Raw genomic sequence first — 61701 nt, forward strand, 5'->3', positions numbered from 1 at the left:
ATCACTAAAACTATAATAACGTTAATTAAATGATTAAAATTTCTTTTTTGAAAAATGACCAGCTGGTGGCTTCGCCACAGCTGTCCACCCTTTGGGCCCGGAATGACTCACATAGCCATTTTAGCATCCCCTGCCCAGTATCGTGTGATTCACCAATGTTAAGAATTGAACCCAAGATGTGCCGTGTGAAATACAGACCTATAATTCGTCCCTAACTACTGCATCATCCTATGATGGTTGATTAAATAATTTTTTAATTCAATTGATTTTTTGCAAGATAAATCTCTAAATGATTGCTTAAATATAAACAGTTATGATCACCAAGCAACATTACAAGAACATAGAAAAAGGAGTGATAGGTTGTTAGTTTATTTTTTAGGAAAACTAATGAAAAGAGTTTGAAAACTTTGAGTTTTAATTATAAGGACAAAATAAAAGGTAAAGTGAATAGTACCAAGATTGAATTTTTAGTGTAAAAATATGATTTTTTATTAAAGTAAACAGTACCGTGAATTTTTCGTTAAAATTCTTTTTTTTTTTTTTTTGTATATTTTTGGTCAATTTAGTTTGTTAGTTTGTGACGCATGGTCGCATGGGAGAGATGGGATAGGCATTTGGCATGGATAAAGGAGCATAATTGTGACGTCAACATTAGCCCCATCCCGTGAGCACCAAATTCCGCGCTGCATCTGATTCCCATCGTCGTTTTCAGTTTTGGCTTTGGCTTTTGCCTCTAAAATTGCAGGCGCCGCCTTTCCCCAAAAACCTCTGTTGTCGGTAAATGTACGCCCTCTCTTTCTTTGTCTTTCTTATTCGGGTAAATCTTAATTTACTATTCTTAAGTTTTGTGTTTAGTACATGAAGTTTTTTTTCGTTCCAGAATCATACCTAAATTGTTAATTTTCGGACAGTCTCATGCATCTATTAGTCTGACTATTAAGTCTTCCATTAACTGATAACGTAATGCCCACGTAAACAATGATTGGGCGTCATGTGTTATTAAAAAAATAATTAATTAAATAAAAGTATTAAAAAAATAAAAAATAAAAAACCCAGAACGCCTTCATCTTCCCCACCCTTCACCACTCCATCCCCTCCACGGTTCCCAGGAAAGCCCCAATTTGCATGCAGAGATGGTTAATGTGAACAAGTTAGCGTATTTCCAAGCAATCACAGGCCTTCAAGATTTCGATTTGTGCGTGGAGATCCTCAAAGCCCATGGCTAGGACCTCGAGCTCACAATCTCTTCATTCACTCTAAAAAGCATTTCAAAACTCAAAAACTTTTTCCCTCTTTTCTTCTCTGCCAAAAATGGAGCCTTCAACTCTCAAATTGGTTATGGTTCAAGGTCCGTGGAAGGGCGAAACCTTCAAATTCGTACTCAGATCCAAGGTCGGAATCGCCTGCATTGTTCGAGGCAACAACCTCTCAATTAAAGACTCCGACATTTCCTCCAATCACTTCTCCATCGATTCTGAATCAGGCAAATGGGTTCTCCGAGACCTCGACTCCTCAAACCGCACGATTTTGAATGGGTCGGATATGCCCCCAAATACGCTCGTGGATCTCACCAACGACGACGAAATCAAAATTGGTGAGTACACTTCCGTCGAGGTGAGGATCGCCGGCTACAAAGAGAGCCGGCTGAGACGAAACCTTAGGCGTATGGCAACCGCAGCGGAAGCTACTGCGGTGCTGGCTTCAGAGAGTCGGGGAAGGAGAGGTAGGCTTACGAAGGAGTGCGAAGAGATATCGAAGGTAGAGAGAGCGAATGTTAAGGAAATTGAGATCGCAGGGAAACGAGGGAAGGGTCGATTACCCAGAGCTAGGGTTTTGAAGACTGAAGCTGTGAAGGAGAAGCTTGTTGAGGAAAATTTGGCACAACAAGTGAGTACGAGGCAAACTCGAAGCTCCAGGATTGAGGAATTGGGGAAGATCCCAAGTACTGCCAGAACCTCCACAATCTCCGATGTCGGCGGTGGGGATGGCCTTTGCTCTATTCCTCAACCATCGTACCAATCTGGACAGTCGTCAAACCCCATCGCGGCACCCAGGTTTTTGGGGGAAAGGGAAAAGGCTGGGTTTTTTGGGAATGAGAAAAGGCTTGGTGGTAGGGGTAGGTATCAAGGAAGGGGAAAGGTGTCGGTGGGTGAGAGATGGAGGGGATGGAAGGGTGGAGCCGTGGAGGGGGGTGGCGGGGATGGAGCGGTGTCGAGTGAGGAAGATGAAGGCGTCCTGGGTTTTTTGTTTTTGTCTTTAATACTTTTATTTAATTAAATTTTTTTACCTTTTTAACTTTTTTTAATGACACGTGGCACTCAGTTATTGTCTACATGGGCATCACGTCATTAGTTAATGGAAGACTTAACAGCCATTCTAACAGATGTATGAGACTGTCCCAAAATTAACACTTTAGGTATGACTCTGGGACAAAAAAAAAAAAAAAAAAACTTCACGTACAAAATGTTGAAAACCACAAAACTTGACGATAGTAAACTGATATTATCTACACTAAGAGGGGAGAGTGAACTTAGCCCCAATGTGGTTCAAATTCGCCTTTGACAAGAATCAAACATAAGACCTCTCACTTACAAGTAAAAAGAAATATTACTAGACCGTAGTACTAAGTGGTATTAATGATTAGATATACTATAATGACATCTAATTGCAATATATGATCGTCAATGAATGACCATATTAAGTAAATGTTATGTAGTCAGTTTTAAAATTAGACAGAGATTTCAAACTCGATCTACGTGAAATCAATCACTCATGTGAATACTAAAACGGTAACTAGCTGTGAGTTCAATACGGTAATGCCTAATTAAGAATAGCCAATTTGTGGTGGCTTAGCTTTGTTATATATGACTTAGCTCTTATGTTATAGATATCTTGTTTCTTGTTAAAAAAAAGTTGGCATTTATTCCTCTACGACGGCATAAGCATAAACTACTCATAGTATGAATTTTGCTTATATTCTTTCTATTTTTGTGAATTTTTAGTTATTCCTAGATGACGACATAAGCATAAACTACTCTTAGTATGAATTTTACTTATATTCTTTCTATTTTTGTGAATTTTTAGTTATTCCTAGATTGTTAATTGCTAGTTTCTCTTTTCGACATGAATTCTTACTTGGTACATAAAACTATTGCGCTTGAATTGACTTTCTCCAAAGTAGGATGTTATCAAGAGTTTATGTATGAAAGCGCTTAAAACTTCACTTAAACTGCTATATAGGAAGCAGATGCTCTGCTAAAAATCACCAAGATAATGATAGAGAGAGGGAAAATCTTGGGGTTATGAGTTTAGACCACACAATAAGTCAAGTTTAATTAATTGGTATCGAATTCGTCGTCTATGAGTCAAATCAAGATATCTCACTTACAAATAAAAATAAATTTCAAAAATTTGCAGATCAGCACAAGAATATTATCATGTCATAAGTATCGTATTTTAATTATTGATTAAGCAAGAATTATTGTAAAAATAAAAGGCAATCGAGATGGATACTCTATGTAAAATCGAATATGTGCTTAGAAAAGTGACTAACCACCTAGAATTGCAAGCAACATTACATATATTATTCCACTAATGATGTAATGAATATATGAAAGCAACATTTCCAAATTTTAAGTAGTGCAGATATAGGTATCAAATTCTTTAATTTTAATAAAAGAGTAGTCAATTTTTAGGAATTTGGATATAGGTGTTGAATTCTGTATTTTTTTTATAAAAGAGACGTCTACTACAAATCTACTTGTTATTCTTTGTACTTCCTCTTTTGAAGAATTTTTAACTCTAAATATTATTCTTTCAATGATATTATTATGTGTTATGATATGAATAAACGATGTAGCTATATTTTATAGACTTTGGGTGTAATGACATTCTATTATTCACGTAATGTTACTACATCTTATGATTTGAATGAATGACATGGTTATATTCTATAGACCTAGAGTATAATGATTATCCTATCATTTACATATTGCTACTACATGTAATGAAATACGTTTTAAAATCCTCTCTTTAAAGTTTAAACGGTATGTTATCGGTCAAATTTCATCAATCACTTGTTTTTTGATCATTCTGAACTAAAATCAAATTTTATATTTGATCATTCTGAACTAAAATCAAATTTTTTAGTAGAATAGTCATGTTATGTGACTCTCTATAGTATATACACGTTTATATATAATATAGAAAAGATTATTTGTAGGTGGGGATGAACCAAATTCTTATTGATTTTAATGTGAATGACCGATAGAGCTATATTTTATGGTCTTAGAAGTATAATATTAACAAATAGATGCATATCTTAGTACAAAACTGGATTTGGAACGCCACAGACCCATCATTATGAAAAATTACTCAATTTTTTCTCGTAAATTTCCAATATACAAAGTAAGTTTCATACTCTAGGAGACGTAATTATATGCTATAACGTGAATGAACTATATATAATTGATATAAAAATATAAAAAAATAAATTAAAAAAAAAAGTTTAAGGTTCTACTATAAAATCAATTGGCAACATGAGAAGTAGTCCAATGATAAACACATGCAAGGTCTCTCTTTTCCCAATGTGGGATTCACTCTCAACGCCCCCTCTCACGTGTGACAAATTTTCAAGCTAGCACATAGACAACACAAGTTGCTTAATGCATGTGTGCAGCTAGGGTTCATAAGTGAGACAATCTGGTCATATACTATGAAGAAAGTTGAGGCTTTAATATTAAACCAATTGCCAATATAGGAGTTGCTTAATTACCTAGACGCACATGTAAGGCCATCTCCAACCGAAGAACTAGAGAGCCAGAAAGCCGAAAATAGCCCAAAAATCGTCTCCAACCGAGGCTCAGGCCAAAGGGCTCGTGGGCCCCACTGGACAAAAAAGGGCCAAAGGGCCAACCGGCCAACCCAAAGCGGCCAACCAGCAGGCATCGGGCCAGAATTCAAATTGCAACGGTTAGCAAGCTGATGTCAGCTAGCCGTTATTTTTTATTTGTAGTTTTTAAATTAAGTAACATTAACTTAAATTAAATTAAGTAACATGAAACAACATTAAATAACATTAAATTTAATTTGTAGTTTTTAAATTTAAATTGTAATTTTTAAATATAAATTGTATTTTTTAAATTTACATTGTTGTAATTTTTAAATTTAAATAATAAATTATGTTTGGCCCTATGATCCTTTGGCTCTGGTTGGGGATGATTTTTTATGACAGGGTTAAAACGAGTCATATGACCCTTTGGCCCTCGGTTGAAGATGGTAAGGAATATGACTCTATACTGTTTATTAAAATATTAATATCTTGAAGGATCAGATGGCTAAAACTCATTTTAACCTCTAACCCTCGTTCGATTGGAGATGGTCTAAGATCCTCCTTTTAATACTTCATGGATTTAAGATATAGTACTAATGAATAAATATCTTTCGCTAACTGATTCATAACACTACATGTTATAACATTAGTTCATTCATAAGACCATCGGTAGTCACATCGAGACTTACTTCACTTTGTGCTAGTAAAATTCCAACATACAGAGTAACTTTCTTATTTTTTATCATTAAACAGATAAAATCTAAGGAAAATTAATGAAAATGATTTGAAAATTTTGAGTTTTAATCAAAATGACAAAAAAGTGTTGTAAATGAATAGTACTAAAAGTGATTTTTTAGAATAAAAATATCATTTTCGTTAAAAATAAACAATAACATGAATATTTCGTTAAAACTCTCTAAAACCTATCTAAAAAAGAAATTAAAATTAAGATAAGTAGAAGAATCTAGATCATATGCTATGAAGGACCACAATTTCATGGATGGAATCAAGATCATAGATTTACCAAACTTATTAAAGTTGAATTAAGCCATCATACTTTTTGTGAATTTATTTGTGGTGCCCCTTCCCAGTTCCCATTGTCTCGTGGTACCTGTGATATAAAATCATAATAAAAGTATAGAAAGTAAACCCGGAAAATAAAAAGGTCAATTAAAAAATGATAAATGATAGTGAGAGGATCAACCCATTGCCTCGAGGGGGCCAAAGGGTAAATGTATGTGTGGAGGGCAACAAGGCCACGTGAGGCAGCATTTGCCTCAAGAAGTCTGCCTATTCCCTTGTAACTTTTTAGCACGCAACAAAAACACCCGGATCCAGGATTTAAACTTTGAAGAGTTAGCGTTAAATACAAGTTTTTCAGATAAAAAAAGAACGCGAAACGTAAAAAAAAAAATCAATTTATTTATTTGATAAGCTTATTACGCACATGTTAATAAATATAGGTATTTTGAAGCAATCAAATGAGTAATATAAAAAGAACTTACCTAGTGTTGCCAATGCAACATGTTAGGATATGTTTAACATGTATTACATAAAATATTTAGTACACAAAAAGAACACGCACCAAATATTCGAAAAGTCCTCAAAAACTTTTAAATGTATATTTTCCAAACTTGAGTGATTCTGTAACCATGGTCTCTACTTCCATCCGCCCTTAGATATATGTTGTGTTATAATATACTTGCATAAAAACTTACTTTACTTTTGAATTTTCTATGCGTTCAATTTAAAATATTAGAAAATTCTTTGAAAAAATTCTTTAAATTCCGTAATTAAATATTCATAAATCATGAATCAAATCAATCCGTTGATCCGGTTCTCTTTCTTACTTGATCTCATAATACATATTGTATCAGCTCAATTTTTGGATACAAAGAAAAAAAATCTCCAAAGAAACACCCCACCGCATAGAAACAGCCAATATCTTATAAAGGGCTTTTAATTTAGGCAGAGTTTGCATATGTGGTTGCTGGAAAATCACTTTTTTTCTTCTGTTTCTGCTTATGGGAGGAGAGAATGGTGTAGTGGGGACCCAAACGAGGCATGAACTGTAGATATTAAAATCACTGAAAACCCCACTTTGATTCAGTGATTCCCATATCTTGTTGAGGATACATACACATGTAAAGCAATTTCCAACTAGGGAATCCAAAAGAATTGGTGACATCCTCAGATTCTATGCTACCTCCACTTTTGGCAATCTTTAGCCATCATTGCCAATCATATAAATAAATTAAAATACTACGCTATAATAGTATTCATTCACTTGTAAGTAAGAGCTCTTAAGTTCGATTCTCGTCAAAGACGAATTTAAACTACATTATCATTAGTCAATTGTAAGGCTTAACCCACTCTCCCTATCCCTTTAATGTAGATGATATCGTTTGTTAAAAACAATGTAAGTCTCAAGTTCAACCCACACAAATGTGTGGATAATATATATTTACAGGGCGTTCAATCTAAAGTTGTGGAACAATATATTTGTGAGTGAGTTAATGCCTTGTTGCACAAGAGAAATAATTTTCACACATTTTTTTTCTCCTTATGCATGAATTTGTTTTATTCCTATGCATTACTTTTCTTGGCAAGAAAAAAATGGATGTGTGTAAATTATTTTCTTATGAGATTTGAATATTTTAGACTAAACATCTATCCTTTTAGATATTTGATTAAACATTTTTCTCGCAAAATTATAAGAGTTATCACTGTCCTACCTTCACATTCGAAACTAAAAATGCACATATATTCATTTGGATTGAAATAAACTTTTTGGAATCTAGCTCTTTTGATTTCCCTTCTAAAGATAATTTGCCTATACTTTTTTCAACTTGTTTAGACTAAACATTTGATCTTTTATAAAATTTGATTAAGATGGTTTAATCAATTGCTAACTCAGCATTTTTCTATTTATTTAATATTTATCCACTTCAACTAGCTAACAACTAATTTTCTACTATCTAGGAGATTTAAATTGGTGACTTTATTAAAAATATTAATTTTGTTGCAGTCATATTTAGAATAGGAATGTGATTGTGTAAATCCTAGGAGATATGAGAAAGTATCTTATATTTCTATTAGGACTAGATTATCTATTAAATGTTGTAATCCTAAAGGGAAAGGTTTTTACCTATCCTACTACTATAAATAAAGGCACAATGAGGTGAATCAAACACATCTCGCAATTAAATCAATCTCTCTTCTCTCTTATTGTGGCCGGCCTCCTCTCTCTAAACCCTAGATAGTTCAATCAAATAGACCTACAACACGTTATCAGCACGCTCTTGCCAGAAGATGAGGAATTGACGCATCGCAGGAGAAGGCTATCATCCACCAAAATCAAAGGCTTATTCGTTTTCTGCTAATTACGTATGCTTAAAATAAAAGAAGATATTTGAAACATCCACGAAGCATGAAAACATTCCCCATGATGCATGAACCCCTCTATGTTTATATTTTCCTTTCAATATATATATATATATATATATGTATGTATATGTATATTGTATATGTTTATATATTTGTCAATATATATATATATATATATATATTTGTTTCATGCATCGTACAATTAAATTGTTATGTGGAATTTGTGAGTCAAACTATACAAAATAAATTAGAAGCATATTTAGGGTTTTTCCTAAACCCTAAGGGATTTTGAAAAAAGAAAAGAAAGGGGGGATTGGACATGGTGCGGCATACCACCGCATCATCACTATGGAAGCAGCCACCAGGCCTCTGCCTGGCCCTCACCTTGTCAGGGCCTGAAATCCCATGCCCATCCTGCTGCATTAGCCCGCAGCCATGACACCAGCCTTTTTGAGGCTGGGCCTTCACTTGAACCCACATGCCAACCCACGGGGCTGGGTTTTTGTCCTCCCATGCATCACCCACAAGGCCAGCTCCTGCTGGGCCTTGTCCCGTGCACCCTCCTTCAGCCCAAACGAAAACCCAGTTGCGGCTGGGGGATTTCTTCCACCCCGAGGTTCTTTTTTGGGCCTTTCCTTATACTTAAGGCACCCAACCCATGCCCCTTAGCCACGGCACCAAGCCCAAATTATTTTGGGTCTATATTTTCTATCCAATAATATTATTTTAATATTATCTAGCTTCTACAATCGACCCCGTATGGCCTGATTTATTGAATTAATTAAAAGTGACCTGCAATCCACTAATCTGATAATGAATCCAAAATTATTAACCTGAAGATCACATTTGGACATTAACGATTCAATAATTTATTTTTATACTGTGAACCGTCACATACTTTCGTAGTAACGAAGCTCTCACACTTGAGTTCCCGAAGAACCTCAAATCCACTATATTCAAATTAGTATATTGCATTCTGTGTTTCTTGCAGGAACATCTCATTATAAACTAATTGTTCATAAAACTAAATTGAACTTGTAGTTTCAAATTTAGTGCCTTTGAAACCTGAAGTTTTCATTCAAATCATACCATATGAAACCTGTAGTTTTCATGCATAAATTAAACCAATACATGTCTATAGAACCTGTATATTCTACAATATATGTTTATGGCTTACCATATGACTACTCACGTTTTTCCCTCTGTTTTAGGGACATGTTGAACTTGAACAAGCTCGATTTCTCCGCTTTAGAAGTCTTTGGAAGAAACTATCTAAAGTGGGTTTAAGACGTGAAGCTCCATTTAACTGCAAAGGCATTAGAGCCACCATCGAGGCACCTATCGCCGACAAACCTGTTGACGAAACTCAGAAGGCTACTGTGATGATCTTCATTCGAAGACACATCCATGCTGCATTGCAAACTGAGTATCTCGCTGAGGAGGACCCATGCACCCTCTAGCTTGCTCTGGCTGACCGTTTCAATCACCAGAAAAACATATACTTGCCAGAAGCAAAACACGACTGGCAGCATCTTCGCTTCTAGGACTTTAAGTCCGTGAATGAATACAACTCTGAAGTTTGTAGAATCTGTTCTTTATTGAAATTCTGCAAAGTGGAACTAACCGAATCAGATCTCCTAGAGAATACCTATTCGACCTTTCATGCCACCAATATTGTCCTGCAGCAACAATATAGGGCACAGAAATTCACCAAGTTTTCGGATTTGATCTTTGTTTTACTTATCGCTGAAAAGTAGAACCAGCTTCTGATAAAGAATCATCAAGTTCGACCCACTGGCTCAAACGCCTGCGCCTGAAGCGCATGTGATCTATTTTAGCAACCATCAGTGACGAGAGAATTGTCGTGGCCGTGGCAATGGGTAACAAGTCCAACCACGGGCCCAAGGTCAACAAAGTGCCGCACCTAAGAGGAAAAATGTGACCCATTAGTGCCCACCACTCCCCACTAAGGCCCCAAACTTCAAGCACAAGGGTAAAGCTCTCGTTCAGCCTGCTTCTACTGAACTGAACATGTGTTATCGCTGTGGATCAATGGATCATTGGTCACGTGTATGCCGAGCTTCCCCTGAGGCTATTACCAAGTATCACTCCCGTCGTGAGTCTAACTTTGCACATATGAATCATCCGGAAGATGCAACTACTTCGATGGAGATATCGAATTTTCAGGAGGCGTCATCGTCTATGGATGAATAAATTAGACATGTTTTTAGGGTGTTTACCCCTAGTGGCTGAACCCACTAGGAGTGGCAGGCCCTACCCCCTATTTTGCTAGGTTTATGGTTTATTTTGAACAATTTTCCTAAGTATTTGGAATACTTTGTTCTGTTTTAGTTTGTTTTGAATTATAGATTGTTATCTGAATGGATATTATTCTCTCGAATTCCTTAATTGAATGAATGGACTTATATCTATGCATGTGACCAATTCAATCAATTTATTTCTAGGTGTGTCTGGAGGGGAAGTTAGTTGTCTGGCAGATAGTGCAACCACGCATACCATCTTGTGTGAAAAACATTATTTTACTAACTTCCTACCCAAGAAAGCTCATTTGACAACTCTCTCATGCTCATCCAACCTGATTGAAGGATACGGAAATACATGTATCATATTGTCTAATGGTACAACTCTGACCATTAAGGAGGCACTCTATTCTCAACGTTCTGCAGAACGTTGCTGAGTTTTAGAGATATTCGAGATAATTAATATCATCTTGAAACCACTGAAGATCATGGTTCTGAATTTCTGTATATCACTTCGTATGAATATGGCCAGAAGCATATTCACGAGAAGTTGGAACACTTGTCAAGTGGGATGTGCATCACAACCATTTGTAGCATAGAAGCCCATAGTGTGGCCAACCCTATGCCTGAGTTCCAGGGCACTTTGTTACTTTGGCATGACCGTTTGGGACATCCTGGACGTAACATGATGCACCGTATCTTCAAATCTTCACACAGGCATAAGTTACATCCCTATGTTGGACTCCCGCCATGCAAAGTGTGTTATTTAGGGAAGTTGAATACTCAACCCTCATATACAAAGATTATTCATGACCCCCCTAAATTTCTTCAGAAGATTCAAGAGGACATTTGTGGACCTATCCAACCAACCTGCGGACCATTTAGATACTTTATGGTGTTGGTATGCATCGACGCGATGGTCACATGTTTGCTTGTTGTCCACACGCAACGCCGCGTTTGCTAAACTCTTAGCTCAAATCATTAAGCTAAGAGCTCACCACGCTGATTATCCGATCAAGTCGATTCGACTGGATAATACTGGAGAATTTACGTTACATACTTTTGATGATTATTGCATGTCAGTAGGGATTAATGTGGAACATCCTGTGCCCTAAGTTCACACCCAAAATGGCCTGGAAAAAGCTTTCATAAAGTGCCTTTAATTGATAGCTAGGACTTTGGTTATGAGAACCAAACTGCCGATATCTGCCTGGGGGTATGCAATATTGCATGTAACTATGTTGGTCCGCCTGAGGCCCACCGTTACCCAACCACATTCACCAGTTACGGTTGGTCACTGGATACGAGCCTTACGTCTCGCATTTACGAGTGTTTGGGTGCGCTATTTATGTGCCAATAGCGCCACTGCTACGTACCAAAATGGGTCCTTAGAGAAAAAATGGGAATTTATGTCGGTTATGATTTGCTATCAATTGTTCGATACTTAGAACCCTTGACAGGAGATCTTTTTACCGCACGTTTTGCGAGTTGTCACTTTGATGAGACAGTCTTCCCGTCGTTAGGGGGAGATAAGCATGCTAACGTTCCCGTAGAATGCTGCGAATTGTCGTGGTATGCTCCCACTATGTCTCATTTAAACAAGATTCTAAAAAACGCTAAGCGCTAGTTGGGCGACTAGGCGGGGTCTAGGCCAGCGCGCATGGTAGCTTAGGCAAATTTAGGTAAATTTCTTATATATTTTATGAATTAATTAAATTTAGTATATCAAATGTAAATAATTATTGACTAATATGTTATTTCTTATAGAAGAACATACATATGTGAATGTTTTATGTACATATATGATATGCTTGCCTAGGAAAAAAAAATTATCTAAATAATTTATAATTTATATAAGATTTATACACACACACACACACACAGAGTATATATTATAACAAACTTTTAAAAATATAAAAAGCCCAATATGTGATGGTTTTTATTATTAAAACCATCAACCCGTCCACCACACCTCTGCTCTTTCCCATCACTTGTCCACCTTGGGTGGTTTTCATTAGTTAAAACCATTAGAGTCCATGGTTTTCACAATTAAAACCATGACCTTGGATTTGAGATCCCAGTTCGCACCACTACATTTGAAATGTTTCTCTCTCTCTCTTCTATCTCTCTGCTTTCATCTTCACAGATGACTGTAGAAATTCACCAGCAACATTTTTTCTTCCTTCATCTTCAGTTCATAGAGATGAGCTACAAAAATTCACCTGCAGTCTCTCTCTCTTCTTGCAATCTCTCTTCCCTGAGTTGTGGAAATCAAATCAGATAATGGAGTTGGTAGTGGAAATCAATCAGATAAGGGGACTTTTGATGCCTTGGAAATCGAGATGCTTTTAATTTGGGGTGTCCTGTTTCCTCTTCCTCCACTTCTTCGATTACTCCGCCCAATTCTCTATCGTCTTCTCTACCTAATTCCCCATCTTCTTGCCCTGCAAAATTTCCCAAAACCTAGTTTAGTGCAGCAAAGATCCTCAAAAACGTTGCTGTCTCCGATGAAGAAATCTGAAAAGTCCATGTCAAATTTTTCATTTTTTTTTCAACAATTGCATTGTTTTTCCTTCTACTGGTCTCTCTCTCGCTCTTTCTCTTTCAGATTTTATGTTGTCGCCCTCCTCTTCTACGCTATGTAGTGAAACAGCAACATGTAATTTTTTGACAGAACCGTCTAGTTCACCGCTAAGATCGCCTAGCTCGCCACCGAGACCGCCCAGCCCACCCAGTCGGCCGCTTAGACAGCATAATACCTTTGCTGATTTATTGAACATTTTTGTAAAAATCACAGCAACGGTCCGACGCCCAGCGCCTAGGCAGCCGCCTTGACCGCGTTTTAGAACACTGCATTTAGATCCCCCAACTGCCCTTTTTGAAACTAAGGTACGACGAATTATAGATCTTCAGAGCATTGATCAAAGCATGCCAGATGCTTTTAATGATCTAGCAAAGGTGACTATACCCGCTACAAACATACCTGCAAGGAAAGATTTGCCTCGCGTACGTCAACAACCCACCTAGGAAGGTCGGACCGTCCCCAAATGTGGGGATGCCACACCCTTCATGTGGCAAGGTATATTAGCGGCTAGCCAATCACCTGCTCCGAAGGATTCATAACCCCGGAAGAGGAAAATGGCACCAACTAGTAACCCTAGTTTGAATTCGACCATCGCTCACTCATCCGTTCCAACGCATGAGGTTATTCTAGATTACGATGATGGTTCAGATGAAACATGTTGGCCTCCCAAGAATCGTGAGATTTTGGTCCACTATACAGTATTGGATGAGGTTTGGAATAAAAATAAGATGATCATCGACGATGCATTCTCGTACTCAATAGTTACTGACATCATGCTTAGCGATGACATTAAACCACGTTTCATCGATGAATGCTGACGTAGAGCCGATTGGTCAAACTGGAAACAAGCAATCCAGGTCAAACTCGATTCACTCGCGAAACGTAAGGTATTTGATCCTATCATTCCTACACCACCACGTGTGAAGCCTGTTGGCTACAAGTAGGTTTTCGTGAGGAAGTGTAATAAGAAGAACGAAATAGTGCAATATAAAGCATACCTCGTAGCGCAAGGCTTCTCTCAACGCCCTGGGATTGATTACGATGAGACATATTCCCCCGTAATAGACGTTATAACGTTCTACTACCTAATCAGTTTGGTAGTTTTCAAAAAACTGAATATGTAGCTTATGGACATGGTAACCGCATATCTCTATGGGGATCTAAATACAAAGATATACATGAAAGTTCCAAAATGACTTCCATTGATTGGCTCAAATAGTTCTAGACCACGGAACATTCTCTCAATTAGGTTAAGGAGGTCATTCTACAGATTGAAACAATCTGGGCGGATATGGTATAACCGTCTGAGTGAATATTTGACAAGTTAGGGTTATGTGAACAACGAACTATACCCATGCGTGTTTAAAAAAAGTCACATTTCGGATTTGTAATCGTTGCAGTTTATGTCAATGACATGAATCTCATTAAGACTCCCACAAAGCTTGAGGAAATTGCAGCACACTTGAAATCAGAATTTGAGATGAATGATCTTGGGAAAACTCGATATTGCCTCAGCTGGAGATCGAGCATTGTTTGGATGGAATCCTAGTACATCAATCAAACTACACCCAAAAGGTGTTGCGTCGTTTTAATGAGGATAAAGCGAAGCCTTCGAGTACACCCATGATTGTTCGAACTTTAGATGCTCAACGAGATCCTTTCCGTCCAAATAAGGACGAGGAAAAGATTTTGGAACCCGAAGTTCCTTACCTAAGTGCAATTGGGGCTTTATTGTACTTGGCTCAGTGTACTAGACCTGACATCTCATTCGCTGTGAATCTATTGGCTAGATACAGCAATGCGCCCACACGCAAACACTGGAATGGTGTTAAAGACATTTTCCGCTACCTCAAAAGTACAACAGATTTGGACTTGTTCTATACCAGCGAATCTCCAAATGTTGTTGCCCCTGGTAGTACTTAGATTGATTCTTGCCTTATTGGTTACACAGATGCTGGATATCTATCTGACCCACATAGAGCAGGTTCTCAAACGGGTTTTGTCTTTATCGTTGGAGACACCGCTATATCTTGGAGGTCTACCAAGCAAATGCTAGTTGTAACTTTGTCTAACCATGTTGAGATTCTCGCCCTACATAAAGCATCGCGTGAGTGTTTTAGGCTGAGAAAAGTTATGGAACAATTCGAAGCACTAGTGGTCTTACATTAATTGTTGACCTTCCTACGACAATCTTTGAAGACAATGCACCATGTATCGAGCAGTCAAAGAAGGGATACGTCAAGGGAGACAACACCAAGCACATAGCGCCAAAGTTCTTTTACTCACACCAGTAGCAGCAGCATCAGAACATTGAAGTTAAGAAATCCGTTCCCAGGACAACCTGGCCAATCTTTTCACCAAGTCATTGCCTAAATCTACTTTTCAGAAGCTTGTCCAAGGAATCGATATGCGTAAATTATCCAAGTTGAATCACTTGTAGTTCTCTTATTTAGAAGTTATGTCTAACTCAGGGGGAGTATCTAGAAGCATACTCATATGATCTTAATGTACTCTTTTTCCTATGATTAGGAGCATTTTTCCCACTGGGTTTTTGCTACCTAACGAGGTTTTAATGAGGCCCCCATCCTGGGATGATCATACTCCGTTGAATTCTCTACCTTCGTCCAGTTTGACGTTTGTTTAAAGAAATTATGCATACTTCTCACTTTTCTCCTTAGTCTATGGGTTTTCCTCATGCCTTGGGTTTTACCATAACGAGGTTTTGTGAGTTTTACTACAAATGCATACTTCACTTAAACTTGAGACTGGCGATCACTCGTTATGCCAATGACTTCATCAACTATTCTACCTTATCTGCTGAAGATCTAATGCGATGGTTTGTTGAGTATTTACACACTCAATGGGGAGTGTTGCAGTCATATTTAGAATAGGAATGTGATTGTGTAAATCCTAGGAGATATGGGAAAGTATCTTATATTCCTATTCGGACTAGATTACCTATTAAATGTTGTAATCCTAAAGGGAAACGTTTTTACCTATCCTACTACTATAAATAAAGGCACAATAGGGTGAATCAAACACACCTCATAATTAAATCAATCTTTCTTCTCTCTTATTGTGCCCGACCTCGTCTCTCTCTCTAAACCCTAAATCGTTCAATCAAATAGGCCTACAACAAATTTAACTAATTCTTAGAGTAACTTTTTAGTTTTTGTTATTATATTTAATTAGTCTCTTTCTAATTTTTTTTTTTTTAAAAAGAAGAATCTATAGTTTTATTGTAAGATCAAATAGAACAAAAGTCTTGGTTGAGCATATCCTAAATAGAACCTAGGGGTTCCTCAAAAAAAAAAAAAACAATTGAGTCACTACGAGATAAACTTAGCTTGGTAAGGCAATTCGCCACACCATTACAATTATGGAGAATATACGAAATCATACACCTGGGAAACTTCACCAACAGTTCCTTAATATGAGCGACAATGAAGCCAAGACTGAAGAGATCCACCAAACCTCCAGCACACGCAGCCACAATTTCTAGTGAGTCTGTTTCCACCTGCAAATGAAAACAGCCCACTCTGCTCGCGAGCTTCAACCCTTCACGGATCGCCAATAACTCCACTTGCTTGATAGACATGCATCCTTGAAACCTTCATGCGCCAACAACCCTAAAGACTCTATCCCTACCTCGAATTACACCACCAACCCCTCCAAACCCCTCTGCCACCTTAGCGGCACCGTTAACATTTAACTTAAACCAACCATCACTTAGTGCCACCTATTTCTGTAGCTTCGACAATTTCACTTGTGCAGGTAGAAGATTGGAAGCCTAAAATTCATGCAGCTAACTCAAAGTACTTTGGATAACTTCAATCGGATCCGAGAGCTTCCCATCCCGGACCATAGTATTTTATGCCTTCCACAGAGCCCATAGCAGCATAAACACCATATCAAAATCCACCTCACTCTCCTCCACCAATAAAAGCAGCCATCCCTTCATAGAATAATCAAAACTAAGCTACTCACCAGCCCAATCGGTGCAGCAAACCACACCACATGAGAAAAACCATCGTCCCGTAAAATATGATTAGCCGACTCAAAGAGACCATCACATCGGGGCACGAAACATCAAGTCTTACCCCATTTTTAATGAGATTAGTCCTAGTTAGAAAGATGTCCAAGAAGATCCGCCACCCACCTACCTTAACCTTCGGTGGCACCTGAGCCCTCTATATAGCCTGCCAAAGCCCTCGATAAGTTCCTCCCACGCTTATCGATGATAAGGTTAATATGGCAGACGGTGCACAACATACCCTAGCCATCTTATAAGCACTCTTCATAGTGAACAACCTTTCTTGTCATAATGCCACATTAGTCTGTCAGGACGTTGACGTAAACTAAGAAGAATGGCTCTTATAAAATGAACCTCGTCCACATAAAAGCTGATTTAATAATTCAATTTGCCAAACCATAACTTCCTGTACAATCAGATTTTTCACCATAAGATCTTGGATAGGTGAAGGAGCAGGAGTATGAACTTTAAAGGTATTAGGCCTCGGCAGCCAATGGTCCTGCCATATGATAGGAGCATATTTAGGCGACTTACTTAGCTTGTTTTCGTGCATCTATGTTGTTAATTCATAGTTGTTTTAGTAGTTTAAGCCATTTTCGTGTGTTTTTAGGTTCATATGGCTAAGGAAGCAAAAAGATGCATTTTGGAGCATTTTGAAGCAAAATTGGGCTTGGAATGGATAGCATATGATTGGAGCCAAAGTGTTGGACGAATTTGAAGGCCTTGTATTCATTTTGGACATAAAACAAAGGGCCTAGCCCATTCTCTCTTAAACCAACCCCAAGGCCATGCATTTCCTTCCAATTCCAAAGCCCACAATCACTTCAAAAGCCATGCAAAGAACCATCCATTCAAAGAACCATCCATTCCATAAAAAACAATCCATCAATTCACATGCAAAACCACCATTAACACACATGCACCCAAACAAAGCCAACCTAGCTAACCCTACATGCATTCTTTATGCAACTCTTCATCATTCCACCATTCATTCTTTATTCCACAAACAAGTCACATGCATTTCCACCTTCCTAGTTCATCATTTCACCACATTCTCCCTCTTTAACTCATTTCATTATTCATTCACTTTGCATTCATTCAATTCCACCCCACATGCACCCTTTATTCTTCATCATTGCAACCATGGCACATTTACACCAACAAAACAACTCCCATGCCATGGCCTACTCATATTCCCATTTCCTTTCCAACATCTCACATGCATTTCCACCTTCCTACTTCATCATTTCACCACATTTTCCCTTTTATTTCAACATGCAATTCTTCATCATTGTAGCCACAAACACCTTAAACAAATAGCCATATACATCTCCACTCCTCCTATAAATACCCTTGCATTCATTCATTCAAAAATCATCTCATCTCATTCACAACACAACACACCACAAACACTTCCCTAGCCGTAAGTTTCTCTCCCTTAGAATCCAAAAACCATCTTCCATTTCCACCACTCCTCATCCATTTCCATAATTTCCCAACACTTCCATCCCCCCCAACCAACTATCCCTAGACCTTATGCTACAATAAAGAGGAAGATAAGAGGGCCTAAACGTTCATACAATTCAAGATTGAGTTGTTGGAATGTTTAGGCGTTTCTTTGATTTCAATGTTTAATTTCAATTCTCTTTGTTTTGTACGTATGAGGAAATAAACCCCCTTTAGCTAGGGGGTGATTCGAAACTATGTTTATGTTTGTAATATGATTTGATTACTTTTAATTACGTTTCATAAGTTGTGAATTCAATTTGTTTAACTGTTTGATTGATAACCTATTTATGTATGTTTATTAAGAATGAACGCTTAATTTTCATGCATGAATTTGACGCTAGAATATAAGTGAGTTTCACGTAATAGTTATGAACTTATATTCACAAGTAGTGGAGGTTGCTTATAAACAATCGTGTTAAACATATTCTTGGCATAAGTTTCATGCAATCATAGTAACGAATGCCTCGTCAACACTTATAGTTTTCATGATGCTTAATGATTCTTGCTTGTATCTCTATTATGCAATTCATGTAGGGAACTTGTGAGGAATGCTTTGGATTGTCGTATGCAATCATCCAATTCATTAACTTAAGGAAAACTTGACGGTTAATTTAAGCGGACCTAATTAACCCGGGGCGTTGAGAATTCATAATTCATTGAAATGCAATTGGGAATCTTTTTATTATGCAAGTGTAACATGTGTGGAGATGAACCCCTTAGCTAGCTTCCCATCCATTCATTTCCGTCACATTCATCTTTACAATCTATTTTGTTTCCAAGTATCCATTTTATTTCAAATTTTCGTCCAAATCCAATCCCCCTTTATTTTGTTTAAGTTTTAGTCTAAGTCTTTCTTACTTTTAGTTTTGTATTCTTCGCATTAATTAGTGTTTGAAACTTGTGTTTACGTTTTTGAGTCAAATCCAAGTGATTTTACAATCCCTCCTAATTCTCGGTCCAGAACGATCCCTACTTATACACTTCACTACAATTGACAAAAAGAGGGTTTAATTTGTGTGCGTATAATTCTTGCATCACCATACATTCACAGAATCCCATCACTAATAGCCTACTGAGTGCCATGTTCTAGCACAAAACGATATTTGAGAATACTTTTCCAACAATACGAAGCATTAGAAGTTTCCACTGCCTTCAAGATGCAAGCAACTAAGGAATCTGGGTGTTTGGGCTAGATTTGTCCCTCGCACAGTTCCCCGGGGTCTTGCCCGTTGAGCAAGTTTGCTGCTTAGTGTGCTGCAATATGAGTTTACTGTTAGTTTGAATGGTGCCTTTGTGGGGCCTTTGTTAGGCCTTGAGGCTCATAATCAAAACTAACATGGATCTGAGCGTGCCACTGTTATCTCTGTATAACATATTGTTTTTTTTTAGTTATGATTTGGGTTGATTACTTTCGCCACAAGTTACTTAGACTTCTTGATCTTATTGGATTGTTACAGATGGGTTAAGTCTGTATAAAGTTATTTTCTTGCCTTGTAAATAAGGACTTTTATTCATGATATTACTTGTCCAAATAAAGGGAGTTCAGGGCCTTTCCAACCATTTCTTTGATTACAGCTAACACTAAAGAAGCAAGGTTAATTAGTTTAGCCAGATTAATCATAACTTTGAACAAAAAGTAGTTGAAAATGGTTTAAAACACAATGGAAGATGCACTAAACAACAAATCTACTTTATGGAAGCACAAACAAAAGAGACTTGGGCAATGTTCAACTTCTTGTGACCATTTCTCTTTGTGTTTTACAAGGGTTGTGATCTTTGGAAGATGAAAGGCAAAACAAGTTTCCTAAAGGGATTCGATACTACAATACTGGTGAAAGGTAGCAGAGCTTCTAAAACTTTGACAAAAGATGGCTTTCTATGGAGAATCTATGACAAAAAGAACACAGTTTGGATAAACTAAAGCTTTCTAGAATCTGCTTGTTTGAGAGCAAAGTGGGATATCTTTTGATTGATTGGTTGGGTGTCCTTGTCCCTTGATGCTTTTATATACTTTTTGGCCCGACTGAAGCCTTGCCTTTTGGTGAGGGCTTCTTAAACATGGTGAGTCACCAACTTATTTATTTGTCTATACCCTTGAAAAATGCTTTTTGCTAGGAGTGAGCTGTCTTCACTTCTTCCATAAGCTTGTTGCCTATTCCTTGGAAAAATGGTTTTTAATTCTTCCTGGGTTGCTGCCTTGTCCGAGCCTAAACTCCCTTTTGTTTTTTTCATATATTCTTGGGCCTCCACTCTCACCAAGCCCAACATTAAATATCCACTCAAATTGTGAAATCCCGTCCATGAATTTCACTATTTAAGAAGGGAAATGAGATAAATGAGGGGGAAATGGTGGCTAATAAGGATGAGATAGGGGAGTGAGGGAACCAATCAAAAGAGAAGAAAGAAAGAAGGGGGAAATGAGGTGATCCGCATGACTCGTTTTCCCCCATCGTGACTCGGATTGACCCGATGAGATTTCTGACATTTTTTCGTTTTTTTCGACGAATTTTCCCGAGCCATCACCTGGAAACGACCTTGTAACATTCCACATCGCCCAGGGGAGTGGATCCTATAAGCCTTATATGTATATTCCCATCGGAGCTCATTGGCTTCGGGTTCTATCGGAACTCCGAAGTTAAGTGAGTTCGCGCGAGAGCAATTCCATGATGGGTGACCTACTAGGAGGTTCTCGTGTGAGTTCCCATAAACAAAACCGTGAGGACGTGGTGCTACGACGGAGTTGAGCCCGGGTCTGGATGTGACAATTGAAGGAAAAATTTTGTCCTAGCTAAGAACATGTAAGAACATTTGAATACATAAGCAAACTAATAACTCTTTAAAGTAGGCATGCATTCAAAAACAATTCATAAAACCCATGACTTTCAAAGCCTAGTATATGGTGAACCATAAGACTCTTTAACAAAATTAAAGAGAATAAGAATTTAGAGATTCTTTACCCTTGAAGCTCATCCTTGATTACACAAGGGATTCACCCAAGTGGAGGGCCTTCAAGTCACCTCCTTGCTCCTTGAATCTTCCTTGTGATTTCCTCCCTTTTAGTGCTCCTTTTCTTCTTTGAGGATTTGAGGATTTGTTCTCCAAAACACCAAAAGTTTGGTGTCTCTAAGTCTCCACACCAAAGATCTTGTGTGAAGATGAAATGGATGACTTAGGTAAGAAAGATTGCTAGATGTTCCTCACCTAAGGTAATGAGAGAATAGGTTTCACCCAAATTCAATTAGAAACCCCTTAAGGTGAAATGGCTATAAAGATGTATTTATACCACCTCACAATGGAGTGGCAAACTTGCAATTAAGCCAAGTTCACTACCCTTAAGGTTATGGCCGGCCATTAGTTGTTATTGGGCTTAATTGCCCATTTTGTTTTAGTTGTCATACAATCTTAAACATAATGGGCCTTGTGGGCCAAAACGTTTTTGTGCCCCGAAGCCCAAAACTAACTTAAACGCCCAATACGAACGTTTCGTATAATTAATTAACTATTTAATTAATCTTGACCATTCTTCAATTAAACCATTTAATTGCTTATCCGTTTCATATAATTTCTTCACTTATATCTTTACTCGGTGTACGATCCATTAGGTTCCAATTAGCGAGGTAGTGGGCGATGTTACTCTTAACGATCGATTGTGAATTGAAACCACATTTCAATTCTCCCTTAAATTAGTGTTTGCTAATCTTTAGGGCTTCCACAAACCATGGGTGACGCCTAGCAGCATGTCATGGTTACCCAAGCTAAGTAGAAGTGGTTGGAGAACCTATCCAGTTACAACTACAATGCAATACGGTCCTTCTCTAATACAATACTCTTAATCACATTGTTTGAGTGATAGTTTGTTTCATGTCTACTATCCAATGTGATACTTCTTTATATGATTCAATCGAATAAGATTTGGAACATCTTCCTTAGTCATATTCATATGCTTTGGCCAAAGACTCTCGAATCATATCTTAGAGTATTCTCCTTCCATCATGGAAGGTTAGAGATCCCTTGTTGTACATTCATATGCCTACATGACTAGATAGCTTGACCCCAACAATGCCGTGGACACTCCAATGGAATGCCGTTGACATAATCAAAGATCAAGGACCTAACCATTAGACATCAATGATGCCTCAGGTCAAATGACTACTTTGCATATTGCAACTATTGAGTTCTTACATGACATGTATGTTCGAACTCTTGTTTGATCGTAGTTCAGTGTACTCGATTACTCTTTCGAGCACCTATGTGTTTGCCTTAGTGTCCAACACCAAATGACTTGAGACTAGTTCATACTCACGCTTGAGTCGACATAACACATACTAACCTTAGCGGATTGTCAATGCCCAATTGGCAATCCTATGGCTAGGAACGTTTTAGGAATGAACATAAGAGAAAGGTCTCGTTAATTTAACTAACTTAAATCACTTGTCTCTTAGATCAAATACATTCCTTGGATTCCCTTATTGCTTAAACACAAGATACTATAAATAGTGATTAACAATAAGCTTTGCCCTTCTATTAAACATATAAAAGTTTAACACAATAAGTATTCCAAAAAGCTATTACATCAAATGAGTGGCTTTGTGGGCATACTTCCAACAATCTCCCACTTGCACTCAAAGCCATCCTCCCATGTATCTAATACCCATCTTTTCCATATGGCGGTCAAGTTGGATTTGAGACATTGGCTTCGTTAGTGGATCTGCTACGTTATCGGCCGAAGCAACTTTGAGGATGTTTACTTTCCCCTCGGCAGCATATCATCTAATGATATTGAAGCGCCTATCAAAATGCTTGTTCTTTTGATGTGCCCTGGGTTCCTTGGCTTGAGCTATCGCCCCATTATTATCACAGTACAAAGTTACTGGTGACGTAATGGTTGGAACCACTCCAAGTTCAGTGATGAACTTTTGCATCCAGAACGCTTCTTTGCCGGCTTCAGCTGCAGCGACATATTCAGCCTCTGTCGTGGAATCAGCAATTACACTTTGTTTCTTGCTTTTCCAGCTGACAGCCCCACCATTCAGAGTGAATACATATCCGGAGTTGGAACTTCTATCATCGACGTCAGATTGGAAATCTGCGTCTGTATAACCTTCCACTCGCAACTCTGATGCTCCTCCATAAACGAGGAACATGTCCTTAGTTCTTCTTAAGTACTTAAGGACCGTCTTGACAGCTGCCCAGTGTTCTGATCCTGGGTTAGATTGATATCGACTAGTAATGCTCACAGCATATGCGATATCAGGCCTTGTGCATATGTCATCTACATATAACACTAGGAATACAACTGCTTCCCCAACGACTTTTTGATAAACACAATTGTCGTCTTCGTTTTGAGTAAAACCAAACGATTTGATTTCAGTATCAAAACGAATGTTCCAGCTCCTGGAGGCTTGCTTAAGTCCATAAATGGACCTCTGAAGCTTGCATACCTTAGTCTTTTCAGACTTGGACACGAAACCTTCGGGTTGAGCCATATAAAGCTCTTCCTCTAGGTAGCCGTTCAGAAAGGCTGTCTTCACATCCATTTGCCAGATTTCATAATCATGGTACGCAGCTATTGCAAGCAAAATCCGAATGGACTTAATCATGGCTACAGGAGAGAAAGTTTCTTCATAGTCAATCCCTTCTCGTTGCCTGTAACCCTTGGCTACTAGTCTAGCCTTATAAGTCTCCACGTTCCCATCAACGCCTATCTTCCTCTTGAATACCCATTTATTTCCAACAGGTACTATACCTTCTGGAGGGTCTACAAGAGTCCAGACCTGATTTTGATACATGGAATCCATCTCGGATTTCATGGCCTCATGCCATCTCTTTGAATCAATGTCGGACATTGCTTCATTGTAGTCTCTAGGGTCCTCCTTTGTGTCATTGTCACCTAGAAGGTGCAATTCTGCAAAGTCATTGTCTAAGCCATACCTCCTAGGTGGCTTATTGACCCGTTCAGATCTACGTGGAGCTAGGGGTTCAGGAACAGGGTTGTCAATATGTCGAGTGCTTGTTTGTGGTTCATCATTAATCTCATTAATTTCCATCGTTTTACTTATAGTTTCTTTGAGAACAAATTCGTCCTCTAGAAACTTAGCAGTTCTGGCGACAAAGACTTTCTGGTCGTCAGGATGGTAGAACTCATATCCCATAGTTTCTCTAGGATATCCCACAAAATAGCACCTTTCTGATCTCGCTTCAAGCTTAGTAGCTTCAAGCTTCTTGACATATGCTTCACAACCCCAAATCTTAATGTGATTAAGACTTGGCTTTCTTCCATGCCATATCTCATAGGGCGTTTGTGAAACTGATTTGGAAGGTACTCTATTAAGCAAGTAAGCTGCTGTATATAGAGCGTATCCCCAGAATGTTACTGGTAGATCAGCGGAACTCATCATAGAACGAACCATGTTCATTAAGGTTCGATTTCTCCTTTCAGAAACTCCATTAAGTTGTGGAGTTCCCGGTGGAGTCCACTGTGATTTTATTCCACACTCTTTGAGATAATCTAGGAACTCATTACTCAGATATTCACCCCCTCGATCTGATCTTAGGATCTTTATCTGTTTCCCAGTTTGCTTCTCAACTTCATTCTTGAATTCTTTGAACCTTTCAAAGGATTCTGACTTGTACTTCATAAGATACACATAGCCAAACCGAGAGTGATCGTCGGTGAATGTGATATAGTAGGAGAAGCCTCCTCTCGACGTAGTAGACATAGGTCCACATACGTCAGTGTGGATTAACCCTAGAATTTCAGTGGCACGCTCTCCTTTCCCAGTGAATGGAGATTTGGTCATCTTCCCTTTCAAACAGCATTCACAAGTACCCATCTGGTCATTACCTAATGGGTGGACATATCCGTCTTTCGACATCTTGCGAATCTTTTCAAGGTTCACATGTCCAAGTTTAAGATGCCACATCCTTTCTTGGTTAACTTCTTCTCTAGCCCTTTTGGGTTTTGAGGTATTCCCGCTTTCAATACAGTGCATCCCACTATTCGTCTCTAGGTGAAAAAGTCCCTCTATCATATTACCATGAGAGATAATACGACCGTTCAAGTATAAAGTGCAACTCATTTTGTCAAACAATACTGAGTGCCCATCTCGTAAAAGCTTAGAGATAGAAATCAAATTCTTTATACATGAAGGAAAATATAAACAATTTTTAAGTTCCAGGACTTCCCCAGAGGGTAGGTTAAGCATGTAGGTGCCTATTGCTTTTGCAGAGATTTTGGCGCCGTTCCCAACTCGCACAACTATCTCCCCATTGCGCAGTGTCTTGCTCCCTACTAGTCCCTGCATCGTATTACAGATATGTTGACTAGCGCCTGAATCAAATATCCAGGAATTGGAGCTCACTGTAAAAGCACTTTCTATGACCGAAATAGTCTCTTCAAAAGTTCATGTCATAAGGCTCGCAATGCGCACCCTGTATTTCTTCTTCCAACGTTCATCCCTTCCACAATGAAAGCATGTTCGTTTGGATTTCTTTGCCTTCTTCTTAAGAAACCTTTTCCTTGTTTTTGCATTCTTACTCCCACTGTCCTTTTTGAAACATCTTTCAAATTTACAGCACATGTCAATCATCTCGTTAAAAGTATGATCGAATCTATTCACTTTATAGTTTACAATAAACTTAGTGAAATCATCCGAGAGATATGCAAGGAAAAAGTCTTGGGCCATTTTGTCAAGTATAATGGTGGGTATTATTTTAGGCATGTCGTTAACTACATAACATAACAGAAATCGAATTAGATTGTTGATTAATCTACTTGATTGGGTCTTGAATCAAATAGTATCACCCACTATTTTTGGCAAACTCCACATCCCTCAATGGAATTCGAGAGTTATATTGAACTCTTAGCGGGGTATGGGAGACTCACCATTACCAAGCCCACCTCACGATGATACGATGTTGGTTAGCAAAAATGATGATGAGAGAATAACGCATTACTCATTTACAACGTTTGTAATTACCCATCTTGTTTGGCCTCTAGAGAATGTTGCCTCACGATGATACGATGTTGGCATTATTGCACTTAGTTAAGTTATTCCCACCATGCTTAGTTCATGTAGGGGTTCAAGAATAACCTCACGATGATACGATGTTGGCTATCCTCGTTGCCTACACTTACCTCATCATATGTTTATGGACTCCTCCTGAGAGTAAGCATGCACTTTGTACTCCCCCATGATAGGGTGAAGCCGGTGTACAAGTCACAAACGATTGGAGCCCACCACGGTGGAAGGCCTACGAAGAAATGTTCAAAACATCTCTCGTTTATCAACTTTAATATTCGTTTGAGGGAGTAGTTTTGGGCTACATCAAAACATTTTAATCATATTAAAAGAACATGGCCCTATCATAACTATTGGTCCAAGTTAATATGATTTAGTAGCATATAATACTCCCACTGTTTCGTTGAAACAAGCGAGACTATATGGAACTACTAACGAACGCATTGCATCCTCATATGGACTATATAGTCATATTAGGTTTTAGGATGATTATGAACCGTTTGATTTGATCCAACACGAGCCTTGTGTTGGACCTTGGGTTTAAGGTAGATAGTTGTTGATTTTAGTTACGCGTTTAATCCAATTAAACCGTTATTTCCTATTGGGCGTTGGACCCAACTATTCCAATTTGCATACATATAATCAAAGAGGAATACATGAAATAATAAGAAGGGCTTATGCCCTTTTACAACACAAATAATGGGCTTATGCCCTTTACAACAACTTGAACTAATCAAATTACATTCATATCTACATTACTTAAAACCCAAGCATTCATAATGTAAATCGGCCAATCACATAGCTCAATTATCGAGGCCTTTGGTTCATAATCACCCTTTTCTCAATTAACTAAATTAACTAAGAAAGCAACTTTAAACAATTGGTTTTTGGATCCATAGAATTGATTTAAATGGAACTAAATATAATGAAAATCCAATTCTCATTAAAGAGACAAAACAATTTTTGTTCTCATTCTATTTGGGCCATTTTGCAAATACACAAACTTTTGGGCCATAATACAAATACACAAAAGTATCAAAACTTTATTTAATTGCACAAAAGCCCCCCACTAGAGGGGTGGCCGGCCATTCATAGATATATTGAGTTTTTGATACAATAAAATTTTGTAAGTGGATTTTGGTGGGTGAGATTAAAGATAGTGGGGATGGTTTGAAAAGAAAATATACCTTTGATATAATTAAAACCATTTAATCATTTCTTACCAACAAACATCATCCATTAACTATTATTCAAAAAATATATCTTTGACATAATCATCACCCATCAACTAATAATCAAAACTTTATGTAAAACATAAAACTTTTGAATCAAAACTTCAAAACTTTTTGTTCTTGATAAGAACTTCAAGAAATATGAAGAACATACATGAAAACTCATAATAGCACCATGGATGTTTTCTTCCATCAAAACTCAAATTTTCACAACTCAAAAGAGGGTTATTATCCTAGGGTACTTAGGGGTTCCAAAAAGCACTTTAAAACCATTTTAACAAGCCTAACATGAACCCAAAAAATCACCCTTTGGATTTGGCCGAAATTCCCAAAACACTTGGCACCAACTTTTAGTTCCATTATTCATGCTTTAATGAAATACATCTACAACATTTGAGATGCTAAATTTTCAAGTAAAATTTATATTCAAAGCAAGAACAAAGCTTGTAACATTTACAACACTTAAATCACAAAATATGAAAAATCACAAAACCCAAAAGGATCCACCATAAACTAGGCCTAGGCTCTGATACCACTTGAAGGAAAAATTTTGTCCTAGCTAAGAACATGTAAGAACATTTGAATACATATGCAAACTAATAACTCTTTAAAGTAGGCATGCATTCAAAAACAATTCATAAAACCCATGACTTTCAAAGCCTAGTATATGGTGAACCATAAGACTCTTTAACAAAATTAAAGAGAATAAGAATTTAGAGATTCTTTACCCTTGAAGCTCATCCTTGATTACACAAGGGATTCACCCAAGTGGAGGGCCTTCAAGTCACCTCCTTGCTCCTTGAATCTTCCTTGTGATTTCCTCCCTTTTAGTGCTCCTTTTCTTCTTTGAGGATTTGAGGATTTGTTCTCCAAAACACCAAAAGTTTGGTGTCTCTAAGTCTCCACACCAAAGATCTTGTGTGAAGATGAAATGGATGACTTAGGTAAGAAAGATTGCTAGATGTTCCTCACCTAAGGTAATGAGAGAATAGGTTTCACCCAAATTCAATTAGAAACCCCTTAAGGTGAAATGGCTATAAAGATGTATTTATACCACCTCACAATGGAGTGGCAAACTTGCAATTAAGCCAAGTTCACTACCCTTAAGGTTATGGCCGGCCATTAGTTGTTATTGGGCTTAATTGCCCATTTTGTTTTAGTTGTCATACAATCTTAAACATAATGGGCCTTGTGGGCCAAAACGTTTTTGTGCCCCGAAGCCCAAAACTAACTTAAACGCCCAATACGAACGTTTCGTATAATTAATTAACTATTTAATTAATCTTGACCATTCTTCAATTAAACCATTTAATTGCTTATCCGTTTCATATAATTTCTTCACTTATATCTTTACTCGGTGTACGATCCATTAGGTTCCAATTAGCGAGGTAGTGGGCGATGTTACTCTTAACGATCGATTGTGAATTGAAACCACATTTCAATTCTCCCTTAAATTAGTGTTTGCTAATCTTTAGGGCTTCCACAAACCATGGGTGACGCCTAGCAGCATGTCATGGTTACCCAAGCTAAGTAGAAGTGGTTGGAGAACCTATCCAGTTACAACTACAATGCAATACGGTCCTTCTCTAATACAATACTCTTAATCACATTGTTTGAGTGATAGTTTGTTTCATGTCTACTATCCAATGTGATACTTCTTTATATGATTCAATCGAATAAGATTTGGAACATCTTCCTTAGTCATATTCATATGCTTTGGCCAAAGACTCTCGAATCATATCTTAGAGTATTCTCCTTCCATCATGGAAGGTTAGAGATCCCTTGTTGTACATTCATATGCCTACATGACTAGATAGCTTGACCCCAACAATGCCGTGGACACTCCAATGGAATGCCGTTGACATAATCAAAGATCAAGGACCTAACCATTAGACATCAATGATGCCTCAGGTCAAAGGACTACTTTGCATATTGCAACTATTGAGTTCTTACATGACATGTATGTTCGAACTCTTGTTTGATCGTAGTTCAGTGTACTCGATTACTCTTTCGAGCACCTATGTGTTTGCCTTAGTGTCCAACACCAAATGACTTGAGACTAGTTCATACTCACGCTTGAGTCGACATAACACATACTAACCTTAGCGGATTGTCAATGCCCAATTGGCAATCCTATGGCTAGGAACGTTTTAGGAATGAACATAAGAGAAAGGTCTCGTTAATTTAACTAACTTAAATCACTTGTCTCTTAGATCAAATACATTCCTTGGATTCCCTTATTGCTTAAACACAAGATACTATAAATAGTGATTAACAATAAGCTTTGCCCTTCTATTAAACATATAAAAGTTTAACACAATAAGTATTCCAAAAAGCTATTACATCAAATGAGTGGCTTTGTGGGCATACTTCCAACAACAATTAGGTATCAAAGCGAATCCCTGGCTGGAAATGTGCCGACGAGGACGTCGGGCCCCTAAGGAGGGTGGATTGTAACATCCCACATCAACCAGGGAAGTGGATCCTGTAAGCCTTATATGTATATTCCCATCTCTACCTAGCGCGAGGCCTTTGAGGAGCTCACTGGCTTCGGGTTCCATCGAAACTCCGAAGTTAAGCGAGTTCGCACAAGAGCAATCCCATGATGGGTGACCCACTGGGAAGTTCTCGTGTGAGTTCCCAGAAACAAAACCCTAAGGGCGTGGTTGGGGCCTAAAGCGGACAATATCGTGCTACGGTGAAGTCGAGCCCCGAATGTGATAGGGCCCGAGCCGGGATGTGACAGACCCACCGGTCTTCCTTCTTTATATTACACCAAAGATTCGATAGAGTTTTGGCCCGTATCATGGAAAACGACGGGAGAGGACCGAGAGCACCATGAACAGTGATCCACCGATCCCGCAACCATCACCGTCGACCACCACCCTCATTCAACTTTTATGGAGGTAAGGAACAAAGCCTAAACAAGTTTGGGGACAGTGAAGCTGCATGTTCAACGAATCAAAGCCCATTATTTCCAGGGTTTTTAGCAGGTTTAAATGAAATTAGGGCCTTCCTAGCCAAATTAGCCTTGGTCACAGGTATGAAACTTGTTCTACTCATCGAGATCTTCATTTTGGTAAAATTTGGTAATTTTTGGAATTAGTTAGATTTTTCGGCGAGTTGGGGCGGCGGCAGACGGGCCGAAACACGACATGCCCATCCTAGGCTAAATTTGATGCCGTGATTCCATACTTGACATCCATTTAGTAAAATTCAAATGTTTAACATTGTTTTGTAGTTGATCGCCTAGTTGGTCGCCATGGGTTATTATATGAATTGACGATCCAACCGTTGGATCATCACCAAACTTTAACAGGTTATTATTTGTAATATTTGATGACATTAGGAATTGATGGATTGGTAATACGACGTACTGATCGTCCTGAATTGGATTTCTAATTTTGTAAAATCAAATGTTGACCGCCACTTAATCTTAGCGATCGACGGAGATCCGACTGTTGGATCGTAATGAAATCTTAGTATGTTGTTCTAAAAGACCAATGAGAATCTTGGGAAGTTACGGATCAGGAATCTGATAAACGGATCTTCCGGTTTCGATTTCTAGGGTTGTGGACCCTACTCTCGACCTTGATCGACAGTTGGCTTTTTAGTCAACTAGCCCGAGTTCTTATAGCATGTCGCTGAGCTTAGAGTGTTATTAAGATTTCATAGAGCTTATTGAGCTCAGCATGATGATGTGTCTTCCTCGATTGACGTGTACCTTGATTTACGTACTGATGGCGTCACATTGTGCTATGCTTGTTTATTTTATGTGATTTGACTTGTGTATTGTGGTTGATTTGTATGTTTGGCCTGATATGATGAAATGTGAGGGCTAGTAGTGGACCATGAACCCATTGTCATGGGCTTTGTTGCTTCGAGACTTATTTCACATATCGTATCATTATTTCATTTCTCGTTTCATTGAGCCATTCTAATTATGTACCTTATGCTTTGTTCCATTTCTTGTTTCGTTGAGCTTTTGTATTTTGAGTACTTGTTTCATGCCTTGTTCTTCGAGCGTTGCTATATTCCTTGGATTTCCGCTCAGTTCCGTTGAGTGATCTGGAACTGGGTTTCCGCTAGGGTTCTGTTGAGTGGTCTGGTTTCCTGCTTTGTCTGGATTCCGTTGAGTGGTCCGGAATCCCTTGTGATCTACAATTCCGTTAAGTGGTCTACAATTGTATCCAGCTTAGATTTCATTGAGTGGTTCGATATGCATTGTACTCCGTAATTCCGTTGCGTGGTCCGGAATCGTATCCACTCGGATTCCGTTAAGAGGTCCGGAATCCTTTCTACTCCACGACTCCTTGAGTGGTTTGGAATCGTATCTTGGTTTGGATTCCATTAAGTGGTCCGGAATCCTCTTTGGTGTCCTGGTTCCGTTGAGTGGTTTAGAACCCGATGTTGATGGATTTCGTTGAGTGGTTCGAAATCGCATCATTTAACTTGTTGGTTCCTTGGATTTGATTTCAGCTTCAAAGATGTAGGCTTCGGTCAAACTGTGTCGCTCTAGCCCTGCATTTCGATGTATGGTATGTGTTATTGATTGACGTGATTGTGGAATGATGTTGGTTGTGATTGTTGTCATTGTGATTAGACTTGTTGACCAATATTGCTAGAGATTTATGTTGTGCTTCGTCAAATATTCTTCGAGATGTTGCATGCTTGTTGTGTGGTATTATGTTGAGACATAGTGATTTATGTGATAATTGTTCGAGTGTAGTGAAGGATGAACTACGAATGGCTTGATCCCTGTTTAGGGTACATAGGCAGTCTAACGGGGAGGTTAGATGTCATAAAGTGTACAAAAAATTACTACGCAGTTCGATCATGAGTTGTGCTTTGCACATATCCCAGAGGCTGGGTATGTTAGATATACATGTAATTGGTGACATCATGTGTCGATCCTGGACGTATGTCATGATCAGGGCATGACACAAACACTGGGTGCTGCACTAAACGCCACCCTTGCTTCGCTAAAAGAGCGAGATTGAATGCATGAAGATCCCGAAAGCCTAGTCCAGCCTTTTGCTTAGGCCTGCACATCTTATCCAAAGACATCCAATGAATTTTATAGGCATTGGGATCACTAGTCCACCAAAACCTAGCCATAAGTTGTTGGAGCTCCTCGCAAAAAGCTTTAGGGAGTAAAAAAGTCTACATGGCATAGGTCGGCAAAGCTTGTGTAACCACTTTAATAAGCAACTCTCGTCCCGCACCACTCAATAGCTTCCCTTTCCATCCATTCAACCGATTTGTAACCCTCTCCTTAATGAAAGAGAAAGTTTTCTTCTTGTTTTTACCAATAAAGGTCTGTAGGCCCAAATAATGATCATGACAATCCACTCGTTGTACTCCTAAGAATGAGGCAAGACGAACGTGCACAACTATTTCCACGTTAGAACTAAAAGCCACACTACTTTTATGGAAGTTTATCGCTCACCCCGACGCTTGGGAATAAATGTCCAATATATGTTGAACCACACCACAATCCTCCATGGTAGCACAAGTGAAGAAGAAATTGTCATCTGCAAATAAAAGGTGGTGCAGGCTCGATGCGGTATCATTAATATGGATCCCATGAAACACACCCTTCCTCTCATTTTGGGAAATTAGAGCCAATAAACCCTCCACACACAGCATGAAAAGATAAGGTGAGATGAGATCACCTTGTCTCAAACCCCTTAACGGCTCCAAATATCCTTTCGCCTCCCAATTAACCATGAAGAAATATGAGACAGACGTAACACAAATCATCACAACTCGGACCCAAGCCTCTGCAAAACCGAGCCGAAGCAACATGGCTTCCAAAAACCCCCATTCTACCCGATTGTAAGCCTTACTTAGATCCAACTTGAGAGCTAGAAAACCCTCACTACCCCTCCACCTATTATGCAAGAAATGGCCCACCTCAGCAACCAGCAGAGAGTAGTAAAAAATAAGTCTACCAAGAACAAAAGCACTATGGAAAGGAGAAATCATGGATGAGAGAATAGGCTTTAGTCGATTAGCAAGAACCTTGGCACATATTTTATACAAAACATTGCACAAACTGATCGGACGTAGCTGAGTCTCTTTCTAAATTAATTTACTAAAATTTTAAGTATAGTTATATAAATAAATTTACTTAAAGCTTATGGTACATTTGAAAATAAATGTATGGACTTTGGTACTTTTAGATTCTAAATGTACCAAGAAATAACATGTGCAAGAAATCCAATTGTACCATAAAACCAAAGAAAAACTAATGACAATGGCTTGAAAACTTTGAGTTTTAATAATAAGAACAAAATAAAGGGTAAAGTGAAGGGTAGCAGGATTGACTTTTTAGTGTAAAAATATGGTTTTTCGTTAAAGTGAACAGTAACGGGAGCTTTTCGTCAAAGTTCCCTAAAACCAAATGTACCAATATTATAAATAATCAAATACCTCCAATAAAATTGTAGAAGAAAATATTTAATCAAATTCTTAAAGGAACAGATAGTTAAGCAACGAAAATTTTAAAACGCACTAATGTTTTTGCCAAAAAAAAAAGGAAAAAAAAGGCACTAATGTCTAATAAAAAAAATGCGAAAGATGAGAGAAATTCTAATTTCCTCTTGAGAGAATCTTTGTAAATGTTCTAGCTCTTGTTAAAACGCATACACATAATGCACAGGCCTACCTGGTGAAAAGATATGAGCCTCTTTACCCACCAACAAACTCATATTAGTATGTTACAAACCTTTGGGCTCTGACAAAGAAACCTTTTGAGCCTCTAATTTTGGGTAAGGCCATTGAAGCCCGTTATTTGCTTATATTTATGAGCCATTCTTTAATTATTTATATTAATTTAATACGTCATAAAGTTTTAATTTTATTTTTTATTTTGCACCATAATATATTGGAATAGTGTTAATTCATACCTTTGGTAGAATCGATAGTTTTGATTCTTGATGATGTGAGATCCATATACAGACTAACGTGTAAGTCACATTTGCATCACATTGACAAAAAATTCATCAATTTAATAATAATTAAACATTCAAAGATACAAAATATATATATGTATATATAAATTAAAACGTCACGATGAAATATGATAAAATTAGAACCTCATATTCCATTCAGAAAATCACCTCAAACATAAATATTGAAAAATGTAGTTAGCCCTTGATCTTATTACGTTAGCATATTATGTTAGTACTATGTACTCTTCATAAAACCGAACTGATGTGGTGGCATTTCATTTGGCTGTACTTGGGTTTATAACGAAACAAGTTACAAGAATAAGCAACGATTATGTTATGTGCTACATCAGTTGATATAAAACGTTTGAGATGATAGTTGGTGCCCGTAAGAGTCTACTCTATAAAAAACATTGTCTTTACCCTAAACCAGTTAGCAAACATAATGAAGAACACAGATGCTATTCAACATTAGCCATTACAAATTTCAACCTGAGGGAAAGCAGGGATCATATGGTGAGAATAGTGCAAAAAACAAGTGTTACAGAAGAGAAACAAACGGCCGGAAACACTCTTCTTCTACCCTTCCACCAGAATGCCAGCAACCTAAGAACATGCCGGTCCCCGTTGAATTCATCATCTTCAAACAACCAATAATTCAACTACACAACACATATGATACATCCAACCCATTAAGCTAATGGATTTCCTAACAGTAATCGTCTCCACAAAAACATACAATCCCCATCCGAGACCATTTTCAGCACCATAACCAATTCCGGATGAACAGTCAGCTTTCGCATTCTCTGTTTTCTTCTCTTAACATTGCAGTCTGATGCGATCAAGGCTCTCGGAGACAGTTTTCATCCTAGGACGCAGTTCGGGGTCGAGCTCAGTGCAATTAAGGGCAATGTGAAAGGCTTCAACAACTTGCTTCTTTGCATGAACTTCTTGCACAAGTACAGGGTCTATGATCTCAGAAAGGGGGCGCTCATCTCTGAATGTCTTCCTGACCAGACTCTCGAGTCCCTCGCCACCATTTTCGAGCCCCTCATCTGGCAACCTACCGGTCAAGATCTCCATGAGCACAACTCCGAAGGAGTACACATCACATTTCTGAGTGAACTTGCTGCCAGAAACTCGGGCCTCGGGCGCCAAGTAAATGGTTGAAGAACTTGGACCAGCCACACCAGAAGCCACAATGGATTGATTCAAGTTCTGCTTTCTCGACGCTGAAGTGGAGAACTTTGAGGTACCCAACATAAGACGTGCCAATCCGAACCCGGATATGTAAGGTTGGAGATCATCGTTGAGAAGGATCTTTGTCGATTTAATGCTTCCATGAACATACTTTCGAGGGCTGTGTTCATGTATGTACACCAAACCCCTTGCGATCCCCTGAGCAATTTTTAACCTTGCCGTCCATGGCAATGGCGGCAAAGAGTCGGTTAATTTACCGTGGAGTGCATTGTACAAGCTGCCATTGCGAATGAAATCAGTAACCAGAAGTTTCTCATCATTCGCATAGTAATATGCTCTCAGGCGGACGATATTGGGGTGGACCACCTTCCCCATCGCCTCCGCCTCAGCCTCAAACTCCTTGAACCGCCACGCGGCGTCACCCTCGCTCAGCCTTCTCACGGCGACAACCGACGGCGCCGCACCAGATCCCTTCCCGCCATTCCCGGCGACCACTCTGTACGTAATCCCACTCCTGCTCTTCCCCACCACGTACGCCGATGCCCTCAGCAAATCCTCCAATTCCAACTCGAACCCCTCGTCCACCACAACGAATGTACCATTTTGCCCTTCCCCCTCATTCTCCACCACGACAGCCACCTCCTTTACCACTTTCTCTTTTCCCGTTTTGCCCTCCTTCGCCCTGCTTTTTACGCGAAGCAGCCACACCGATACCGACACGGCCCCAACCACCACCGAAACGCCCGAAATTATCGGAACCGTCACTGACACGCCGCTCCGATTTTCTCGCTGCTCTGCCCTCCGTACCAAACTCGGATCCGGGTTGAGAGGCTTTTGAACATCCTCACCCCCGCTTTTCGGGGAATCAGGGTTTTGAGCTTCCGGGCACGGAATATCCAACGGAATCCCGCAGAGGCTAGGGTTTTCGGAAAACGCGGTGGGGCCCTGGTTCGCCAGCGATCCCACCTGAGGCACTTTTCCGGTGAGGTTGTTGTGCCGGAGGTCCAGGCTCACGAGCACCGGAATCCGCCCGTACGAAGCCGGAACACCGCCGGAGAATTTGTTGTACGAGAGGTTCAGGGTTCCGGCGAGGGAGGGAAGCTCGGCGAGAGACTCGGGGAGAAAGCCGTTGAGGAGATTGGAAGACAGGTCGAGGTGGTTCAGGGCCTTGAGTGATCGGATTTGGTCCGGGATTGGACCCACGAGAGAGTTGTTGGAGAGGTCGAGAGAAATGAGGGCAGCGGCGTTGAAGAGGTGGGCCGGGATGGGCATGGAGAAGTTGTTGTTTGAAAGATTGAGTCGCTTGAGCGAGTCGAGGTGGCCAAGTTCGGAGGGAATGTAGCCGGTGAGGCGTTTGTTGGTGAGGAGGAGGTCGGTGACTCGGTTGCCGGTGCAGGCGACGCCGTGCCAGTGGCAGGGGGTGGGATCGGATTCCGACCAGGAGTCGAGGATCCGGGTCGGGTCGGTTTCGATTGCGGATTTGAGTGCGAGGAGGGAGAGTCCATCTTGGTTGAGACAGTGCACGACTACAGGAACCAGAAGTAGAGCAATTTGCAGGAAAAAAAGAATCATTTTTTTTGTGTTTGAAGTTTTGGGAAATTTGACAATGCCTCTCTCTCTCTCTCTCTCTCCCTTTCTTTCTCTCTCTACTGGTTCATATGGAGTTGCAGAGAGACTGGAGGAAGAAGGGGTTTTGCAGTTCTGAGTTTAAAATTGTGGAGAATTGTGTTATTCGAGGGAAGGTTTGAATTTTGCTGACCAGTGTAGCACTAATGAGTAGTTAGCTGCAAATCCCCAATGTTTAGCATTTATTTATTTATTTTTTGAGTAATGTTATTCATACTATTTTTTTGTACCATCTTAGTATTTGATGATAATAGCCACATTATTTGAATTAATCAAATTTTTAAATTTAGTTCATTATTTAATAAACTAAAAATTAAGAAAAACTAATTAATTAAATGATGATTGTGGTATATAAAGAGCATTTCTCCTTCATTTCCTTGGGTTGTGTAAATTTTTCAAAAATGATGTAGTTGTCCATATCAGATGTCACCTAAAATGGTATAGAAATGTAGTATATAAAAATATGGTATGAATAGCATTACTCTTTCAAAATATTTGGTGTTTGTTCCTTTGGAAAATTAAGAACAAACTAAAACGTGATTAAAGTTTGTTAATTTCAAACAAAACAAGCAAAAGAAGGGGGAATGAGAAGATTTGTGAATTTTGAGGCTGGATATACAACTAATCCCTTATATTAGCTTAATTATTTTCAAGACGACAAGATTAGGTTAACCTGTTTGTTCCCACGTTGTGCTCAAATTCAAATTCAAGGGTTATAAAGGTCAAGTGACATTTAGAGCGTTATTTATTTATAAGTAGGATTGGTTTTATGATTCGTAGAACGTCATTGTACACGTTTTGCGGCAAATTGTTCATTAAATTTAGACATTCTATGTTTTTTTTTTTTTTAAGTTTCTTTCAAAATATTTCTGGAACGACCTCTACTTTTTTTACCCTTAACCTCTATCTCTTAACCAGAACATGTATAAATCTTCGTTACAGATATTCAAACTATCTTAACAAATTCTTTAACATTATCCTAAAAGTTTTATCCAAAAAAGTGTCTGTGTAGGGACTGTATTGTAATTTAGTAATGGGTGTCAGAAGATCGTTTGACAATGACATTATTTACACATGCAGACAATGCTTGTTACACTTTTCAGTTTCCACTAACTAAGCAACCCGGGGTATTTATGTCAATTCATTCTAAAATTTTGAGATTCAAAATATTAGTGGGATACCGGTCAAGAGAATCCGAGTTCAAGCTCTCCCTCGTCTGTACTGTTTTCTCTTGTGAACTACTATCCGGTGACACGTGTTGTGATCTCAACACCTCCAATTTTTCTTCAATAATCCTGTCGAGTCGGTAGTACACAATATAAAATGTCAGTATTAAATTGAAGAAATATTATTTTAATTATTTGTCAATTTAATAGATGTCAAGCCGAACTTTCGAGTAGTCCGGACAATTAAATACTTACATCAACACCGTCAGGAGAATACTACTCCAAAGAGCTTTATGTAGGCATTTAATAAAATTTCACCGTTTTTCTTTTAACAACGCTTATACAAAAACACTCATAAATTGAAAAAAATTCCACATACAGATACAAAGATATGAGTACGATGCGTTGGGCCATAACCCGACCCAACAACTGAGGAAAAACAAAAATTTCGGTTTTGTGTTACCCGAGCCCATCCAAACCCCCAAAATCCCAACCCGACCCAATATTGTATTTCGGCTTCATCCTTTGCTACACCTACAAAAACAATAAAACAGAGAGCTTTCTTTTCAAGTTCCTGGTTTCAGGATCAAGGTATGAACGATCGAATTTCGGTCACATTTGACCGGATTGTGCTGGCCTGAATCGACTCGAGTTAACCTCCATGTCCGGCCATGTCGTACTAGTCTGTTCGGAGTAATCCTTTCATTGTTGTGTGCATGGTGCAGCCAGAACTCAAGAAGAGATTTAAACTGACGGCAATACTCGGCGGAGAAATCTTTACCAGCAGATATTTTTACAACTCCAGATTCATCAGATTGTTTCGACATCCACACATGATAAAGTAAACCAAAACCAAAACTGAATATCTTACAATCCCCTAAAGCATGTGTTGGGAATCATTGATCAACAGGTCTAGCAACTCTGAAGGGAACCATGAAACTATAGGTATTTTGTTTGTCCATGAAAAATGTCGTACCAAAGTTGAAAAACCATACTCAACCCTCCATCTGTAAATCAGCAAAAAAATCATTTGAACTTCCCGAAACACGATCTTTGCTTGCATTTTTCTTCTTTGTACCTGCAAAAGACGGTCATATCAGTTAAATACAACACAGAAGAATGTTTTCCGGTTACATGATTATTGTGCTTGGTTTTGGAGTCAAACGAAATTCTCTATTTCTCTTTTATCAAATAAACCTACCTTTGTTAGACTTCGGAGGATTCATATCCATATCCATATCGTCACTATCGCTGTCCTCCGCAGCTGCTTGAGGCCTTGATGTATTTGTAGAACCTTGCAATAATTCATTCATATCCCATAGCTGCATTAAACGATTGTCAATAGTAAATTCAAAAACCCAATAAAATCATCACTAGAAAATAGTTTGGAAACTGTTTACCTCTAAGAGAAGTGATATTTGCATACAAAGTTAGAACTTCATAAACTAGAATGTAAGCGTGAATTGAGATTGCATCACAGAACCATAAGCGTGACGGGTTACAAAAAGCATTTTCCAGAATAGACAATAGTATATTGAGCACAGAGAGAGAGAGAGAGAGAGAGAGAGAGAGAGAGAGACACCTTCAACATCTGATCATGTGCTATACTGCCCAGAAACTTTTTATCATAGGAAAAAGCTACAAAACCAAAAAAGACAGATTGTTAACCAAACATGGCCCAGGAGATAACTTGCAGATTAATGAGGCCTAAAAGGCCAGAGTATAAAAGTGAAGAGTTACATATAATAAACAAATAAGAAAATTTGATTTTAGGTTGATGATAAAGATTCAACAATGAGACCATATTGAACTCATGATCAATGAGTTCGCTGCCATAATGTAGTTTCTATGAATTATAAACTGATATGTATCCTCAACCTTCCTCAAGACAACAATAAAAGTGGAAAAATGAAACACATTTTGATTACTCAACCCTCCAGATAAGAAAATAATGCATTACCGAGACCCTCAACCGGATAGTCTGAGTGTTCTGCAATAGGTTGGATGACTCTGTTGGGTAATATACCTACTAGGCTGAAACAAATTTGTGTGAAATCAATCTTAATGATAGAAAGGTTGAAGAACAGTTGAAATATTATGAATCAATTCTGCATGCAGTTTCACCTGATAAGTCCAGTTTCTGATCCAGTGATCAACCTATCTTCATCAAGCTGACACAAGAAAATTCAAAATGCTTCAACAAAAAACGGTTGTGCAAATATCAAAAGCCAACATATGTAAAACAGATATATGACCAACTCACCTTCACCAAAACATCCACAGAATTCGGAGAAAGATCAACAAATCGATCGCTGCAATTCGAAGAGTCATCCAGAAGAGAAAATCAGAAGTGGGAGGGAGAGAGGAGCAACAGAATTGAAAGTCTTTCTTTCATGCTTGTAGACAATATCTCTTACAGTCAAGTACAATTTTCAATTTTTCACAAATGATTAGAAACTAAAATATAATATACCTGCAATCCTTGAAACAGCCCCATGAATACAATAATAGATTCCCAATGTGTGAGCTGCAAACAACTTTCCGACCATTCTGATCAAACCAAAAGCATGAAAGGTTAGGAATAACAGCAAAGAAAAGAAAGAGGGAAAGTTACATAATTTGATGAAATCTTAAAATCACTGGAAGAAATTCAAGGGGAAAGGAGAAAGCGGTGAACCTTCATGATAACCACAGACAGTAGCTCCTCTTCTGAAAATTCAGATTGAGCTTGAACCTGTAATAACCATAGAACCAAATTTGGAAATCTTTTAGTAAATCCACTATGAGCATTGAGCATGTATTTTATGGAATTTTAGAAAGGAAAAAATCTTACTTTATTTCTTCGAAGATTGCAAACAGAAAGAGTCCCATCTCCACTTAACAATGCAAAAGAAGAAATATAAATAAACAACTCTTGAGGGTATGTCATTTGCCGCAAAAGTAAGGAATACAATAAAAAAAAAAAAAAAGAAAGGGAATGCAGGACTACCTAGTTCCTAGGAGTTTCATGGAATCAGCTGCAAAAGTCATATCGGAAATGTACTCTTCATGAGCTTTAAAAGTATTGCAGCAAGATTGTTGCCTGGTGTCCCACACCTGAGCAATAAGCAATGTCAAACAAATGATAAAACCAACGAAAACAACAGTAAATGAAGCACAAGCAACATAAAATGACCTTAATACAGCCTTCGTCATCTCCAGAGGCCACTGTGGACTCGGTCAAATTGATAAGCTTATTGACCTGCAGACCTGCATCAGATTAAGGTAATGTTTAGGATATGGCCAAAATAAGAATTCCTGAGACTAGTTACAGAGCAAAGTGAGAAATAGAGACCCATGAGCCTCGTCGAGTCGAGCAATAGAAGCACCAGTTTCCACATCCGTAGCAAGAATTGAGCAGTCAGGAGATCCCGTCAAAATGGCTAACATTATCGTCCATGAGTAGCTTCTTATTAGCACAACTAATTACGGTATGGCAACAATATCAAATAACTAAAAAAAATCAATAAAACCTTGCCCATTGTTGATGAATCGAACAGCTCTGCAAGATTCACTGTGTGCATGAACTTCCAACACCCTAATATCATATTCATCTTAGTCATCACCACAAGTAATATATAAGAATACAAAAGACTAATTAAGAAAAAAGGACAGAGGAACTTAAAAAGTATTGACCTTTGAGGAATGGAATCAGATGCATATCGGTACAAGTGAAGATCGCCGTTGATAAGACCAGTAGTGACCAACTGCTGCGATGGATGAAAATCAATGTCAAACGCCAAGTGCCCCAAATTTATCTCCATTCCTTTATTACTTTCCTCTTTCTTTCTCACTATACACAACGAACGATCGGTGCCTACTTCTCACAAGCAAATATGTTCGTAGGCCCGTAGAATGTTGTAGTTTGTACTCTATGGTTTTCTCAATTCAATCCAGAATCCACTCCAATCTTTGAACTAGATGATTGCTTGTCTACTAGGAAAAAAGAAAACATAATGCATACATTACAAGTTGTCGTCTAAACCAACCCGAATAGCAATATGCACAATTAACCACAAAACTGACACAAATTCAACTAGAATATGTGTAAACTCAAACACAACAAAATTTCTAAAATCCAAAATAATCAAATAAACTGAGAGTAATCATTTCAACAAACAGCTCAAACTATAAAAAGTAATACAATTTCATATCCAACTAATTGGGCCTCAAATTTATGCAAAAGATGTCAAAGTTTTCATATTAATAATGGTAATCACAGAAAATCGAGAAAAAGATTACTGCCGAGCAAGATGAAGTATAAATTACAGTGAAAAATGAGACTGAGAGAATGAGGGAAGGCTGTGGTGGTGGTGGGGTGACGAGACCGACGGAGAGAGAGAATAATGAGGAGGAGGAGGAGAAGGAGGAAGAGGTGCAGCGGCAGCCAACAGAGGAAGAGGCGGAGGGGTTTTGAGGGGACTTAGCGAAGGTACACAACGGAATCACTGTTTATTTTTCGCTGGTATCCGTTTGGGTTTAATGATTTGAAGGCCCACGTTCGATTCCAATTCAATATTTTGACGGCCCACATCTATTTTTCTTTTGGTAAAGGCCCGCATCTACTTTGAAATACACTATATTTTCAAAATTAAACTACATAGGCTGCAATTTTACTTTAATTGTGCATGGCAATGACTGATATAGCAAATGAATGGATAAGATTGAAAATAAAATATTTAACAGTTGGAAAAATTAAATCCAACCTGCTAAAACGCATTGCAGCACCAAGTGCTACGTAGTATTAAGGCCACACACCCCATAGATGGATTGATTTCATGTTAAAATAATTGTTTCAAAAACAAAACTCCACTAACACGTTGGTATACGATAACTTCACGCTTTAGGCATGAGTTTTTCAATTTTGACCTTTCAAATGGTTAAAACATGCAATTTTGGTGTGCATACAGCTAAAAAAGAAGTGTGAAAACTGCCACTCATTCTTTTTTACGCCTCGGATTAACTTTTTGGTGAACTGAAGTTTCTACTAAAAGCGGTTTCAATTAAAGAAAGGGATATGATATCCACACACTTTTTTTTACTTCTCACACACCCTTCTAATTTTCAGCCGTCAGATCGGATGAATTAAAAAAGATCAACGAACAAATATTAACAAAAGGTGTGTGAGAAGTAAAATGAGATGTGTGGATAGCACACCCCTAAAGAAATTCTGATGTCCTCCATACTGAAGTAGCCAAGACATTCCGTTAAACAACATTAAAAACCAAGTAAAAATGACTTCAAGTACAATATAAGATGCACACGTACATCATAATGCTATTGAGTTGGACATTATTCCTTTAAGGATGTTGGTTGTTCGTCCTACTTTCTGTCAAATACATATACTAAAGCCTCGATCTACCTCCGCTCTTTCCGGGCATCTGCAACGCGTCATAATGGCCAAAGCCGTGGTAGAGAACTCTGATCGGGTTGTCCGTGCCGTATTCTTGCCCGTACTCGGCAATGGTTATCAAGCCACCAGCCTTCTCATCGTACATGTATACTGTTATTGGCATCCTACAGTAACCAATGGATTCATCATTCCAATGTCCAACAATACTGATGTGCTTCTGTAACTATACTGGCGAGTGTGAAAACGCAGAGAGAGGACTTACTGAAGAACATGTGAAGCCATGAACAATTCAGGCTCACCTCCCCATACATGTGGCTTTCTTATTTGGGAAACGTAAGTGTCAAAATTTCCTTCAACAAACCTGTCACATTGTACATACATGTAAATTATGCTGGTGTTGGTTATCCATATGCCTTCACCGCAAAGGCATCATGCACTCGGAACCTGTTTTCACTTTTTGCTTCATATATTGGCGCCTTACCAATAGGGAGAAAAAGAAGGGTGGTTCAAATAGAGAAGAAAGGGAATGAGAAAGATTGGGGAAGGAAGAAGAACAATAGGGAGATCTAGGATTTCAGTAATCCGTTGTCTAAAAGAGTTGCATCTTCGCTTGATTATACAAGTCAACCCAAAATCTACTCGCTCTCCCTAATTACATCAAACTCCCCCAATCAAATCCCTAAAGTTGTGATTTCTCCCTCAGATATTAACCTCCGCATATTTGTATATAGAAATATGACATGCAATTCTTCTAGGATAGTAAAAGATGGATAGCATATATGTCATGCAGAAGGGAAATGTAATAGAGCACACGAGTTGTCAAAACATTAGTTAAGCTCACAATTAGAAAACTCACCATTCGGTTTCTTCCCTCCTTTTGATAAATTCATCCGCAACCTACAAATTTAACATATCAACGCATCAATGACATTAAAATATCCATGGGCAAAAGTAGATAATTCATTATCAAGATTCTTTCATTATTTTCTGGATTTATGGGCTTTGGCTTAGGAGGTGCATGGAACGGACTGGAAAAGGTACAAAGACATACTCTAGCTCTCAAGCTATCCGCTAATTCTCTCTGAAGGCTCTCACTGGGAGCTGATTTTCCAGCTCGTAAATGAGCCCCATGAGCAACTGAACGGAATAAGCACCTCCCGTCGCCAGGTATTCCTGTGCCATATAGAGAATACAGTATTCATCTGTCGTAAAAAGACATTATGAAAACTAAGAAGGATCCCTACTCACCAATGATAGAATAGTCAGTGTAAACCTTTTTCCCATGAGAAAATTTTACATATGACGAATCACTGTCCTCTTCCTTATTGTCCTTGTGAGCTGCTTGAGCATGCGCTGATTCAGAACAATTACAGACCAACAACCCAAATAATAAGCCAGAAGAGGCGCATCTTTGTGGGCAAGATACACGGCGCACATTACACTTGATTTTGGGAAGCATTCCTTGTCCTGAAACCAAAAGCCTGGTTTTCATACCGTGACAGGCAAATGAAATGTCAAAACATCGCTTATGAGGCCCTCCAGCATTAACTGTTAATGACTGTGAGTTGCCTATTTCCTTGGAGAAGAAAGATTTGAAGCAGCTTGTATACGATGTTTGGCCAATACTGGATGGACGAGTCTTGGGGTTAGAAAAACGGACAAACTTTGTTCCTGACTTCCCCGTCTGCAGGGCGTAACAACATGAACTTGATGCTCCTCGTGACACCACACTAAAGATATTACTGCCCATCTGCATTAGGGTACAGTCACTCCGGCAGACAGCAGTCTTCGAATAATGGTTAATGGGATGACAAACAATTGCGTTCGCATAGCCTAAGGCAAAAGAAGAATGTGATTTACTCGTTAGTATCATTATGTAACGAAATGGAAACCTATCCATCTAAAGAAGCGCGACTTTGCAATTGAAATCAATCTAGAGAGGGAGATGAGATCGTGAAAGTTAAAAAGTATTAGTAACATTGGAAACACAACATGCAGAACTTCTTGCATGATAGTTTATCCCTGCACGGTCAAGTTATCTTCATATGTTATGAAAAGCGTAGCGCCAACTTCTAACACAATATAAATTTTAGTACTGTACTGCACCATTCCCTTTACTTAATAGACAAAGCATAAAAGGTCTGCCTGGTCGATCTTTTTAAGCCTTTTTTATTGTTCCAACAAGAAAATCCTTTTTTATTGGTCGAACGAGAATAAGGATCTTGGCCAGATCAGTACCCCACTTAGCATTTGGTTTTCGTGAAAAGCAGAAGACCGAGCTGAATATTACACTGAATCGGAGATCTGTTGACTAAGTTATCAAACCGATCTTCAAAATCTCATTACGATTCGGTTTGTCAACCCCAAAAACATAAGCAAATGGCAAGTAAGAAGGAATACACAGATCAAAAGGAAGGGACATCAAAGCTATGTAAACCATCACATTACCTTGGTAATCGAGATTTAACTTCATGCCATCTCACATCAACGGAGATCCTCCCTACCAGTTAAACCCGCGTTACAGAAACACATGGCAAAGGATTTTCATACATGAATTAAGTCAGTAAACTATAAAATGTCAACATTCAATGAGACATTCGGATGAAAAATATACAACAGATTATAAATTTAACATTTTTATACCATCAATTAGAATCCATTGCTCATCGCAACATTTATACCTCTGCTCTACCAACACAAATATTTTTTTAATATTCAATTACTGAAATAAAATAGAAATCAGGGTTGTAATATCTGAGACCAACCAATCCAACAACGAACAAGTATTATGAAACTCTTTAACATTTGAAATTAACACACTCAATCCAACAACAACAATAAAAAAACCCAACAATTCAAATTTTCATATAAGATTCTAATTCTAATTCCAATTCCTTAGGTTTAAATTATAAGGATTATAGAAACTGGAAAAAAAAAATACCTGCTGGGATTGCAAATCAATAAAATAAAGAGGGAAACTATTTAAGAGAAAAGCTTGTATATAAAGGAGAGGAGGTTAATAAGTAAATGGATAATTCCGGAGAATTCCAGAAGGGAGAGAAAGAAGGATCTGGAAGTGGAAGGAAGAAAGGAATACCTGCAAATTGCAATGCATCAATCAAACAAAAGGCATTACTCAATTAACAAGCAATGGATATATGAAGACATGGTAATTCGTAAGCTTGTAGCAATTTTTGTGTCGGAGCCGGTGGCTTCTGGTTGCTACTTGTCAGCTGTCACTTCTCAGTTGCGTTTTTGCTGTGTTTACGGATGACAGGGTCGACCGGACTTGGGCTTATGATTTTTCATATGGGCTTTACTTCACAGGTTTGATTTCTAATTTTATCCAGCTTTGTTTTTTTAAGCATCAAAAGACAATAATATACGGTTGAGATTTAATTAACTAAGCGTTCTTTTGTGAAAAATAACTAATTAACATAACTCACGTTTTTTGTCAAAAGTAAAAGGAAAATTTTATTCGAATACATCACTTGTATCTCTACACCAACGCAAGCTGGAAGAAATGTGAAGGCAAGTTTATCCAAAATTTTGATGATTATTCATCCATTTTTTGGAGTTGGAGAGGATTGGTGGAACACATTTTGGTTGTTATATTGTGAATTTCAGAAATGATAGCATTTTTCTCACTGTCCATTTTTCATTTGGGCTTTAGATTTTAGTCTTTCGGTTCAGATTTCTGACAAAACACCAAAATAGTCACACACAAAAAGGAATTCATGACAAAGTCTCAAGAATACTCCACAACTAAACTAAACGAGGCTGCTTATTTCCCTACATGAGACTCGTTCCAATGCATCTACTTGAATGAATCAATGAAGAACCGATTACAGAAACACTAAAAGAATTATTGGGTATATTGCGGTTTTACCCCTTGAACTATTATCTCAATTAAAATTGACACCCTAAACTACTTGAAACCAGCCAACCAATTAACCCTTTACTATTAGATTAAGTTCACTATTTCGTAGTACTAAATGACAATTTGGTGTTAAGATGCATAGTTATTCTTTATCAATATTATCGGTATAAAGTGTATTTAAGTGAAAGACATTTTCGATCAATCGTGCATTATTTATAAGAGTAAATTGTAGCAATGGTCTCTTAACTTTAACTCAATTAGAGCAATGGTCCCTCAACTAAGAATTCATTACCATTGGTCTCTTAACTCATCAAAATGTGCAGTTATGGTCTCTCAACTAAAAATTCATTACCATTGGTCTCTCAACTTTAATCCAACTAGAGAAATGGTCCCTCAACTTTAACCTAATTGGAGCAATAATTCCTCATCTTTAACCCAATTTTAGCAATGAGCCTTCCGACATAGCTCATTTTGATAAAATTTTGACGAAGTTGACGAAAATGACTATAACTACACGTTTTGATGAGTAGAGGGACCCCAATTGTAGCAATGATCATACATAACTCATTTTGACAAAATTCGGATGAAGTTGACAAAAAAGACCATAGCTCCAAAAATTAACAGAGATTTGGAACATACAAAAATAATTCTTACCTTCATGTATTATATAATGTCCAAAATCTCCCTCCATTACCTTTTTGCCTCCATAAAGTCTTGTTTTTAGGAAATTAATTACCTCCATAAAGTTGAAAGCCCGACCAAATTAGCAAGGAATTGTTTACCCAAAAAAAAAAAGCAAGGAATTTTAGCGGTAGAGCAGTACAAATAGTCCAGTAAATTTGGCAAGCAAGCATGGCTTGGGAATTGATGTATTGGCTGATCTGCTTCTGCGTCGACCTTGCCCTCTTCGCCTCCAGCCTTTACCAGGTACTTGTTTCTTCTTCTCTTTTCTTTCTTAGAATGCCACCACCTTTAAACCCAAGAATCGCTGCTTCTCCTTTTTCCCATAATTTTTATTTTCCTTGTCGTTTTGGGTTTGTTTTGTTAATGTGGGAGCCAAGAGCTTTCTTAGATCGCTCAAGTATTTGTATTTGTGCTGAATTTTCATGGGAAAGTGGAAAATTTTTGTGGGTTTTTGAAATTTCCCTCTTAATTTCCTGTGGCTTGTGGTTTTCAATGGAGCATATCAACTATTAGCATGAATAAATATGAGAGAAATCAGTACAAATTTTATCGTAAATCCGAAAATTCGCCTTTGTTGTTTGTGGGTTACAGAATTTTCATAGCCTAGTTGCATGTACTGGGCAGAATTTATGAAATTCATATTTTGTGCTCCTAGAGTGAAACGACTCTAATGTTTTTTCACTGCTATGTATTTTGTAGTATGTGATGTTAACAGACTTGGAGGCTGACTATATCAACCCGTACGAACTATCAAATCGCATCAATCAATTGGTTGTCCCTGAGTTCATATTGCACATTGTGTTCTGTGCTTTTTTCCTCTTGGCTCGGCGTTGGTTCATGTTCCTCCAGTCCCTCTTACTAGCTATATTGTGATGTTGTGAGTATTACTCGTCATTTGAATATGCAATGGGTTGCTAAAATTATGTGATGCTAGTATCTCAACAAAATGCTTGTGTTACAATTTGTGTTTTAACTTGTATGGATGGATGTCAAAATCATAATAGACTCATTTACCTTTTAAAATAGGAATGGGATTCTTCCATTTTAAAACTGTGCCAAATTATTTCACTAGACTTGATAGTCGCCCGTTGCATTATTTTGCATTTGAGAGTGCAGTTGAACCGCATTTCACCTTTTTCTTTTGGTTTATAGTACATATTAAATGTCTGTCCATATGCATATCTATATGCATGGTGTTTGTGTTCGTGGGGAGGGGGCAAAACTTGCATTCCAACTTCATAACCACCATTTTCCTATGATTCAGGTTTGTAAAACAGCAGCATCTTATTGATGTTACTGAAGTGTTCAGGGTTCTTAATACTAAGAAGAAGTGCAGGCTTGTCAAACTTGGTTTCTACTTTTGCCTTCTCGCTGTAATCATCATCAGGTTTGTTCTTTACAGTATACATATACTATCTTTTCCGTGGAAAAGTTTTTGTGCTTTATGATTTAATTCATTATCTCTAATTAAGTGTTTCATTGCTGTTTGGGTATAGAATTGCCATCTCTGGAATATTTATTCCGAGGGCCGGATCTGAAGAGTTAGACATTCGTGCCTCTTTTCTAGAATTCTAGAACTGACACTTTGTAATCTACTTTCAATGTATATACCTTTCACTGCTTTGAGTTCGTTTAGCATCTGATGACATGAAGGATAAATGGATTCCTTTGTTGTAGTACATGATATTGATGGGCGTATCAGGATTAAAGATTAACAGATTCCTCATTAGTTTGCAAAGTTTTCTCAATGGAATTCTTTTATATTTTTCTTTTATCATGATATCGATTACTTTAAGAAGTTGCTGTGTGTATAAGGGGTGATATGTTTATTTTCTGATGATCCCACTGTAATTGTTTCTGATTTCATTATCTTTTATTTGAATGCATTGACTCTATCTGTCACTTAATTATCTCTCTCAAACAAAGTAGGGATTAAGTTTGTGAAATATTAGTAAATGTGTCTAATACAGCATGCAGGATTCTTTATCATCGATCAAATTATAAATAACCACCTGTTTGCAATAGGTACTCATCACCCTGAAGAGCCTGGATAAGATCTATTAAAATCCTAATTTACATTCGATAAAGGAAAATCTCTGCTTATTAATAAAAATTGTAGATGAATTTGTAGTGCAAGTTCACCGATAACTTGATGATTGATAGGGGCATCACCCTACAGCTCTTTTCTGAAAAGCACTGGAGTTTTCTTTGTCCACTCGTAACTACCATCCCAAAATTTGTTTCCCTTGAGGAATTGTTTACCCCTTAAAAAATGTGCTACTGTTTTATATAAACCATAAGCACCAAAATGTACTCAAAGTCAGCGTCTTATAATTGATTTCATTAAGCCTTGTACTTTTTTCTTTCACCATCAGTTTATTTGGAGGCAGTTTTGATTGTCGTTAGTTGCTTCTTTTGCCTCCCTTAGTAACTTATCAAATGCTGATAATAAATCCTAATTTGCAGGCTTACCTTAGCTGCTTTCAACTCTTTGACTAGTGAAGAACATGCTGTGATATTTTGATTACTCACTGCTTGACAGTATGATAGCAGATAGCCACTCATTGTAAGTTTGTTTTCTATCTGTACTACTAAAGGATGAATCATAGCTCAGGGGATATAGAAATTTAGAGGCTCAATGGGTAGAATGAATGATTCAGTGGACAACCGTACCCTTTTGTTGTTTTGATATCTGCTGTATTCCCATTGACTGATAAGCACGGGGAATCCTTGTAGATTATACCTTTGTATCAGGAGGATTAATGGTATAGTTGTTAGTTTGTTTTGGAAGTGAGTTAATCATGTCCGTGGTATGTCATCTTATGTTTTAAGGTTTATGTTGTTAGCTTCTCTCTAAAGGCAGCAAGAATATCTTTGTTGTTCACTGTATGCAGAATGCTTGATTCTAGGGTCTAGTCACAGAAGAATAATCTTTTATTGTCAGTCAGTCTGTCTAAAACCTTACATCGCACATAACAAATTTCGCAAGTGAAAAAAGTGACAGCTGAACCTGCCTTCTGACACTCGTAGTTCATAGTTTACCATAGTCGTGCCAATTCTTTCACCACTGCTATCCTTGCTGCCTTATTACTGAATGTTTCAACTTTCATTTCTAGGTCCACTTCCAGCAAAATGTTGAAATTTGTATCCATTGCAAATGCATTCTTTTCTTCTTTTGTGCATAACCTCTCCACAACTCTTGGCCCTGTTATACGATACTAATCACCGGTTGGTGGTGGTATTAAACCATATGTTTATCTATGCCATTACTTTATATAACCGGTTGCATTTAAGATTTTCTCTTGTAATTAAGAGAAAACTGGTTGCTTGTAATTCCTGGTTGTGGGCAGAAAATATAGCCCCAAAGACTTATATGTGTGTTTGGGCTTGGTGGGGGACATGAATGGGGTTCATGTAGGCCTTAGTTTTTGTATATATGTTAGGGCTTTTTCAGATGGCTAGATATTTCCAACAAGTTGGGGTTAGAGTTTTAGGGTTTAGAGTCCGGATGAGCCTAAACTGACGGATTTATGTGGGAGAGTGATTTCTGCACTCCTCTTTCATCTCTTGCACTCCCATTTTTTCTCTCTAGCTATTAGATTGAATAAACAAAAGGCGAAGATGGCATAATTGAAGGAGAAGTGCTAGAAATCAAAAGAGAGTGCGAAAATCACTTTCTCTTGTAGCACTGAGTTCTGAAATCGACAAATGGCATCAAAATGGGCCCCATATTTTCCTCATCACCCAAGTGTCCAAACCTCATGAGGTTGCCAGACCAGACATACTGTAGGCAGCTTCACAACAGCTTGCCTTTCTTCGTACAGTCAGTAGAACGCTAATAATGTTTTATTAGGCCCACCTCAAACAGCATCAAGCATAGTGGGCCCACATTGTCAGTGGGTCCTATCCCTGATGGGAAAATTTTTAACCACAGATTTAGATGACCCGACTCCCCTTGGTCCGTGACTTGTAGCATGTTGGGTCCTTTTCAGGCCCTAGGGCTCGACTAGGGTTGTTTTCCGGTTTTTGGACTGGGCCACCATCATTAAGGCCTATGAAGGATGGTCACTGTCAAGTGGGCCTATCAGTTGGACAATATTTGACCGTCCGATGTACCAGCCCCTCTCTGTTGATGATAATTTTTACTCAAATGACCTGTTTGGGTAACTGAAAGAAAAGTCTGTGGAGCCTTTGTCTTCTGCTGTCTTTTGCTGTTTGGGAGAGTAATTTTAACAAGTTGTTTTGCCTGCATCTTCTTCTTCCATGTCGCCTGCTTCCCTCTCTGACTTCTGACATAAAATGAACTCACTCTTAGATTCACAAGATGCACTTGAAGATTTGTTTGGTTCGTTGTTTTTTCTTGATCCCACAATTTCAAGGTAAAGGAATGACAAATAGTTCTAGAGTTTTGTCGAACATGGGAAGAACTTCTGCTCATAAGCGTTTTGGCTGACAGCAGTTTCATTAGAAGCATGTCGAAGTTGAAAGTGCTTTGTAAAGAAGCACATTCTCCAAATAGCATTAGAATGAGGTTTTATAACTTAGAGTCACTCTTAGCTTATTATGTTAAACGCTCTCAAAAGTGCTGTCGAAGTTGCTATATAGAGTGTATTAGTAGTAGTAGTAGTACATGCTTTATTGATGTTGCAATTGCAGTATTAGAATTATAATTGATTTGGCATGAAACGACCTCCTATCCACAGCATCTAGGGTTACATTATCCAAACATTAATACTCATATCCTGGTTGTTGCTTTGTTATCACATTCGGTATGGCCCTTTTGATTGTTATGCAGCACTTGCATTGTGCCTCTCATTGTTCTCCTCTTTGAAAATTTCTTTAAATCTTGCATTTATGTTAAATTCCTAATTGTAAAATTAGTATTACTACAATTAGCAACAAAAAATGATAACCACACACTATTTTTCCATTTGCATACCGATGTTAATTTTTGTTCATTGTTTCCAGTTGATTTATTCAATTTGACGGCCATACACTAAAAGGAGTGTGTACGAGGAGAAAAGTTGTGTGGTTATCATTTCCCTTCCTAAAATTCACGGGTATGATTCACCTTGTTTTGTGGTTTGCTTGTGATGGAGACATTTTTACAAATGTTCCTAGCTAGACAAAGCCTTTTGGATTGGTTTATGAGTTATTTCTTTCAACAACTTGGTGGAAAATGAGCTCTCAGTTGGCCCTCAACTTGTGGTTGCCCCACTTGAATTAGACACTTTGGTACGTTTCTGTGGCAGACGGGGGCGACCCTCGATGCTTTGCAACTGGATAGTAGGTTTAAGCTAGTTTTATGTTGATTAACATATTATGTTGTTAGATTATTTATTTAAATCACTAACAAGTGGTTTTTCATGTGCTTACCGTTTGAAATGTTAATGGCCTTGACTAAAGCACATTGTGTCACGTAATAGCATTGTTCGACTCATTCCTTGTTACCTGTAAGTCATAGCCTTTTCTGTTAGGTACCCAACTCGCTATCAACAACTAGCACAAAGCTTTAGTTTTTCCCTTGGAAATATGCATGAGGGTGGTTTCTTCCGGATTGGATCCTATCCGGATTCAAATTGTGGGGATCCTAGGGATCTGCACATCTTAGTTATTCATTGTGCATTGTGCGATCATAAATTATTTGATTTTTTTTATTTAAAATTAAACTTAAATAGTACTTAACGAAAATTGATCGCATGATGTACGATGAAAGACTAGAACGTGGAGTTCCCTAAAATTTTCACAAAGTAAATCCAATGAAGAGAAAATCCACTTCCGTATCTTCCTCTCAAGTCTAAGTCAGAAAATGCATAATATACAGAAATAAATATTGTTTTGAAAATGCGCATTCTATGGGCCATCTTCTCGTGGACTGCACGCAGATGAATGGCCACTGAGACTGAGGTGGACATTCCCATCTTTCATTTCATATGCAATGTGGCTGCTTTCAATATCTTTTGTGGTCCAAACCCCAAAATTCCTATGCAAACCTTTTGGCAATTTCGTCAACTTCTACAAATTTGGATTCTCTCTGAATTTTAGTGTCTGAAATCTAAGGATCAAGAAATTCAAACCCTTGAATTGTGAATGAGAAATCAGAATCATTGGTTTGTTTGAGGTAGGCAAGCAAAATGAGTTAACGCGAACTTTCAAATTTAATTTGAGTGGGCTGAATTGACGAATCATTGGGCTACTAACGATAAGATCTAGAGGGAATTTTTTCCAACGTTTACACCGTATCTGCAAATCAATGTCAACAATCTAATCTTTATTCCAAATAATCCAAATTGTCTCATATTTCTATTTTCATTTTAAATAATCTTTATTCCAAAGTAGTGTATGCCCACACACATTTTATACTTTGGTTGTTAAAATTGAAGGACAAAGGAAGAAAGTGAGAGAGAACGTGAGAGAGAACGTGAGAGTGAGGAGACCATGATAAAACCAAGACCCCAAAGCAACTTTCGTAGCCAAAGGATCTCACACACACCATGTGCCATACCCCTATACTTGGCCTCGACAGAAGACCATGATAACACTTTCTGTTTCTTGCTTCACCAAGTAATTAAATTACCTCCAACGAATGTAAAATACCTAGACGTTGACCATCTGTCAGTCACATCACCTGCTCAATCAGTATCAGTAAATCCCTCAATCCTCATATGCCCATGGTGCTTATACAAAATTCCTTTTCCCAGGGCAGACTTTAAATACGCCAAAATTCTCATCACTGCCGCCATATGATCCACACTCGGTGAGTGCATAAATTGACTAACCACACTCACTGCATAAGCAATATTCGGACAAGTGTGAGACAAATAAATTAGTCTCCCTACCAGTCTCTGATATCTACCTTTGTCAATTGGTTTCTGATCGAGATAAATTCTCAAATAATGCTTCTCTATAATAGGAGTATCCACATGTTTTACATCCAAGCATGCATGTCTCCTTTAATAAATCTAGAACATATTTTCGTTGAGACAAGAATATACCTCTAGACAAATGAGCTACTTCTACTCCAAGGAAATATTTTAAATCTCCCAAACTCTTCATCTCAAATTCGGCGGCAAGGCTCTGTTTTAGTTTCACCATCTCTTCTGAATCATCACTTGTTATTATCATGTCATCCACATAAATAATTAACGCTGTCACCTTACCACTTCTCCGTTTTACAAACAACGTACGGTCGAATTGACTTTGGTAATATCCAATCCTCCTCATAACTTAAGTAAATCTACCAAACCACGCACGCGGTGATTGCTTCAACCCATAAAGTGACTTGTAACCTACATACTCCAATTTTCCCTCCGGCATTATACCCCAGAGGAAAATCCATATATACTTCTTCTTCCAAATGCCCATGAAGAAAAACATTTTTTGCATCAAACTGTTTCAGTGACCAATTTAAATTTGTAGCTAAAGAAATAAGAACACGTACCGTATTCATCTTGGCTACTGGTGAAAAAGTTTCTTGGTAATCAACACTATATGTTTGAGTATAACCTTTTACTACTAACCTTGCTTTGTACCTGTCTACTGATCCATTGACCTTGTACTTAATTGTAAAGGCCCATCTACACCTAACTAGTTTTTTTCCCTTTGGCAGTTCCATTACCTCCCACGTATCATTTTTATGTAGTGCCATAATTTCTTCATCCATTGTAGTAGCCCATTTAGGATCTTTCAAGGCCTCCTCAACTCGGGTTGGTACTTAGATTACTTTCACATTATTCACCCATGCTTGACGTTCCGGTGCAAGATTTTTGCATGACACATAATTTGCTATTGGATACCTCACTTTTCCTTCGGGAGAAAACCTGTCGGGAGGAACACCACGATTTTGCCTTGGCTACAACTTATATGTACCCACAACATTATTGAGATTAGTTACACGAGCATTGGTGGTACTTACCTCAGGGGTATTTAGAGAACACACATTGGGTGGCACCATCGAGCTAGAGAGAGATGGGGTTGTAGGTTCGGCAGCAGCTAGTGGCTGGACTGTTCCAAATTCTTCGGCAGATCCTTACCGATCTGCTGTGCCTGTCTTAGCAGGTGGCAGCTGAAGCTCTGTCACATACTCGACAATTTCTTGCTGAGACCCATTAATCTCATTTTCAGCAGTTTCTTGTCGAGACCCAGTATCTCATTCTCGGTGGTTTCTTGCCAAAACCAATTGTCTAATATTTCCAACCATCCAAGATCATCCTGACCCCTACTAGTGCTCTCCTCTTGGGGATCTGAAGGTGATGGGAATGAAGAATAAAAATACTCGGATTCGAAAAAGGTAACATCCATAGTCACATACATATGGCGAATGTCAGGGTGATAACATTTATACCCTTTCTGTTAGGAAGCAAATCTAACAAAGACACATCGAAGAGCACATGGATCTAATTTGCTACGATGAATCTTGTGAGTCTGAACATACGCCACACACCCAAACACACAGGGAGTGAGAATGTTGGTGGATACTATAGGAACATGTTCTGTCAATACTTGAAGAGGTGTACGGAAGTCCACAACTCGAGATGGCATACGGTTAATCACATACACGGTATAGGTAACGATTTTTGGCCAAAACCATTTAGGCACGAATGCACCAATAAGCAAGGCATGAGCAGTTTCTAAGATATGACGATTAATTCTCTCAGCCACTCCATTTTGTTGTGTAGTATGAGGGCAAGTAGTTTCATGGAGAATTCCTTAATCTTAAAGAAAACTAGACAATTTAAAACTAACATATTCACCTTCATTATCAAAGCGGAGAACTTTAATAACAAAGGAATATTGTGTTGTAACCATCTGAGAGAAAGACCTAAACAGCATACTAACATCACTTTTATTCTTCATCACATATATCCAAGTCATACGGGTGTTATCATCAATGAAAGTAACGAACCATTTAATTCTAGAAAAAGTACTAACAGGAGAAGGACCCTAAACATTAGAGTGCACAAGATTAAACGAAAACAATCTTTTATTCATACTAGAAGGAAACGAAGTGCAATGACTCTTTGCGAGAATACATACTTCACAATGTAAGTCTGATTCTTTTATTTCATGAAAGAAACTAGGCAACATACGATGCAATAACCAAACTTCTTGTAAATTATTGGTACAGGATGCTCGAACTGCATTAGCTCTGCCAGGAACGACGTCATCCACATAATATAACCCCACTTTCTTAGTGCTACACCCAATTATTTCATTGGTCTGAATATCCTGAAGTAAACAAAATAGTGGATACATGAGTACAACATAATCTAATTGCTCAGTAACTTGAGGAATAGATAACAAATTATGAGACAATGATGGAACAAGCAAGCAATGATGGAGGGAGATGACTGGTGTGAGGTCCACAATGCCGACCCCAAAAATAGGTGCAGTGGTGCCATTTGCCATTGTTATACACTTCTGAGGAGTCGTTGTCGATGCAAATTTCCGCCATCTTCATGTCTTGACGAAAATGCACATGCAAAACAATTAACACATTTGATCAAGGACCTAAGCCTCATGAGCCCCCCAGGTTAAGGGGTAGGCCAATGAATCTCTGATGCCTAATTCAGTTTCTCTAAGAGAGTAAAGTGTTTAGGGTTTTTTTAGGGTAGTAAAAGCTTCTGAAATTTGGAAGAATATGGGGTATTTATAGGGATATGGCTGGCCATAGTGTTAGGGTTTTACCTTACATATGGTGGCATCCTATTGGCAAATGTTTATGGATAAATATTCTCAAGATATTAAATAGAAAATAATATCTTGAGATAATGGAGTAATTATCCCTAATTGGTTTAAATTGGGATTACCTACTTTATTGGAGTCAATCTTCAATTGGGAATGTATTAAAAATAGGATTTGGGTAATTAATCTTTATCTTTAATGCTTTGACTTTTCCTTGTCAAAGGTAGGTGAGCTGTGGGCAGTTGTATTTAGCTGTTGAGACTTTCAGGGGTGTGAGCTAGGCGTGGGAGCATCTGAGAAGCCTGCCCATTTAATGAGGGTAATCTTGTATTTAGGCTTCGCAAATGCTCCCACACCTGGTGGGCTGCATGTAGGAAAAGAGCAGTTGGTGTAGAAATCCCAAGCTATGTAGGCTTGTAGAGTTGTTTCCCAATTTGAACTTGATCTTCTTTCTTAATTTGAAGATAGACCTCTTCTAGGAAAAGGAAACCAATTACCCCCAATACCTATTTAATTTTGCCTTAAGCAGGGGATTAAATAAATTTGGAGAACAATATTCATCCAACAAGGAAGAGAGAAGCCAAAAGAAAATTTTCTTCCCTCCTCTAGCTTTTTTCTTCTCTTGCCCTTGCAAAGAGTCATCTCTTGTTGTTGTTGTTCTTCCCTGTGTCGCACCAAGGTAAGAAAAATTTGAATTTTCTTCTTCTTGAATTTTTTGGGAATCTTGGGACTTGAAAAATTGGCTTGGCAGAGGCTAAGGTTGTGTGAAACACGTGGTAGGGGTGCCGCGGTGCAGTTGGTGCGCATGGTGGTGTGGAGCGGGAATCAGCTAGCAAGGGCCAAATGAATGGCTCGGCTCGGCTCGGGCCGAGATGGCTAGGCACTGAGGCGCAGGGAGGTCGGCTTGGGCCGAGCTCTCGGGGCTGCTGGGCACGAGCTCGTGCAGGCGTGAAGTGAAAGAGTGGGAGAGACCAGCATGGGCTGGCTCTCGGGTCTTGGTGGCGTAGGTCGATAGGCCTAGGCCTCACTGGAGCTTAGAATAGAGGGAGAGAGGCACGGGGCGTTCGCCTCATCGCTGACGGACTAGGCCGTGGGCCATTGGGCCCCCTTGGAACGTTGAGCGTGCGAAGGGGAAAAAGGGAGGCACGTGCCTCCTCTCGTGTTGGGCTTACCGACACGGACCGCGTGTTGAAGAATGGAGAGCTGGGCTATGCAACCTGGTGCTGGGCTCTGCGGTTCTTTGTTTTTTTGTTTTTTTTTTTTAAGTTGCCTTCTAAATATTTTTCTTCATGCTTTTTGCAGAGATTTTGAGATGTCTTCCTCCGATCGTAAAAGTGACAAGTATCATCCACCTTTGTACCGTGAAGGTGGTTCTTTCGGCAAGGTGGGCTACTTCAAGGCTGCGCATGGCAAGATCAATTCCAACGAGCTGTTTCAGGATTTTCTTGAGCCGTACAAGCATGCGATTCAGTCAGAGGTTTGCATCAAATGGGTGAAGAATGATAGCAGTTATGAATCGTGTGACGAAGGTGCCATTGCTAGGAAGATGACTATCAAATTCCATTTGTATTACTTCGTGTTGGGATTTACTTTTCCCATGCTGTGTTTTTTCCAGGAGGTGGTCTGTTCCATGAAATGCACGCCTGCTCAGTGCTATCCGAATGTAATTTGTGCGATAGTGAGGTTCTTCAACTTGAGCAAGTTTTTTTTATCTTCGCTTGACCATAAATGAGTTCTAATACTTCTTTGACATCGGCCATAAAGAAGGCATGGGGCAACTGAGATCTCACCATATGTTTCTCGATGTTCCCTGCAAAGGTGATCATGAGTGAGAGAGGGACATCTTGGAGGTAAGTGGAGATTGAGAGTTTATCTTCTCTCCTGAGATGCACGTTCTAACAGTCCTTATTAGTGGTAAATGAACTGCTTCATTCTTGGCCTGCTTGAATTTTTGTTGAGTTGCTCCATAACTTCAATTTACTGATCGTCTTTCTTACTTTGTGTAGATTCGAAGTTTGGCGCAACTCCAAGAACTTCGTTAGATATGAAGAAAATGCACATCGCCTTGGGCATTCCGGTTAAGTACAGTGAATGGTGCTGGCTGTTTAGTCCTCTTCATCGGTAGAAAGGCGGGCTGCTTCCGAAGGAAAAGATAAAATGGATAAAGAATGAGGTGCTTGCTCGTTCGATCATTGCTATAGAGCCTGCTGCCAATGAAGGTGGAAAGAAAAGATCTTCATCACCTGCTTATGAGCATTCGGTTAAGAAGAAGCCGAGGAATTCTTTTGCTGCTCGTGGGGCTCGTCTGCAGCAAAGAAGCTTGCCATCGACCTGACTTCTCCCAAGGGGACGAAAAAGTCTATTGAGCCTAAGCTTGTGAAACCTGCTACTCCGAAGGTGGCCACGACCATTGTTGAAAGGGTTGCCCAATGAAAAGGTTTGATGGTGCCCCTGGTGTCTGGGTTTGTGTGGAAGCATGCGTTGAGAGCTAAGTTCAATTCAGTTTCTGTGAAGCTTGCCACTATGAAGAGTGAGAAGGTGGATTCTTCTACTAAGGTGGCGCTTGGGCCTATTCCTCTTTCTGTTGCGACTGAGTCGTCTGTTAAGAAAGGGACATCTGTTCACACGGGTAATTTTGAGAAATCCACTGAGTCAGAGGCTGAAGAGTTTCCCAAGGTTTGTGCATTGCTGAAGGCTGACCTGCTTAAGGACATTGATGCATGCACCAAGTTCATTGATAGTGTCAGGAAAATTGTCATCCACTTATACTCTTTTGTGAAGCATCTTGCCTACTCGATTAGGTTTTGCCTGATTGTCATAATGCATAAGACTTTGATCCTGGCAGCTGAGTCTATGCGCGTTGATCAGGATGTTGTCAAGTGTACTAAGGAAGCCAAAGTGGTGTTGATGGCTCAGCTTAGCTCAGCTGCTGAAAAGATCGAGAAGCTCGAATCTAAACTCGTCGTTTTGAGGGGGTCTGATGTTTCTGCCCCCACTTCTATGCAGCTAGAGACCGCTCATCAAGAGATCGCCTATTTGAAGGCTAAGCTTAGTGTGGCTCAGGCGATGTTAGAAGCTGCAGAGAAGGAAGTCAGTTGTGTTTCTCCGATGGTCAATAACCTTGAGCGTGTCAATTCGGAGCTACAATTTGCTTGTTTTGCCAAGGACGAGGAACTTGTCTTTATGCATTCTGAAATGTCTCATCTCAAAGATGTTGCCAATAAGCTTGAGTCCAAAGAAGTGGTTCTACAAGGTGTG

The 61701-nt window shown here is 38.6% G+C and overlaps 3 protein-coding genes and 1 pseudogene across 4 annotated transcripts; 1 reads left to right on the forward strand and 3 right to left on the reverse strand.

Annotated features, from left to right (window-relative positions):
• Positions 1-35254: 35254 nt before the first annotated feature.
• LOC103936956 (receptor protein kinase-like protein ZAR1) lies at positions 35255-37789 on the reverse strand. The gene has a single exon (XM_009346845.3). The coding sequence runs from the start codon at positions 37581-37583 to the stop codon at positions 35631-35633; it is 1953 nt and encodes a 650-aa protein (XP_009345120.2). The 5' UTR covers positions 37584-37789; the 3' UTR covers positions 35255-35630.
• Positions 37790-39553: 1764 nt separating this feature from the next.
• LOC103936946 (WD repeat-containing protein 55-like) lies at positions 39554-43284 on the reverse strand. The gene is made up of 16 exons (XM_048576481.1): positions 43112-43284; positions 42963-42964; positions 42479-42778; positions 42316-42380; positions 42115-42225; positions 41979-42052; positions 41793-41899; positions 41637-41679; positions 41481-41537; positions 41277-41353; positions 41067-41115; positions 40928-40974; positions 40764-40837; positions 40386-40441; positions 40005-40125; positions 39554-39881 (listed from the first exon to the last, which is right to left on the reverse strand). The coding sequence occupies exons 3-16, from the start codon at positions 42604-42606 to the stop codon at positions 39799-39801; spliced, it is 1092 nt and encodes a 363-aa protein (XP_048432438.1). The 5' UTR covers positions 42607-42778; positions 42963-42964; positions 43112-43284; the 3' UTR covers positions 39554-39798.
• A 718-nt stretch (positions 43285-44002) lies between these two features.
• On the reverse strand, positions 44003-47484 carry LOC103936947 (OVARIAN TUMOR DOMAIN-containing deubiquitinating enzyme 4). 2 transcript variants are annotated; one of them, XM_009346834.3, is made up of 7 exons: positions 47293-47484; positions 46644-46695; positions 45444-46028; positions 45247-45368; positions 45052-45092; positions 44458-44556; positions 44003-44359 (listed from the first exon to the last, which is right to left on the reverse strand). In XM_009346834.3, exons 2-7 carry the CDS (start codon positions 46666-46668, stop codon positions 44188-44190), a joined length of 1044 nt encoding a protein of 347 aa, XP_009345109.2. In that variant the 5' UTR covers positions 46669-46695; positions 47293-47484; the 3' UTR covers positions 44003-44187. The 2 variants fall into 2 exon arrangements, with proteins under 2 accessions (XP_009345109.2, XP_009345110.2); XM_009346835.3 differs by lacking the exon at positions 47293-47484 and adding an exon at positions 47137-47286.
• A 1299-nt stretch (positions 47485-48783) lies between these two features.
• LOC103939156 lies at positions 48784-51549 on the forward strand (annotated as a pseudogene).
• Positions 51550-61701: the final 10152 nt, after the last annotated feature.

Source organism: the organism of the source record quoted next, unplaced genomic scaffold (assembly GCF_019419815.1).
Source record: "Pyrus x bretschneideri cultivar Hongxiangsu unplaced genomic scaffold, Pyrus_bretschneideri_v1 Contig9, whole genome shotgun sequence".
Classification (NCBI taxonomy): domain Eukaryota; kingdom Viridiplantae; phylum Streptophyta; class Magnoliopsida; order Rosales; family Rosaceae; genus Pyrus; species Pyrus x bretschneideri.

What these genes read in the sequence shown, in the direction of transcription:
- LOC103936947 (XM_009346834.3), bottom strand. Translation starts at nt 46,668, where the DNA reads ATGAAGTTAAATCTCGATTACCAAG. An exon ending in AGGAGGGAAGAAACCGAATG is followed by an intron (nt 44,557 to 45,051) that starts GTGAGTTTTCTA and finishes ACAATGTGACAG; the next exon opens with GTTTGTTGAAGGAAATTTTG. An exon ending in ATGGCTTCACATGTTCTTCA is followed by an intron (nt 44,360 to 44,457) that starts GTAAGTCCTCTC and finishes TGGTTACTGTAG; the next exon opens with GATGCCAATAACAGTATACA.
- LOC103936946 (XM_048576481.1), bottom strand. Translation starts at nt 42,606, where the DNA reads ATGGAGATAAATTTGGGGCACTTGGCGTTTGACATTGATTTTCATCCA. An exon ending in GCAATCTTCGAAGAAATAAA is followed by an intron (nt 41,538 to 41,636) that starts GTAAGATTTTTT and finishes TGGTTATTACAG; the next exon opens with GTTCAAGCTCAATCTGAATT. An exon ending in TCAGAAACTGGACTTATCAG is followed by an intron (nt 40,838 to 40,927) that starts GTGAAACTGCAT and finishes AATTTGTTTCAG; the next exon opens with CCTAGTAGGTATATTACCCA.
- LOC103936956 (XM_009346845.3), bottom strand. Translation starts at nt 37,583, where the DNA reads ATGATTCTTTTTTTCCTGCAAATTGCTCTACTTCTGGTTCCTGTAGTC.